This window comes from Phyllostomus hastatus, unplaced genomic scaffold, assembly GCF_019186645.2.
Source record: "Phyllostomus hastatus isolate PE091 unplaced genomic scaffold, TTU_PhHast_1.1 phas_contig_36, whole genome shotgun sequence".
In the NCBI taxonomy this organism is placed as follows: domain Eukaryota; kingdom Metazoa; phylum Chordata; class Mammalia; order Chiroptera; family Phyllostomidae; genus Phyllostomus; species Phyllostomus hastatus.
In genome coordinates, this window is record NW_025333862.1 from 3515377 (window position 1) to 3586960 (window position 71584).

A 71584-nucleotide genomic window follows, 5' to 3' on the forward strand; every position below is an offset into this window, starting at 1 on the left:
CAGGTATATCTTTTGAGCTTTTATTTTTATTAATTAAATTTATTATATCTAGAAGTTTGATTTGATTTTCTTCCAAATGTAAATCAATTGTTTTAGTTTCTTATTAACTGCAAGCATTTCCAAGCATATCTTTTATTTCTCTAAACATAGCAATAGAAATTGTTCTATAGTCTGTGTTTGATAAACACAAAATCTGAAATTTTCGCAGTTTAGTTTCTCTTGTCTGTTGTAGCTGTAGTTTCTTACTTATGTTTCCTGTTCCCTGGTACACAGTAAGTCCTCAAAGTGATCAATAGGTTCTTAGAAACTGTGACTTTAAGTGAATCAATGTATAACAGAACCAATTTCACCACAGGCTAACTGATATATAAAAGAGTTAATTCCTAAGGCATATTTCTAGTCACAGAAACATCACCAAATTTTGACACAAACACCCAAAACACTTCTAATATTAAACATTGAAATGAATATGAGATATCCATACATTTAAGAAAGGTGAATAAAAACAAGTGAGATAATTATTTTCCAACTTGATTATTCCAATTTAGGGTCATGGATGATTGGAGCCTCTACCAGCAGCTCGGGCTTAAGGTGGGACCCCACCCTGGACAAGACACCTTTCCATTGCAGAGCCACTCACACCCATTCCCAAATTCACTCAGACTGGGACAATGTAGGTATGCCAATTCACCTCACGTCCACATCTTTGAAATGTGGGAGGAATCCAAAGTTCCCAGAGAAAATCCACACAGACACAGGGAGAATATGTAAACTCCACACAGATAGTGACCCTGCCTGGGAACTGGCTTTTGTTTTCTCAACAATGTTATAATGAAATAATGTTGAACAAAATGACATTATTCAAGGACCTGCTGTATTGAGTTATTTTGGGTTGCTTCTCATCATACTTGAAAAATAATTTGGTGAAACAATTTAAGCATAGGGGATGAGAGTGCCTTCTTCCATATAATTGTTTTTATTTTGTATTTTGCTTTTGCCATGCACTTGTAGGGAGTAATGATCTGGAACCACTTTAAATCAAGTTCAAGTTATTTAGGTTCCCTGAACCAGACAGTGATAAGAACTCTGTCAAAATCTTCACCAAGCTGGTTCAACTTCAGTTCACCTTTATCCTCAGGGTATGGCATGAAATTTTGCAGGGTGATGAAAATATTTTACATCTAATTGGGGTGGTGGTTACATGAGTATATACATTTCTCAAAGTTTATCAAACCGTACATTAAAAATGGGTACATTCTACTCTATGCAAATTATGACTCAAAAAAAGGTAAGTTAAAAAGTAAGAAAAAAATCTCTTGCTCCCAGTGAAGAATCCTTGGTAGAGAAAGTAAATATGACATAAGCACTGTTTATTCATCCCAGCCATTGTGAGTTTCAAGTCTAATTATAGGTGAGAGAGTAAAAGCCTCTGTTTATAAATGCAATGTGAGCTTGTATAATTGTTAAGCATCTTAACAGTTTGCTTCTTTTTCAGAATAAGTCCAGAGCTAAATGGAAATGGGTCTGGAGGGATTGAGGAGCTAGAGACTGTGGGATAACTCCGAAGATGCATCTTAAAGATGGCAGCCTTGTCTTACAAGAAGGGAAGGACCCAGAATGCTTGTCCCTCGTGCTCTTATGGGCAGATATTAATGGAAGAGAAAGTAGGTACAGGGACATAAAAGTGAAGAAAGAGGCAGGGTTCTGGAGAACAGAGTGGTCTCCTGTGCTTCTGGCAGTGCTTCAGAAACAGAAAGTGTGGATGGAGGTATCAGCAAGAGCCCTCCATGGGAGGAAGGGGGCCAGCCCCACTCTTGCTGGTTCTGGCAGGGCCCTAGGGGCAGAGCTAAGCTTCCAGGTCTCCCGTTCCTCACTAACTGGTCCCTCAGCTTTTAGTGTGGGACCTTGGGGGCCCCTGCCCATGGGGTGATAAAGAAGTGTAAGGTGTAGATCTTCTGTCCATGCTAGCTGTGTGGCTTTTGATGTTATTTAGTCTGAGTCTCAGTTTCCTTATATTTAAAGTGTGGATAGCCCAAGCCAGCATAGTTCAGTTGGTTGGTCATCTTCCTTCAAACTGAAAAGTCATGGGTTTGATTCCTGCTCAGGGCACATGCCAGGGTTGCAGGTTCACTCCCCACGTCAGGGTGTGTATGGAAGGCAACTGATCAATGTTTTTCACACACATTGATGTTTCTCATTCACATTGATATGTCTGTCTCTATCTTTCTCCCTCTCTTCTCCTCTCTCTAAAATAAAAAAATAACTTAAAAATAATAAAGTGGGGATAAAAATTTAAGTGAAGCAATATACTAAGGCTTTTAACATATTGCCTGGCACATCACAGCAATTTAATGTATAGAAATTATTGTTATGATTACTATTATTATTATTTTTGGGACAAGACTAATACATGCAGAACAAATGAAGGATGGTATATAATTAAGAATATTTTTAGTTGGTGTAGACCAGAGCAGCCTTTAGGCTGGGAAGCAAAGAAGTTAATTCATCACTCATATACATGTAAATATGTATTAGGGTCATACTATGTATCCTTACCTCCCCTTCACAACACTATTCTCATTTGTGATATACTTAAATTTTTTTCATTGTATTTTTTCCATTATCATTTAGTCCCCTTATACCCATGCACCCCCAGCAATCACCACACTGTTGTCCATGTCCATGAGTCCTTTTTCTTTTTTGCTCAATCACTCCACCCCTCCCATTTCCACCCCTTAGCTGTCATCTGCTCTCCATCTATGAGTCTGTCTCTATTTTGCTTATTAGTTCAGTCTGTTTATTAGATTCCACATATGAGTGAAATCATATGGTATTTATCTTTCTCTGACTGGCTTATTTCACTTAGCATAATGTTCTCCAGGTCCATCCATGCTGTCTCAAGGAGTAAAATTTTCTTCTTTTTTAAGGCCAAGTAATATTTCATTGTGTAAGTGTTCCATAGTTGTTTTATCCACTCATCTAATGATGAATATTTGGGCTGCTTCCATATCTTGGCAATTGTAAATAATGCTACTATGAACATAGACATGCTTATGTTCTTTTGGATTGGTGTTTTGGGTTCCTTCAGTTATACTCTCAGAAGTGAAATCACTGGGTCAAAAGGCAGATCCATTTTTAATATTTTTTGTTTCTCCATATTGCTTTCCACAGTGGCTACACCAATATCATTCCCACCAACATGGCAAAAGAGTTCTCCTTTCTTCACATCCTTGCCAGCACGTTTTGTTCATTAATTTATTGATGGTAGCCATTCTGACAGGTGTGAGATAATAACTCATTATGATTTCAATTTGCATTTCTCCGATTACTAGTGACATTGAGCATCTCCTCATGCCTATTGGCCATCTATATGTCTTCTTTGAAGAAATGTCTATTAGGTCCTTTGCCCATTTTTTATCTGGGTTGTTTGGTTCTTTGGTGTTGAGTTTTGGAAGTTCTTTATAAAGTTTGGATATTAACCCCTTATCAGATGTATTGGCAAATATGTTCTCCCATTCTGTGGGCTGCCTTTTTATTTTGTTGATGTTTTCCTTTGCTGTGCAAAAACTTTTTAGTTTGATATAGTTCCATTTATTTATTTTTCTTTTGTTTCCCTTGCCTGAGGAGATATAGCTGGAAAAAAATATTACTATAAGCAATGTCTGAGATTTTGCTGCCTATGTTTTCCTCTATGATTTTTATGGTTTCAGGTCTAACATTTAAGTCTTTAGCCCATTTTGAATTTATTCTTGTATGTGGTGTAATAAGTTGATCAAGTTTCACTTTTCTTTATGTTCCTGTCCAATTTCCCAACACCATTTAATGAATAAACTATCTTTAGCCCATTGTATGAGTTTGCTTCCTCTGTCAAATATTGATTGACTATAAAGGTATGGGTTTATATCTGGGCTCTCTATTTGTTCCACTGACCTATGTATCTGTTTTTATGCCAGTACCATGCTGTTTTCATTACTATGGCCTTAAAGTATAGTTTGATATTAGGTAGCATGATTCTTCCACCTTTGTTTTTCTCAGGATCTTGCTTGCTCTTCCTTTTGTGGTCCCATGTAAATTTTTGAAGTATTTGTTCTAGTTCTGTGAAATATGTCATTGAAATCTTAACAGGAATTACATTGAATCTATAGATTGCTTTGGGTAGTATGGGCACTTTAATGATGTTAATTCTTCTTATCTATGAACACAGTATGTGCTTCCACTTATATACCATTTCTGGAGGCCTTTAGAGAAAGCAGAACCCCCACTGTCCCAGCTGCCTTCTCCCACTCCCCATACCACCTTACCAACTGCACAGCCTCTCACTGAGCCCTGGCCCGGGGAGCAGACAGTCAGAGCTGCCAGCCACCTTCCAAAACATGTTTTGCCTTTTTGCCTTCATTCTGTGGCTTGGCTCAATGGGGCCTAAAAATTCCCCACACCTGGGACGGGCCAAGATGGGCTGCTCCATTGCTACTGTTTTCCATCCGGAAAGCCCTGCTGTGTCCTCAGACTGGCCTTATAAGATGGGACAGCAGGCCCTGAGGCCATAAGATTGGCAGGGGGAAGCTTCCAGGGTCACATGGGGGAGGGGCATCAGGAAGCCTTGGTGTGAAGGCTGGGGGTCTTGCTGCACAAACCTTAGTCACAGCTCCAGAGTGTCTCCCAAGAAAGTGCATCCAGGATGGTCTTCTAGGCTGCCAAGAGGGGACTGGATCGAAGGGGCAGCATTTGTGCCCAGTGCATTAGTTTGCAGCTCACAACCCTCAGCCTGGAGCACCCTTGGCTACATACACTGTCAATGGATGCCAAGGTCGGCATAAACACTATAAAGGTAACGCAGTGTCTCTTGGCAAGAACATTTCATAGCAATATTCTGGCTCCTTCCATGATGCTATGTCATGAGCCACAACCACTAAAAGTATTTATCCTTCACTGTGTATCTTTGGGGTCAGTCATGGGTCTTGGTGCCCAGTTGCCCTGTGTGTGTATTGCCCATTTTAGACTTTTGTCAGCTCTTAGAGCAGAAGAAAGCAAGTCTGCTTGCTTGCTTCATGGAGTACTTTAAATAGACCCCAAGGCCCACACCACCCTCCCTGGGCCCTGACTGAGGGTAGAAAACAAGGATGCACCAAGCATGGCTCCTCTTTCCCACCATTGACTGGGAGAATCCTGCCTCACATGCCCTTGGCAAATGCCACTCTGGTGGGGAGACAACCTTGTCTAGAGGAACATTCAACCCTGTGGTCTGTGAGCAGAGCCAGGCCAGATGAAGACTGCATGTAAGAAATCCAAGAACAAACTAGAAAAGTGAGTGTGAGCAGAAGGTAGGGTACATGGAGGAGCAGAGGAGCTGCTGGGATCTGCTCAGGTGGGTCACAGGCCCTGGAGGAGGAGTTCTTTGATACAATTTCCAGGCCCCATGGATGGTAACCCTACTCTCTATAGAAAAAAGCCTGGAGCTGGGGCAGGTATGACAGTTACAAAAAGCCATGCTGCCTCGCCCTGTCCTGGCCTCAGGGCTTCAGCATACTGCCCTGTGTCACCAATCCCAAGAGGGTGGAATTTCATGTACACATTGCTGTGATATCCCACAGTAGCTCCTCTGAGCCAGCCAGGCTGAGAAAAGAGAAAACTAGGGCCTGAGAACATTCTGGGCTTCACTCTATGCCTCTGGTTGTGTCCTTTCCTTTGATAGGGAGTATTCAGGAGGCTCACAGACTGGGGAGGAGGCAGGGACAGCCATGTGGCACAGCCTGAGCAGGGTGCTCTGGTTCTGCATAAGGCAGGGGCTGTGCATGGGAGGAAGGAGGGGGCCTCACTCATGAGCTGCAGGCCAACCAGCTATTTTACCAGACTGGGCAAGAGAAGCAGAATAAAGGAGAAATGGAAAGAAAAGACACAGAGGCTTGTGGGAGTAATGAAAGGAGTTGGTGAGCATCTGTGTCACCTGCTAGGAAAGAGATGACAGCCCTGTTATTTCAGTAAAGGCCATAGACCAGGTCTCAGGAGACCAGGGTTCCAATCCAGCTTGACACCAACAGTGGTATGGGCAGGAATCAAGTTATATCATGTTTTATTCATTACTCCCCTACTGCAAACACACACGCTGGGGATTACCATTCATTCTGCAAGCATTATCAGTATAGCATAGACAGTATAGACCCTGGAGGCAGGATGCCTGTGTTTGAATCCTGGCTACAACACTTAGTGACTATATGATACTCTGTAAAATATGGATGATAATATTGTGCCTGTTCCTGAGTTGTTATGAGGATGAAATGAGCTAATGCACTATAATATCCATTCATGGCAGGGAGCTCTGCTAGGTATTAGCTACTCTGACTGCTGTTACTTATCTGCCAGGTCCTTAGTTAGGAGCTGAGTCTGTGCCTTGGACATGCTGCGATCATGTGGAAGAGGTAGACACAGAAACAAGCAGTAAGTGCATGGTGCTGTGAGAGCAGTAACAACTGTGAATAGGGAAGCTCACTCTGCCTGTGGGAATCAAGAAGAGCTTCACATAGGAAGTAACATTTGATTTAGACCTTGGAGGATGGATAGGAATTCCCCAAATGGAGAATAAATTTTTTAAAAAATGGATATCTGAACCCAGATTGGCCAACACTTAGAGACATGAAAACCCAGGAAAACATGATCTCATAAATCTGGTTCTTGGTTCTGTGGGAAGTATGGAAGGAAATAAAAATGGCAGGAAAGCCAGGTCAGGCTGCAGGCCCTCAAGTGTCACACTAAGGCATTTGAACTTTGTTCTGTAAATAACAAGACACTGCAAAGTTTTAAGCAAGGCGGGTGCATGATTGGGCCTGTGATTTGGGAGATAATGCACTTGGTGGGTCATGGAAAGTAGATTAGAAAGTGAGAGGCCTACAGGAAAACACGCACACAAGGATTTTGCAATAACTCAGGCCAACACAAAATAGAAGAAACTATTCTAGTGCTCAAGGCACACTGCCAGATTATACTGGGGCCAGGGTGCAAGATACTGAATACCAGAACTGTGCTGGTCCCCAGACTCCAAGTAGGAATCAGATTCAGAATAGGCCCTTGGGGAGCTGGTAGACCAGGCAAGCAGGAGAACAGAGGAAAACAGGGAAGTGGCACCAGTCCTAGTTTAGCTATATAGTAAGGGGCAGGGGGCACTGGCATACATGGACAGATGGTCATCACTACCCAGGGACTGAAGAAAAATGTTCTGTTAGGAGAACATCCTAGAAGATTTAACACCTGGGAGGAAGGATACCCAGATAGGCAGAAGAAACAGAAAGCAAAGATTTGGAGATGTGAAATAGCTTGGAGTATTCTGGTTGGTGTAAGACAGTCACATGTTTGGGGTGTAGAGCCTGAGAAATGGGGCTACAGACATAAGCAGGGTCAGAGCTTGGGCCACATTCTATGATCTCAGCCAAGGGTGTGGATCCTAATCACTCACTGGGACAACCTTTAAAAATACAGAATGCCTTCAATCAGCATCCGTCAGGGTGGGGCCACAGGCATTTCTAAGAGCTCTCAAGTGAATCTGAGGAACACTGTGAACTAAGAACCATGGTCATGGGGAGAGGACCCACTGAAAGGTGACTTGGTCAGATCCATGCCTTAACAAGAGTCAGGTGGAGGGTAGAGGGCAGAGGAAGTGCAAGGCAGGGAGACCAGGTGAGGAACTCCAGCAGCAGTTCAGTGCCATTGTGGGGAAAAGGAGGTACACTGCTAACCCATCAGGGAAATAGAACTGACAGAACTGGAGGAGTCCACACAGCGGGTAAGTCAGGGAGGCAATGAGAGTGACTCTATTTTAGGAATGAGAATCTGAGGCCTACATCAGCAGTTCTCAATAGTTTTAAGTTTGAGGATTTTCTTTTCAATGTCAAAAAATGAATATGTGATAATAATTAAACTTGCAAGAATAGAAAATACTTCACGACATATCACGACACCAAGCTACATTGATTTAGAAGGGTTTATAAAGAATTTGCATTTTATTCATCATTGTAACACAGATATATACAAACATAAGTGGAGGTGAGGAACCTGGGTTTAAATCTTATCCCCGCCATCACTAGATAATAGACCTTGAGTGCTTTAACTGCTCCAGTCTCTCACCTATGAAAAAGGTGTTTGAGCAGTCCCTGCTTCATGGCATTGCATAAGGACTAAAGAGTTCTATGTGTAGAGGGCTTAGAGGAATAACTGCCATGTAGTCAGCTTCAATAAGCTTTAGCCATTAATGTTTCTGTTATTCAGTTAAAAGATGGTGCTTGATGCACATGTTTGTGCACATGCTTGGTGCACATAAGGACCTCCAAGGTCATGGGTGGTAGTCCCTGGTAGGGCTGCCCTGCCCCTTCCCTCCTAGACCTTGCAACCTAGGGCATAACTGACCCCCCAAGGCCACATGTTATCATCACATGGCTGCAGCACGACTGCCTCTGTGAGGCAGGGTCATTTCCTAATAGTCTATAGCAAGGAGCAGGATGACATTAGTAACTTATTAAAACTATACCTGTGACCTTGATCTTAGATCCAGGTGCTGTGACTTCCAAAAGGTGATTTTTACAACATAAGAAATGAAGTGGAGTTCCAGGATAATGTGACTGGAGGACATAAGGCACAGAGAACCTCGGGGGGCCTCGCCTCAGAAGGCAGATACCATCACCACTCAACTGAGCCTGGCTTCTCCAGCACTTGAGGAACTCTAGAAGCAGTGCTGACTCAGCAGCCCCAGGGTGGTATGATCTGGTCATATTGGCTGACATAGCAAGACTGCTCAGATAGGCCACCAGCTGACAACACCCAGACAGAATTGGGGACAATGAGCAGAGGGGATTTCAGGGTCCTCTAGTTCCATGGTGCTCACTGTGTGGCTGGCAGGCCTATTCTATTCCTTCCTTCCCTGTCTTTATACCTGCCTTCCTCAGGTGGACAGGGCAGACCAGTGTCATGCTCCTGGCCACAGGCAAGGAGGGCAGTAAATGGAAGAAGCCTATAAATTCTATGGCTTCGTTTTCCACAAGACTGAGTCCTTGAGGGTTTCTGGGTATGAGTACAGTATTTTGGCCAGAAGTAAGGGGACAAGGAAGAAATGGCCCCTGGTTGGGGCCAGGCCAGGGGAGAACATGAGGTTCTGAGGGGCCTGAGCCCCTAGCAGAGTGCCAGGCCACCAGCATGTCTCCAGAGACGAAATGAGAGCTCTGCAGGTCTCTGTCTGTCCTCTGCACACAGTCTTAGAAACTCAGAGCCGCTCGGAGAGAGGCGCCTCTCAGGGTGAAGGGCGTGGCCTGAACATCTTGGGGGTGACCCTGGTGGGGAACCACATGCACCTCTGCACAAGCACTCGCCCTGACCCAGACTCTGGCACCACAAAAACCCACCACCGCTGCTGCTCAATGGTGGGGAGGGGCACCAAGAAGGACTGAGATGTAGTGTTCCACTGTGCCAGTAACATGAGCGCTCAGATTCAGAAATTCAATTGTTATAGAAGTTAAATTATAGGATAATTTAACTACTGAGTTGATAGGCTGCGATGGACACCTGCCATATGCAGATGAGAGAACTGAGGCTCCAAGAGGGCAGATGGGTAGCCAAGGCCACCAGCAAGCATACGCAGGAGGCAGAGCAGAACCGGACCCAAATCTGTGAGACCCCATGTCCAGGAGTGGGGGTGGGGGCAACATGCCCAAAAGTCCACAAGAGGGCCTGGTCAAATAAATAAGGGGCAGAGAAAGAGCCTTGTGCACAAAAATGGAGTAACTGTCAGAATATACTACTAAGTAAAAATAAAAGTACACAGTTACTTGTAGTCATGACTTGTATAAATAAATCTGGCAGATGCAGAAGCTGGTATGCTGATTATCTCCTGGAGGATACTGGGGGATGGGGACACAAGTAAAGTGGGAGACTTTTCCCAGGTGCAACCTTTTGTACCTTTTGGATTTTGAATCAAGAGAATGTATTACCTATTCATATTTTTTAAGTAATAAGATTAAAAAAAAGAGCAAAAGAGAGCCTCCTTGTTCAACCTTCTTGAATGTAATAGAACAGACCCTTACTGAGCACTTAGGGTGTATCAACCAACTGGTAGGTGCTGTGGGTTATATCATAATGACAGAGTGCTGCCTCTACCTACCAGGAGCCCACTCACCCCAGGCAACCCAGAACTCCCAGGCTGGGCAGTGGGATAAGAGACCACAGTACTCCCATAGCTTCTCTCTGCTATGCATTTGCCTAGCCGCCCAGCCACACTAGGCTGTGAGCCTCAGTTGGAGATGGGTGTGGGTTCCTTCCAGGACCAGCCCCTGTAGACCTGATGACCACAGGGCAGTCTGAGCCAAAACTCCTCAATGCCACCCTGCTCCTTCCCGATAGTCTCAGAGACAGGGCAGTGGGGACGTGGGGAGCCTGTATTTCCAGAAGCTCTCCAGTATTTCTATGGAAAGGATCATACACAATCATGACCTTTCTTCTCTTGCTTCAGGCACTCACGGGTAACAAGCAGCAGTTACTGTGAGGGTCAGATAAGCAGTGAGCCCCTAGTAGGGGACTGCAGCCTGTGTGGGAAGTGTTTCCAGGATCTCTGGAAATAAGGTTGCAATCCACCACACTGCAGAGTCCTTTTCCCCCTCTCCCTGCCCTTTTCTGCCCCCACATTTCACACCAGCTCCCTTATAGGAGTAGGCCACAGCAGCAGCCTGGAGAGCTTGACTTTTTACCACTTTCCCCAGAATTCACCTCATGTTGTCCTCGACATACCAGGACGAGAGAATTACCTCCTTGGGGTAAAGCTACATGACTGGTATCCCCGAGGATAGGAAGCTCTTCCTGGAGGAGTTGCAGCGTCTGGGTGAATGAAGCCAGTGAGTCAATGCTCTCCCAGACAATGTTCCCAATGAACCTCATGTTGTCCTGGGTGCAGAACATGGAGCAGGGTTATTACATTAGACACAGGTGTGATCAAGACCTGCTCACCAGGTAGCTAGAGAGTAGCAGAGTGGACATTTCAACCCTAGGTGTCCCAAGCCCAAATCTCAGGATCTCTTCACACATTGCTAGAAAAGAACTTGGAGTTCACTTAGTATAACCTCGCATTTTCAAATGATGAACTGAGGCTAGCGAGGGAGCGGGACATTTCCAAGGTCACACAGCATGTAACAGGAAAAGCCAAATCTCAAAAACTCAGCCCTTGTCTCCCACTGTTGAAACAATTTTGTCCCCTCTCACAGCAATAAGAAAGGCAGAGTGGTTAAGAATACCTGATACCTCACTTGTAGTTACCTGATTTGTCCCAACTCACTCCATTTCTCAGTTGTTGCCCTTAGACCAGCAGTTGTGACCTCAAATGTCTTCAAGGACAGGCAGAGCAGTAACTGAGTAAGTAATCAACTCTATGACAAGAATGGTGACTGTGTTGAACCAGGCATTGCTTTTCCTTCTTAAAAAGCTTCAAATCCAATTTTTAAAAGTATCAATGCTGCATATGCTTTGTGGGAGGGGAGTATGGGGCACAGATGGAACAAGGTGGACCGTGAGTTGGTAATAGTTGAAGAAGGACATTGGGTGCATGGGGTTATTAACACTATTCTGAGTAAATAAATGTGTATATGTTTTAAATTTTCCATAATAAAAGTTTTTTTATTAATGTGTTATCAAAAAACATAGTGGGTCCTCAAGGCATATTAGAGATACAGGCCACCAATTGGCATGCTCTAGACACTCCCTAATAACCCTCTGGCTCTCTTTGTCCTTCATGACAATTCTTTCCGAATGACCTGGGACAGGGAAAGATGAGGGAGGGAGGGAGGGAGACACAGTGGCTTGGGAAGGGCTTGGAGTCAGCCATCATCAACGCTCATGATCATGGACTCTGGGGATTTGGGTGAACTCCATAAAAATGGATTCAAGTCATACCCCCTGCATTCTGTCTAACCCCTTCTACCCCTACCCTTTGCCCATCCTCCCTGCACATCACTCTTTCTTGCTCACTTTTCTTACCATCCATCCAACCAAGAGCAAGAAGCAAATCTAGGGTTGATATCCTCCGTCTGCAGAAGGGAACATATCCCATCAGGATGAAAAATAAAATGCATGAGTGGCTTGGCACATGCAAGGCACCTGTGACTCTAGAGAGGGTTGCACTGACTTCCAGCAAGACCTCACAAGTAGGTAAGGAAGGTTCATGCTTTTTGGTAAAAGCACAGTGGGAAAAGAAGGTACGAGTTGTGTTTTTTTGTTTGTTTGTCTACTCTGTTTCTTAGGCTGACTACTATTCACCATACTTATGTCCTAACCCTAATATCTTCTCAGTTTATCAAGTGCTCTCACACATATGATTTCATCTTCCAGCCCTGTGAGATAGATACAATATTATCCCCACTTCATAGATAAGGAAACCAAGGCTTGCTGTGATTAAGTGACTTGCCCAAAATGAGATAGCTTGTAAATGGCAGAATCCAGGACTGCTGACACTGATTTTAACGTTCTTTCCTCTACCCCAGGTTGGGAAGGATGGCAGAGCTCTTCCTCACTGGGCTCTTCAGCTCTCCATTGACCTGGTGAGAGACAAAAATGTATCACTGAAGTTTCTAAGTAGTCAATTGGGGTGGCAGGAAATTTTGATGGGCCCAGTTCACTGCAAGTGTGTTGCCATTTTTAATCCAGAAGAATTGTTTGAGGTAATAGTCTGACTTGAATGGGTCTTCTGGGATGACATGGACAGGCGCACTTGGATTTCTCCACGTCTTTGGGTGATGACCATACAGCCCCTAAATCTCTCCTGAACATGATACAGATGGAGAAGCTGAAAGAAGACACTAACATTGTCCATTTGCTGTGTGACTCCAGGCCAGATTTTTCCCTCTCTGGTCCTCAGAGTACACTTCTGGCAGCCAAACCAAAGCTGTCTCCTGTGCCAGTTCACTGTACAGGAGGCTGTACTTCTTTAGCAACCTCCTAGAGAAAATGACATGGGAAACGATTGTCAGAGGAAGTGTCCCACACCATTCATTAGTTTGGGACTCTAACAGCAGGAAAGCAATGGGAAGCAGGGAAATTGTTAGGAGGAAGGATGAAACAGGCTAGTGTGGACCTGGCCCTTCAGCTCTGGCCCAGTGTTTGCTTTTCATGCCGTTCCTGTTATTTTGGTTTGTTTTCCAAACATGGGTCAAACAATCTGTACCCAGAAGCAGCAGCAGCAGCAGCAGCAGCAGCAGCAGCAGCAGCAGCGCAGCAGGAAATGTTATTAAAAATGAGTTTGTTAGTGGGCATGATGTGTGGATGAAGTCTTTGGGAGCTTTGGCTGCCAAATAAAGACTTTATTGTTGTCATTCCTCCTTTCCCAAGCTCCCTCCCTCTCTTCTCCCCTCCTTCCCTCCTCTCGTCCCTCCCTACAATCTGCCTGTACCTCCCCCTAACATAACCTCCCCACCCCAATAGGATCTGGTAGATGAAAAGTCAAGCAAACACAAGCACACTAGCACCACTGGGAGATCAGAACTTCTAACTGGCTCTCTGCTGCCACAGCTCCACCGAAGGGTGGGGGAGGAAGAAGAGGGAGCCTTGCCGGGGACTAACCCAGAGCTGAGAGCAGAGGCAGGTGTATGCAGGTAAGCCCAGTGGGGAGATGCACAGGAAGCCTCCTCCCTCCAGCAAGTGTTGTCCTGCTCTGTCCAGCCTAGGTGGTTGACCTAATTTCTGCCTCTTCCTTCCTATTTTCCACTTTGGTCTCCTTTCAAATGAGTTCAAATTAGTCTTCCTCATTGCTTCTGCACCCTATTTCTCTTCCTTCTCTTCATCATCCTCTACCTGCGTATTTGCTGGCTGCAAAAGTTTAACTTTCTTGGTACAGATGTTTGTTGTAGTACAGAGTTTTACAGAGTGTAAAAGTGTAGTACAACACTTTTATAGATTGGGCATTTCTTTAGAAACTGGAATCAAGAACCTATTTCTCTGCACTTTTCACATATTGTCACTTACCGTCACAGGCACACACACATTACACAGAGGCTTTCATTCTACAAAATACACATAAATATACACAGACACAAAAGCTTCTGCCCACTCACCTGAACTTTCTGACTGCATGTGACATTCAGAGCTAGACACCCACACACACTTCGTCTTGTCTCTCACCCTCTCACACGCCTCACCAGCCGTAAGAGCAAAGAGAAAGTGCGTCTTCCCACTGAGATGGCAGAGCCAAAGAAAATCACGTGTGCTTAGTCTAGGCAGAACAGGGAGGACATGAACAAGAGCAGGACTTGGAAGGACTTCTTCATTCTTTAGAACTTAATTGGGTAGGAGGGAGAAACAGTCACTTTCCAGCCTGCATAATATCTTCCCAGTAGCTCTGAATTTCTGCCTCACTGGTCCAAACCACTGTCTCTGGAAAGAAAAAGAAGAAAGAATCCAGCTTCCAAGCCTTGAAGGTCCTAATCTCCAGCTCAGGAGGCGTTCATTTGCTTTTTGGCAGGCAGTCAGAAAAGATTCCTCTTTAAAGCCATTTCAAAATTTCCCAAGTTGACAAGGAGTCCTTGTAGCAGAGAAAAAAATAAGGAGTCTCTTAATGAGTCAGGGAGGGGAAAACTGGAGGAGTAACTGAGTGGGCCTTGCTTCCAAACAGGGTAACCCTTGTCTATGTCTAAAAGATAGAGTGCTGTCCCAAGGCAAGAAGGGGTGGGCTAGACCCAGGCCCCCAGGTATGGGTGATCTTCACAATCACTTGGGGGCAGGGGAGAATGAGGGTACTTACTAAAAATATAGAAGTCTGGATCCCTTGCTCCAGACCTAAGAGACCCAGAGATCTGTCATGGTTTTAATACAGAAGGTCAGCCAGGACTTGAGAACCTGAATCAGAGGCCTGCAGGAGACTCTTCAGTGCTGGGACTGAAGAGCCCAGAGGTCCTGGCAGTGCTAGCTGGGCAGAACAGCTATGTTTCCTGAACAAGGACTGTCTGATGGAATAGCTCCAGAGTGTCCCAAATGGGAGGTGGCGCTGAAGGAAGAGGAAAGATCTCCTGTGAGTTCTTCCCCTTTATCCTCCTTGCGAGCACTTGCAGCCATATCACACGGGAGCATCCTAAAAAGAAAGTTCTCCCAAGATAGCTCCAAAAGGCTTTTGTTTCCCCTCACCTGCTAATCAGCCTGCCTTGAGCCCCCTGATTACTGTGCTGGGCCTCTCCCCATCTCTCCCATATCCTCTTCTCCTGCCCAATAACTGTCTGTTCTGACAGCCTCACACAGAAGATGATGAGCTGGACAATGAGCTCTGCCCAATGGGCAATCCCATTTACTGGGCATGTGGGGGAAGCATTTTAAGGCTGGGAGGGGCAAAAAAGCCAGTTATGGAAGGTTGGGAGGGAAAGTCATGGGTCGCAATGGGACTCGTGGCCAACTCTGAGCTTTCCCTCACCAGCACCTCCTCACCTGCTGCAGAAAGGCTTGAAGGCAGAGTGGGGGTGGTGGGGAAAGAATTAGAGGGCAGAGTGAGCAGTTGCAGGTGGCTGAGAGTCTATGGTCTCCAATTAGTTGGTTCTGGGACCCCAGTGTGGTCTCACAGGCCACATGTGAGAAGAAGTTGCTCTGTGTGAAAGGAGAGGGGCAACCCATGAACAAGGATCCCCACCATCTGGTGGAAGGCTGAACCACCCTCTGGCAAAGCTGGAGGGAAAGAGACCCCGTTATTCTGAAATAATTTCAACAATAGCTTAAGACTCAGGGAGCATTCACGTTACAAACATTTACTCATTTAACCCTCAAATCACTATATGAAAGTATTAATGTATCCATTTTACAGATGAGGAAACTGAAGCTTACTTGAGGTAAAAGATTTGCACAAGAGCATCCAGTGAAGAAGCTAGAGTTGCAAGTTTAGGACCCAGATGTATAAGCACCTAGGGCATCAGACAGATTCTTTTAGAGATGGAGGCAGGAAGAAGGAGATAGTAAGGCGAGGAGGAGAGCCATCTCACCCTTGTTCCTTCCCCAGCCCCGCGAATGGAAAACTTGCTCTTCTACACTAGGGGCCTGAGGCCAGAAAAACTTCACTCTGTTTATACTTTTCCTTGTGGTAGACACTGGGAGACAGATGGTCTCTCCATCATAGTGTTATATTTATTTTTAGCACTTTTTGATCTGCAGCCCATTTATCACACTTGCTTCTGACAACAACTGGGCAAGGAATACAGGAATAGGGACCATTTCTTATCCCCCTTTTACAGGTAAGGAAACTGAGGCTGAGAGCTGGTTCATGTCACTACGTAGTAGATGGACTAAGAACCCTACTCTCCTATCTAGTTTGCACCATGAAGCTCTCCTCGTCCTCCCCAGTCAGGTCCACCTTCATACTGATTTGACCCCCAAGCAGCTACATCAGTGGTGTGTTGAATTCATCGTGTCCACATATCAGCCCTCTCATTATCCCAGGACCACACAAGTCCCACTTATAGACCTTGAAAGGGTCTCAGACAGCCTAGGTGGGTCTGCCATGTTCTTCTGCTAACAATTGGGCAGAGACTATCTTTGCTTCTCCTGCCTTCCAGCTCCCTTCTGGGCTTCAGGAAGAGATGTAGGGGACAGGATGGTTTTCAGAAGTCTGAGTTTAGAACAGAAAGTCACGAATGGAGAAGAGGGTCATGCCAATGGCCATGGGTGTGGCTCTGGGGCAGGGAACAGCCCCATTTACCACAACAGGGTCACTGGCTGCATTAAGCCATGGAGGTTTAGGGGTAACGATGAGACAGGGAATATGACAAGAAAGAAGAATGCCAATAAGTTGTGTGGAATAATCCCTTAACCTGAGGAAACATACCCAAACTCACTCCCAGGCAACCCCAACTTCCAACTCTCCATACAAGGCCAATTACCCTTAAACTTTCTCCCAGTGACTTGACAAACCCATGCGGACCTCAACCCAGCCCTGCCCTGAACCTAAACATTGCACCAGCCCTGGGTACTCAAATTTTAAATGAATGAATTTATGACCTAAAATAAGAATCTCTCTAGAGAATCTGTTGTTTTATAATCAAAACAATGAATAAGCTAACCCCTGCCATTTGTAGAGTGTTTGTGTGCTATGATATGCCTTTATGTGCATGATCTCATTTGATCCTCACACAGAGAAGCCCAAGGCCTGGGGTGGAGAGGCACAGCCAGGATTCAAGCCCAGATCTCCAATACTGGAACTGAAATTTGTATTTCAAACTCTCTTAGGAAATGTTCTTAAATGGAGAGATTGAAATTTGAGTTGGGTAAAGCAGTCGCCTACAGACTCTCCCCATGAAGCAGCAGCCTTTAGAGAGACAGTGTTAGCAAACAGGGCTGCAGGAGGTCAGTGACTGTTGGTGGTAAACCAGCGTTCAGTGATTAAGCAGTGAGCACAGCCAGCAAAAAGTTTGGAGGTGGGGAGGTGTGCTTGCAAAAGCATAAGAAATTTAAAACTCACACACACTTGTGACTCATCCCAGAGAGCTTATGATTGAATAGAAGGTTCTGGAAGGCAGAAGCATAAGACAGTGTGACATTGGGTTTTTGAGGAGGAGATCTATGACTCCCAAAGAAGTTCGGGGACTTCCAGTCTGTCACACGGATTCTGGTTTCAGGGATTAGGACATTACAGTGCATTGCCAGAGCTGGGCTGTCAGGACCTCCCCCTGGACAGCCATGCTCCAGCGGGAAGAGGCGTTGCCCAAGGAGAAAAGGCTTAGAAATGAATCCTATTTTCTCAAGAAAGAAGCGTGGGTGTGCACATGCACACACACACACACACATACACACACACACACACACAGAATGGTTCAGACACAGGCTGAGAGAAAAGAAATGAGCAGATCCAGCTTCTCCATGGAACAGGCCCACGGAGTTTTTCTAGGGAGCCTCCCATCTGCTCTGGGGAAGTTTGGTCAGCCCCCAGAGGTTTGGTATGCAAAAGGATCAGGACTGGCCAGCAGGTCAGAGTAGTCCCTGAAGGGTCTGGGAGGGCAATGGAGATGAGGAAGCGCTCTGTTCATTTCTGATGGAAGGAGAGGGAAGCTGGCCAGCCAGGTAGAGCTGTGACTGACCTGTGACCCTATCACTCCTGACATTGAAGACCAGGGCTGCAGAAACACTCCCACACGAAGGCCTGAGTCACTGTGCCTCACAGAGTAGGCTTTTGCTGGAAGCTCTGAACAAGTTTTCCCTGCTTCAGGGCTCAGTACCTAGCAGATGCTTTTGGTGACAGAAGGGATACCAGGAAATAGGGAGCCCTAGCCAGTATTGAGGTGCCTCTTTGGGGCAGGGCTTGCTTGTTTCAGGCTTCTGAGTGATAAGAAAATAAATAAATGTCAAAACAAAAAATTCAGGGTCACAAAAAGTGGGGTTTTAAAAAATGTTTGTTTTGCCCTGGCTGGTGTGGCTCAGTGGATTGAGCACCATACTATGAACCAAAGGGTCAAAGCTTCGATTCCCAGTCAGGGCACATACCTGGGTTGCAGGCCAGGTCCCCAGTAGGGAGTGCACAAGAGGCAACCACACATTGATGTTTCTTCCCCCTCTTTTTCCCTCCCTTCCCCTCTCTCTAAAAATAAATAAATAAAATCATTGGGGGAAAAAAGGACCAGTTTCTGTTTAAGGGAAGAGGAGATTTGCTGGGACAAAACAACTATTTTTTAAAAAATGTTTGTTTTTAGCATACTAATGCTTTAACTACCTCTTTAAAAATTTATATGCAAAATGATGGTATTAATTTCAAGAAAATTACAAAACTCATAAAATATTAATTCATAGTTCATCAAGTTGTGTTGGTCTGCCACAAGACTCCAAGTGTAGTTTTACAATGAATGACTTAACTTTTCCATCTTTTCATTGTATCCCTGGAACTATTATAGCCTCAACTGTAGATAAAGCCAAGAATCTAAATGCAAGTTCTTTTGTGACAAGAGGCCTGATGAAAATGGCCTTCCTGGACCCCTTTGGGGAGGCCAGCCTGGGAAAAGACCAATTTAGAAGGAGGTAGAAAGGCAACAGAGGCTACAGGCAATCTCTTCCCTCCTTCCTCCTAGTATGTCTGTCTGCCTGTCTTCCCTCTCTCCCTTCCTCTCTCCTTCACTCTTTCCTTCCCATGCTCAGTGTACTATATATAAGGGCTTACACATGCTCAGAGAACCCATGCAAACCTGAGTCTGCTTATGTGTATGGTACAGGAGGTGTGTGTGTGTGTGTGTATACAGGCTGGGAGTCAAGGGTGTATTTGTGAAAAGTGTGGGATACTCCCTCCTACCCTCCATGGTTGAGCTCTGCCTTCTCTCCTGTTTCTTTTCATATTTAGCTCTCCTGAGAACCTGGCCCAAGACTATACAGCTGGTGAGGGGCTTCTGTTGTCTTCCTTTGAGCAAAGCCAGCAAAAAGCCAGCACTGAGTCAGTCACTCACACAGGGAGGAGTCTAAGTTGATGTGGGTTTAAAGGAAAGAGAGTAAGCAGCCTGCAACAGAGGCGGAGATCACAGGGTCTAGATACAGCTGGGGACACACTCCAGTCCTGTCTATCTCAGAGAACCAAGAAGTCTTTATCCCCAGTGTGTCCTAGATCTCAAAAGGGGGACAGGCAGACACCAGTCATGAAGAAGCAACAAGAAGGGCCAGTGGAAACAATGTGGGAATGACGACCCTACTTGGAGATCAGGGGGCGTGTCAGAAGGATGGGGACCCTGGGGAGAGGATGGTACATGAAACCCCTTTCCCAGACCCTTCCCAGCCAGGCAAGAGGGGAAGCCTGTGAGAGCTGCCAATTTGTGCCTGCAACCCTGGGTCTTTTGATATTTCCCCAGCTTAATTCAATTCAAACCACATGGCTCCATCTGAGGGGTCACCACAGCCAATGGGAAGGGCAACTTCAAAACATCCTTCAGCAACCTTTTCCAATATGTCCCTGAGGCTAGCAGGAAGTTCTTCTTGATATCTCAACACCACCAACTCCAGTGGATATGCGAGCAGCAATACTGGGTCACAAGAAGTGAAAGTGGTTTCCCTCCAACTTTCAATCCTTCCCTGTTTACTTTCCCAGAAGCCTCCACACCAGAGGAAAATTCTTGGTATGTCTCCTGCTGGCAGAGATCATGTTTGCTGAACTGAGTGCAGTGGGTGAGGGGCAAGAAGGGGGACACACACTGGTCTGCAGCACTTCCTTCCTTTCCGAGATCTTTATGAACCCTGCCCTGGAAGGCAGGAGACCTGGGCTTTTGTCTCGGGTCTGCTGTAAATGGCTTCCTGGCCTTGGCAAATCATTTCTTCCCTCCAGGGCTCAAACTTTATAAACAGTACTGTCTGGGCTTCGTTGGTGGATTTCAAACGAGTTTTTGGCAATGCAACTTTATTTTTCAAACAAATGCTTTGATTAAACCCCAGTGTGTGTGTGTGTGTGTGTGTGTGTGTGTGTGTGTGTGTGTACATATCAGACTAAAAAAAAACACAGAGCTGCTCAGGTTGTCACAGGAGTGAGTTAGGGGTGCCCCAGGGCCATCCCCTTGGTCTTCTTCCTTCAAGGGAGCTCCATAGAATTGGGGGCACAGTTTCAGAACCACCAAGCTGTGGGATCTCTAAGGACACTTCCAGATTTTAACCCCAGGACTCTATGGTTCATATACCTAACATCCTTCCTATAAGGAAAGCAATGATTTTCTCATACTGAAAATGGGGAGAAAGCTACAGGACTCCTGATTCACAGCCCACTGTGCTTTCTGCCAGGATGGCTCATGCTCTCCAGAGCAGGTGAAACACACCGAGTGGCTAAGCCACTCGGTGGTAGGGAATCCAGGCTCCAGGGAATCCATTCCTGGGCAGGGAATCCAGTCTCCCAAGCCCTCATTACTTTCTCACCTGCTAGGTGCAGGCAAACAAGGAAATGCTTCCACAGTTTCTCCCACAGCTCACCTGGAGCCTATCCTAGCCAACTTTAACTACAAAGACATGGCCTTCTAAATACTGAGGCTCAATAGGCTAATGACCTCTATTCTTTCACTGCAGGCAAATCACTCGGATCATGAGGCCATCCCTCTTCTTGATCCTCCCACTTCTCCTCATCTTGGCCTCAGTGACCCAAGGCCAGCCAACAAGACGACCAAGACCCAGGCCCAGGCCCAGGCCTAGGCCCAGGCCCACTCCCAGCTTTCCTCAGTCCCGTGAGCCATCAGAGCCTACAGACCTGCCTCCACCCCTCCCACCAGGCCCTCCATCTATCTTTCCTGACTGTCCCCGGGAATGCTACTGCCCCCATGATTTCCCATCTGCCCTCTACTGTGATAGCCGCAACCTTAGAAAGGTCCCCATCATCCCATCCCGAATCCATTACCTCTATCTCCAGAACAACTTCATAACTGAGCTCCCAGTGGAGTCCTTCAAGAATGCCTCAGGCCTGAGATGGGTCAACCTGGACAACAACCGAATTCGAAAGGTAGACCAGAAGGTGCTGGAGCAACTGCCCAGCCTGGCATTCCTCTACATGGAAAAGAACCAGCTGGAAGAGGTGCCCTCTGCCCTGCCCCCAAACTTGGAGCAGCTGAGGCTGAGCCAGAACAAGATCTCTAAGATCCCTCCTGGCGTCTTCAGCAAGCTGGAGCACCTACTGCTCCTGGATCTCCAACAGAATAAGCTGAATGACGAAGTCCTCAAGCCGGACACCTTCAAGGGTCTCAAGAGCCTCATGCAGCTCAACCTGGCCCACAACACCCTGAGAAAGATGCCACCCAAGGTCCCCCCAGCCATTCACCAGCTCTACCTGGACAGCAACAGAATAGAGTCCATCCCTAATGGATACTTCAAGTCCTTTCCCAACCTGGCCTTCATTCGCCTTAACTATAACAAGCTGTCCGACAGGGGGCTCCCCAAGAACTCCTTTAACATCTCCAACCTGCTCGTGCTCCACCTGTCACACAACAAGATCAGCAATGTGCCTGCCATTAGCAACAAGCTGGAGCACCTATACCTCAACAACAACAGCATTGAGAGTGAGTGGGGTAGGCGGGGCCAGGCCCCAGGGAGGGAGGCTGGGGATTTATCAGCTCAGCCCTTTCTCAGGAGCCTCAGGGTAGAGGTGTACAAAAAGCACCTGGTTTGGCACTGGACTTCAAACCTTGGCCTTACCACTTGCTTATCTGTGTGTCCTTGAACAGGTATCTGACCTCTCTGAGGGGTTGCCTCATCTGTAAAGTGAGAATGGTGAAATACCTCTTATAAAGTTGATATGAGGATTTAATCATTGAACATGATATAGTGCCCAGAATACCATGCTTGGAGGATACTCCCTCCTGTTTCTCCCTCTCTTCTCATCAGCCCCCGATTCTTTGCCCTCTAGATCTATAGGTAGGGTAGACATGGAATATAGTCCTGGATATTCTCCTAGAAGAAGAACAGTGACATTTAAATGCCCACTCTGAAATGTCCTGGGCCTGTCTGCTGCAGAATCTGACAGCTGTGAAATGCAGCATCCCCCCAACTCTGCCCCTCAGTTTTGAAGCACCTGTAAAAGGTATACACAGAGAGGCAGCTATATAGTGGCAAGCAAAAGTAGGTTAATAATAATAATACAGTAATTAATAAATAATAATACAAGAATAAACTGTTTCACATATTCACAACTGTAAACTTACTTTTGCTCACCCCTGTGTATTCCAGGTCTACAACTGTCAGTATGACAATGTTGATAGTTGATATGTGGGTGCTATCTGAATGTATCTGGAAAGCTCGACTATTTAGTCATAGAAGACAGTACACTTAAGGCAGAATTTGCCTAAGCTACATTTACAGGGTCCTGGGCTATGAGGTATCAATTGCAGCCCAAAAGAAGAGGCTAGATGTAGCAATTTTGCTTCCATCAAAAATGTCAGCTTTGAACAGAGCATCAGCAGAGAGATTTAAAAACAAAAGAGAGAATATTACCTGGTCCTCGAACAAAATCCAGCTATGCCCACATAAGGAATGCAGCAGCTGCAGGGATGAAGGGGACCAAAGGAAAGAGAAGCTCCCCTATGACAATAATAGAAATCCTTAGTTTCCCAGCCAACGGATAAGAGGGAGATTGTTGAGTTTCTACAATCTTGAAACAAGTGTCAGAAGAACAGGCTTGTTCACTCATCTGGGATAATTACACAGAGTCGGAGAGGGCCTTTAAAAATCTGGCGAGAAACAAATTCAGGAAAAGGGAAAACTGTCTAATTTTACCCTGCAGGGAGTCAAGTGAGGCAACGTACTACCCCCTAGGATGCTTTATAAGCCAAAAATATAGACATAAAGGTTGCCTAATATATGGTAGGTTTCTCTCTGGTTGTGGAAGAACAGGCTGCTAGGGGACAGCCAGACTCCTGAGGGTAAAGTCAGAAAAATCACCCCACTCTCACCATGTCACAGATCTGGGAACTGAGCATCAGGGTGGTCAGATGACAGTCCAAAGTGACAAAAGCTGCAAGAAAATCCATCCATGTCAGGGCTCTTTCTGCAACTCTAATGGTGAAGAGAGAAGAACAATGGCCCTAAGGATGATAAATGAGGCAAGGCTTAGGGAGAATAAAAATTCACTTAGAGGATGATATATCTGACGTCATCTAACAAGAGGTAAAGGAGAAAATGAAACCTCATTTTCCACTGAAAGCCTAGAATCAGTAATCACATCAGAATCAATAGGCTCAGCATGTCCCAATGGCCTTGTGCCCTCCCTAGACCACCTTTCCTCTTCCTGTCATCCCTCTTTCAGTTAATGTGACCATCTTCTGTCCATCCACATGCCTCACATCGAGGTGACAAGAAATTCTCACATCCACCTGACAGCTTCAATTCTCACCTCACCCTGCTCTTTCTCCACACTATGGTTAGATTCACCTTTCTGCAGTATAAAACTCATCATAGACCCCTTCCAAATTTTATACTTCATGAAGCCATAGTTCATATATTCTATCTTCTTTCTCAAAATGACAGTCTTGCTCAATACCATTCCTCAGACTGAAGATCAAATCCCCACTCCTTAGTGAAATATTTGAAAGCTAACCATAAGGTGTGGCCACAACTTAACGTTCCAGCTCACTCTTCCCAGTCCATCACACTGGACTGTTTACTACTCCCAGATTCTTCCGTGACCTTTCTGTCCTTCACAACTCCATTCAGATAAGTTCTTTTATGAGAACCCCTCCCTCTTATGTCTCCCCCTGCTATAATCCTACCTAATTTTGAAGGTTTAGCTCAAAGTTTACTTCCTCCATGACTCCTCAGAGTAAATTTCCAAAAACAACTGTAGATCAAATCCAGCTTAATTTTACTATGAATAAACTGGGCTTGGAGGTAAGGGTGAACTCATCCACAGTCACACATTCCTAAAGTCATCCAGTTCCAGCCAGAACTCTAGAGTCCTCACTCTCTGTTGTCCTCCTTCTCCTTGCTCACCTGTGCCCGTGCCCACCCCCTCTGTCCTGACCCTACCCTCCTCTCCAGCTCACCTCTCCCCTTCTTTGTCCATAGAGATCAATGGGACCCAGATTTGCCCCAACAACCTGGTCACCTTCCATGACTTCTCCTCGGATCTGGAGAACGTGCCACATCTCCGCTACCTGAGGCTGGATGGGAACTACCTGAAGCCACCCATCCCACTGGACCTCATGATGTGCTTCCGCCTGCTGCAGTCCGTGGTCATCTAGGTCTTACTCTGCCCTGGGTCTCCTCTGATCACACTTGAATGCTGGTGGCCCGGGCACCTGAGGTCCTCATTTGTTTTCTCTATCTCCCTGTCTTTCTCCCAGCTTTGCCTTTTTTATCTCACCTTGCTGAAGTAGGACAAGACACACATTGCTGCACCTGCAGTTTCTAGGGTGAGACTTCCCAGGCTTTGGTTGGGTCCACCCAGCCCAAAGACACCCACTGTGTACCCAAACTTCTGGCCCCAGAAGCACAGATGTCTGTCTAAAGAATTCATAGTCCCTTCTCTCCCCACCTTCCCCCATCACTCCTAGGTGAGTCTGGACCTTGACTGACATCTGGACCTCAGTCCAGGCAAACCAAGAAAATGACCAGGGGTGTCCCAGAGGTGAGGCTCACAAAGTCCTGCACAAGACTCCTCCTTCGTGGGCAGCTCTGACCTCACAGAGCCAAAACACTCAGGCTTTGTTGGCCAAGGATGATCAGTCTTGCAAAACTGCTGCTTCACCACCTGTTTGCTGACACCAGACATCACACTGGCTCTCTGCCAGCCTGTGTTCTCAAAAAGAGAATGCAAGGACATAGCCGGGGAGGGCAGAGGGTCAACATTCCCACAAGGACCTGCATCTGGCCTACTCTTCACAGGTGGAAGCTAAGGCCCTTTCTCCAGAGTGAACACAGCTCACAGTCTCCTAAATGGGTCCCTCCAGTCCAAGAGGGAAAGCAGGGAGAAATAGTCCAGGAGAAGAATGGCTCAGGATCTAAGAATTGACCAGCGGGGGAGGGGTGGGAGTCAGGGCTCTGGAATGGGCCAGTGAGGTTGCAAATGGGTCCTGCAGTCCTCTTGGCCACTCTGAACAAGAGGCCTGGTGCCTGGGGAACACAATGTCCACGGTGGAGGGTGCAGAGCCACCAGCCCCACCCTGACATCTGTTCTCTATCAGCGTGGATGGCCTAACCCTTTCCACCCACAGAGAGGCTTCTGAGAAACCTGCAAGAAGGGGTGGGGCATCTGGAAATTTCCCAGAAACCTCTTCCACATGTTCAAATTGTCCTCCTCTCTAAGACAGACACATGAGTGACACCTGGTGGCTGGTGCAGGTCATAGATAGCTCCTCCTCTTCATTTCCCTGGGGTTGATTTTCCAAGTTCAAGAGTTCCAACTTGAAGAGCCAGGAGCCACATATATGGTCTCTCTCTCTCTCTCTCTCTCTCTCTCTCTCTCTCTCTCTCTCTCTCTCTCTCTCTCTCTCTCTCTCTCTTTCTCCTCTCTCTCTCTCTCCCCACCCACCCCCACCCTCCTGGGTCTAAAGGGCACAGAGCTACAACGGCCCTGAAGTGGGAATTGGGGGATGGCTCATTCCATCATGGGTGAGCACCAGTATAAACCTTAGGGACCAGCAGAGGATGTGGTCTCTTCCCCTTCGCTATCTGAACTTGTGGTGCCTTCTGCTCTCAGCTCCCATACTCTGTAAACCCCTCTAAGGCCCCCCTAGCACTCATATTCCATTCTGTGGCTCCGCCCTTTAGACCTTGCTCTAATGCAAGACAAGCCCTAAATATTATCCACTTCCCTTGCAGTTATTTATTCCCTATATGGATGTCCCTCCCCCAACCTTCCCACCCTCCCTGCCTGGCCCAGGTGAAGCTTGGCTGGCCTCCAAGAGAACCTGGGCTCCAAAGACTGACTCACCTTCTTCTTCCCCTGACCTGCCTCTAAGGGATGCTGCCCCTCTACAGTCCCTGAGTGTATGTGTTGGTGGGGTAGGGGTGGATGTTCTAGAAATGACTGGTACGTAGTTGCCCACCCTCAAGATGGGTTGAGCAACAGTCCAGAGATTTCTAAGAAACTGTACTAAGCTAGACCCCTAACTTCAAAAAATTCCCATTATACTCATTTTCAGTTTCTCTTTTTCTAATTCACAGAAAACAGAGCTCATTCAATTCTAGCCTCCTTCACTCTGCTCCCATAAACTGCCTCATTCATCCAAGCTACAGCTGGTTTCTCCAAGGCTCCTGCTTAAAGTCAATATAGTATTGTGGCTATAAGCAACCTGGTGCTCTGGCCTGGATAAGCCCCCTTCTGCCTCTCATTCACCCCTTTCAACCTCCGCTGCTCTGATGAGGCCCTGAGGGAACACAGCTCCATGGTTCAGTGGAGAGGGATCATCACCCTGCTTCTGCAAACCCAGACTAGTTTGTTTCAGCAGCAACACAATCACCACCATCCTATCACACCATCTAGAATAAATGCTCCCTCCATCACCCTCTGCAGCTGTAAGCCAGAGAGGATTGAGTTAAACTGACTATAGCAAACCCGTCCCCACCCCATCCCCCCACACACAATGTGCTGATTTCCCATGGATTTAAGGAAGCCTCTCCTCCACACACAACTGTATCTCCCAGTGCTGTTGGTATCTACATATACAGGTGTGTAAGTAGGAGTATATGTGTACTCTGTTCATATAGCTGTTCTGGAAGACCATGTTAACTTTGTGACACAACTTTCACATTCTAATATGCTTCACAGCAGAGGAAATAAAATAATATGAAAAACATCCTGCTTGAACTTGACAGTGTGAGCAGGTCAAGAATAATACTTTAAAGTCATTTTTCCTCCCCCTCCTCCTGCCTCCACTTTCCCCTTGCTCTGAGAAGAGGGGTAGAGGAGGGGGTCTTCTTCTTAAGAAACTCTAAATAAACAATTCCAAAGCTTTTTCTTGGTGAATTTCTCCAAAATACAACTCTCGTGAAAAATAATTCCTAAAGTCAGACCAGAAATCTGACAGCTATATTTGAAGCCCAAAGGCCCAGGACTTTCAGCTCACAGATTCCTAATTGCTGAGAGTGTCCCAAATGCATAGTACTGAGCCAAATACAGACAGACATAAAGCAGACACCATGCCTAACAAAGTGAAGCCTGTAGACTAGTTAAGGAGATGCAGTGTAAAAACACTGCCAGAGCTGTATCAAGGGTGAGAATAAAGGGCCACCTCATCTGGAAGGATTTACAGGCAGTGCAGATGTTCACAGAAGGGTGAGAAGGGTGTACCCTGGAATCTGTCTTCAGATGGGAGGTTCTAGAAGTAGGCTGTGATCCTCCCAGATGACATCATCTTCTTTGCGATGAAAAATGCCAGTTGCTGCCCCCACCACTCCCACCCTGCCTCCTAAATACCTGCTTCAGTTCAATTCAGCAAGTTTTCTGTAAATATCAACTACATGCAAGCTTCCCAGCTGGGAATCCAAGGGCAGGTAATAAATATCCCATGCCCATGAGGAATTCATAGCTTGGTAAAGGGAAAAATCCATTAATTAATAATTGCTTGTCTTCAGGGTTTGAATAATTCTGTGTATAAAGTGCATGGTGGAGAGGGCCTCTACCTCTGCTGGAGAGAAGCCAGAAAGGCTCCCATCATTGGAGCTGGATCTTAAGGGCTGGAGCAGAATTTTCCAGGTGGGAGAAGGGGGAAAGCACATAGGCAGGAGGGGAAACAGCATTAGCAAAGAGGTAGGAAGGCTTGGCTTGTAGTCTGCAGGGTGTGTGTGTGTGTGTGTGTGTGTGTGTGTGTGTGTCTGAGTCATGGGGTTGTGTGGTTAGAAGCCCTCAGCAGGGAACATACTCCTGTTTTCCAAAAAACAGGGGCTTCCTGAACTTTCTACCCACCCCACTCCCTGCCCATGAAGGGGGTAGCAACAGGGTCAGCTAGCTAGACTTTTGTCCCCACCAACTGCCACATCCATTCCATGAGCATGCCTTGTGGTTCTCCTAATGAGGGGCTCAGATTAGAAGGGCTCCCACACCTCCCACCCCCTTCCTGAGCTCTAGGGTGCTGTGCATCCTGGAACAACAGCATGATGGTCAGACATCCCATGGGCCCTCCCTGAAATCCATGGAACCAGAGGTGGGGCAGGCAAGTTAATAAAAATAGAGCCAAAGCTGGGGGAAGGTTTAGGACCTAAGGCCAGTCTGGAAGTGACTGGTGGGGAGGTAGTAGTGGGAAAGCCATTGCATGTGAGGTGAGGATGGCTGTGTCCTGGGGGAGGACCCATTGCAGGTCAGAGGGCATGGCAACAGAGCACAGGCCGTGTGTCTAAGAAAGTGAGGAGGGAGAGGGAGAACAGGAGGCAGGCAGAATGAAGAAACAGTTGTATCTGCATTCCTCACAGGACAGAAATGGTGCAGAAAGGGAAGCAGAGAGGCCCTGGCTGTAGAGAGAAAAAGGAGAACAGCAGCCAAATATGCCATCTGCTTCTGGGGCACTGTCCTGGCCCCAGGACCCTCTTTCTCTCCACCCAGCAGAGCCCCTTTTGGTTGCCCTCCCATGGGGAGTAGTGGGGCTGCCAAGGGCACAAGTGATCAGGTCCTTAGGCTGCAGCAAGTCTTCTCCACAACAGCTGGTGTCCAGGAGCACTGTGAGATGAGCACTGCCCTTTGGCCAGGCTATTAGATCTGCCCCTTCAACTTGGTGTGCTCAGGCAGAGATTAACTCTGCCAAAGCCATCTGTTATAATGGCACCAAGACATGTGGTCTCAGGAATCCCAGGGATGAGGGAGAGAGCAGAGGGTCATGCCAAGAAAGGAAAACCCTGAGGATCAGGAAATCTAGGAGTTTGTTCTGGCTCTGTGTGACCTTGGGCAAGTCACCTCACCTCACTGGCCTTGTTTCCCCATCTGTACAATAAGGGCTTTAGATTAAATGGTCCTCAGGAGGCCTTGCAGCTGGGATCTAGTACCTGGTCAGGGGAAGAGAACAAGAGAAGGAGCATCACTGAAGAGCCCAGGCAGACATGTAGGCTGGCAGGACTCTGGGGAGACACATCTTCCCTCAACCACCTTCACCAAAGACTGCCCAGAAGAACCTGTGGCACCAAAGGAGAGTCTCTCTCCATAAACATATCTCAGGGAGAATCCTTCTTAGTCCTTGAGGACCCCACACATTGCCTCCTGGTGTTTGCAATCAGGAGTCCTCTTTAGGACCCCACCTCAGCAGAGTTAGAGAATGTCCTGTGTCATCCTTGCCATCATCACAGAGAACTCGAAGTTGGCTTTCAAGCCCTAGCCCATCCCAAACACCCAGCCTTCAGACCCTCCATCTGGTGATTTCTGTTGCTATAGTTCCCACACTTTGGCTGTAGGTGGTAGGTGGTGGTCAGAATGCCTCAGCTCTCAGCCCCTTTTAATCTTTGGATTTCACCTATAAAGTCAAAGCATCGTCCCTCTCTAGATGGAGAAGAAAGCTAAAAGAGCTTTCTTCACCCCAAAGCTCTACACACCCACTGCTACCTTCTCTGAAAATAGTACAGAATCTGATGGGTGGGGTCCCTCAGGAGGTGGGGAGTGCCTACCCTCTTGAAGAGGGTGGACAAGAAAAAGAAATAGCAGACCAAGAAAGAGAGGAAGAGATGGGTGTGGGAGGTAGGGAGGACTGTGAGTAGGGGGTAAGGTTGGAGGGCATAGAGGGAGAGAATTCCCTGGCACCAAGCAAAGGAATGGGATGGGGGCTTGCTAAGGGAAAATGAAGGGGAAACAGCTGGACATCAAGAAGAGTCTAATTGACCACACGTCTGCCTTGGCCAGCTCCCTGCCCTTCCCAGGCAGCTGTTCACCTAAGCCCCACTGCACACAACCTTTCCATCAGAGTCCACACCTCTCTGGATGCTGTGAGCTCCTTTGGAACCAAAAAAGTCTACATAAGGGTAGGGCTCAGGGTTTGAGATGGTAGACCCCTTGGTATGCAAATGAGGGAAAGAGTGCTTAGCTGGAGCGGGGATTGGGTGGGAGAATGAAGAGAGTTTAGGTCTCTAAGCCAGAGCCATTGGAGGAGGCTATGGGGCAGCAAACTCTGTCTTAGGACTTTTCTTGAACACTTCTTAAAGATTATATAATATGTTTTGGAGTCAGGTATGGGAGGTAAAATAAAGAGACACACTGTTGCTATTGCTGGGGGCTTACCCTCTTGCCTGATTAAAATTAAGAAAGGGCGAGAATCTACTGGAAACTCATGCAGCTAGCTCTAGGGAGAGCCACATTATCAGAAACACACCCAACACCACATGCATTTCTTGACCTATCTGTGTGTATATGTGTGAGCTTACACAAACATTTGTATGCAATGTACATCACATATGTGCACATATACAGATATGTACACATGTATCTAAGGAAATTTCCAGGTGTGTAGACACTCCCACAACCACACTGAAGAGGTCTTTTGTTTCTGTACTCATTAATTTCTAAAAAGCTACATTTATAAGTATACTTTATATGTATACTAACATTCTTCTTGCTTTATACGTCAATTTGTAAACCTAGGTCCCCTAAATGGACTAGGTGTTCCTGGAACTCGGTTTGTCTTATTCATTTCTGCACCTCAGAGACAAGTCCATAATGTTTGTTGAGCAAATGCATGAATGAGTGAACAATGATTTTAAAAACCACGAGATGCCTCAATGGTGGAATTTCTCTAAATGTAGTTTAGTGACTAATCGTTACACTCTGTGGTTGTATAAGAGAGAACATCCATATAAATGCACGAGTGTGTGCCCACTCAGTGGAGAGCTGTGTCGCAAAGGGGACAAGTGTGTCCTTGTGGAGCTGAGTAAATGAGCCTGTGTCTGTACGTGCCCATTAAAGTCTCAGGGTGTGAGAAAGCACACAGAGCTGGAAGTAGAATGCCGGTGAAGGGGGTCTGCCCCTTAAACAAAGCCCCAGCCTGTAGGGCGCTTTCCCAGGTAATAAAGGCACTGAGTGTGGGATGAAAGCGTAAGAGTCTGCCAGTGTGGGGGTGGGAAGTTCCCACAAATTCAAGAGATCCCAGTTCCTCGGATGGCTGCCCTCCCTCCTGCTCACTCCCTAGGACTGAATGCCAAGTGATTCTACCCCATTCTCATGCCAACCCCACCCCCAAATCCCCATGAAGTTTCTGGATTCCCTGAGCTTGCTCAACCTGGTGCTGCAGAAAACAGGTACTACTTCTCTCCCAGAGACTGAGAGAAAGAGAGAAGCACAGCCACAGGGAGAAGGCAATTCTAACGCAGGTCTGCATCTGGGGAACTATGCCCTGAGCCTGGATAACTACGATGAGGTCACTGACCTGAGCAGCTATGAAGAGCTCACAGACTATGGGGACCACCTCCCCCAAGTGAAGACACAGCACACAGGCTGCACTCCCCCAGACTGAGAGCCAGGAGCCTGGTCACTCTCCTGCTCTGTGGTGCAGGTGTCTCTAGCCCCCATTTCTTTCTTTAGGAAGTGGAAACTCTTGTCCCTTCAGTGAAACTTGTCACTCAGATTATACTAAGAAAGGGGACAATAAAACTCCCATTCCTTTGTTCATTTGTGGCAAACTTGGTGGGACTTTCCTTAGAAATAATACGTCTCTCCCACTACTTTCAAGCAACACCGTAAGCCAAAGCCCACTGGGACATCAGCAATGTCTTCATATTCTCCATAGAAAAATGCCACAACTCTATTCAGTCTAAAGTTCTTTCTCAGCCCCTCCTGGCCTTTGCAGGAGATGATGTGAAGTCTGCACTTGCTTGACATGTGAGCTTGGTCAGTGCAGGGCAAGAGAAGAGCTCCAGCCTGGGAAATCTGGACTGACCACCATCTGGCTCCTTCATCCCAGTCCCTCCCATCCCTGGGCCTCAGTTTTCTCATCTGTGTCATAAAGCTATTGGACCAGATGCTCTCTAAGAAGGTCATTCCTTGCTCATTCTTTCTGCCATCACTCCTTCCTTCTCCACAGTGACTCTTTGAAAGTTTTATATGGTCACTGATGTTCACAGAGTCCAAAGTGAAACCCCTCTCAAGCAAAAGCTGGCTTAGACTGTGTGCTAGGTGCTATATCTCTAGTTTAAAGGAACCAGTCTGGCTCCTTTAAATAGGATCAGCTCTACTCAGAGCACTATGGCTCCAAGGACATCTTCTTGAAACACCACAATGACCAGGCCTGCTACATTGGGCCTGCTGGGTTTCCCAACCAGCCACAGTTAAGTTCACAGTGACAGGTTTCAACATACAGGCATGATCCACCACGAGGGGCACCAAAGTGGACACTGAAGGGCTAGGGAGTAGAGAGTCAGGGAGAGGATAAACAGTCACAGCAAGAACAGGGAAAAAATCAAAGAGAAAGATGGCTATTCCTAGGGCTTCTGCCTGAACACACAAATAGAATAGGAAGCCAAGAAATACCAGAACTCCACTATGACTAGCAAAGCCACCCTACCTTAATAAACAGGGTCACTGGGAGAAGAGGCTGAGTGGTAATTAGAGACCATTAAAAGCCTGTAAGAAGAATAAATAACTGTGGCTGCCACTTCTCATGGGAGCCTGTGAAGCAATCATACTGCTTTTCAGCTTTTAATTCCCTCCCGAGCAGCTCCTTTCCCCTCCCTGACGCCCTCCTGGAGCCTGGGATACTGATGTATCTGTCAGTAAGGGGCTGACACCCTCCTGCAGGTCAGAACTGAGGTGGAGAAGGGATGAAGTTCATTCCACTTCCTCATCTTGAGATGTTTGCCTTGGGCGGATCTAGCGTATTGGGGCCTCAGCAAAGAAAACCCTTCAGTCAGGAATCCATGGTCTCTCAGAGTTACAGAATGCCAGCCTCAAAGGCATCATAAGGGTTTCCACTGGAAGTGCCATTTCAAGGCCTTGGAATAAAAAGGGTGCTGAGGCCCTCTCTGCTCCATCTACATTCTTCCATCCCTGCTGGTAAGAAGAGCTGCCTCTTCCTCTTGGGGCCATGTCACTGCTGACAAAGGGCCCCTCAAGTTGGACTGGACTAGCAGTGATCTCTCGTAATCCCTGTCCCTTGTAATAGCAAGTGATGGAAACCACCTGCACTGTGCAGTTGTAGAAGCCAGTAAAGTACCTGAAATTTTTAAAGCCAGTCTGAGTCTGATGGCCTGGTCTAACTCTCATGACCACTGGCCAAGGACTGAGAACAGTAGAAAGCTCTTTCCCAATGGGAAACTGGAATGTTGGCACCACAACAAAGGGAAACAAATTCTGGGCAGGCGCCGTCCACTCCACCTTGGCTCTGCTATGCTTCTGGGAGCCACACAGAATGTATCTAACTTCTCACCCACAAGACAGCTGGCACTTAATTATTTCATTTTCATTATACCTTGTGGGACCAGAGAGAAACCCCATGGAAAAGACACCAATAAATATCCTAGTATCACCCACATAGGCCCAAGAAAGTCTACATAGAACCAAGGTGTGATGCAGGTGCTAATGGGCTTGGACTGGGTCATATCTGAGGGTGGACCTGGTCCTCTTAGGTCAAGGGCTGAGTGCCAGGCTGGGAGCATCCAACAACACTGCCTGGGTGCACTGTGACAGTTGGTGCTGGGCAGAAAGCCAAGAGGACACAGATGGTCCTGGATCAGAGACTCCCTGAGGCAAGGGCCCTGGTCCCAGAGGCTGAAGGGGTCTGACAATAGGGGGTTTATTCTTCCCTTTATTCTGTCTTTCTCCTGGGCCAAGCCTGCCCACCTGTCTGGTCTGCATGTGCCTTGGTTCCTCTGTGTGCTGCAACGACACTGACTTAGAGAACATCCCTCATCTTCCCCAGACAACCACCTACCTGTATACCTGCTTCAACCACATCCACCAAATCCAGGCCAGAGACTTCAAAGGGCTGAGTATGTAAGGCCCTGGCAAGAGGGAAGCATGGGCCCTGCAGAGGGAACCCTTGGGGTATTCTCTTGGCACCCAGAGAGGTGAGCAGTTGCTAGACACAGGTCTCCACTTGTGTTAGCCTCTTCCTGTTAGCTTTCAGTCGTTCCAGCTATTAAGTGGATATAACCCCACATCTTTCTAATTCCTTTCCAAGAAGATGTCAGATGACAGAAGTGACCTGTTTTTATTTATTCTCCCCAAATCTGGAAAGCTGGGAAGGGGAATATATGATGAAGCCTACATTTTCAGGGTATCCTAGCAGCCGTAGCTCTGTACACCCCCCAGCCTCTGGACAAAACCATGCTAAATCTATTCACTGTAGCACTGGTGCTATTTATGTGGTTACTTGTTTGTTTGTTTATTTGTTTGTTTGTTTGCTTGCTTGCTCTTTTATGCCTTACATCCTGCCTAAAATAGGAGATCTGGGCTCTAATCCAGATTCTGCTACTAATTGCCACAGCTTTCTTTTTGTATAAACTTAGTGGTGGAGGATAGAGGTGGGATGGATCCTTTAAAGATTTCTTCCAAGGTGGGCAGCCACCTTGCAGGACAGAGCTCCAGGGAAGGGTGTTGCAGAATTTGAGGGCTTTCCCAGGGGACTCTGCTTTATGACATTTCTCCTGGTGTGGACATGGTGCAGGTAGAAAACTGCTTGCAGACCCCAGCAAATAAAAACAGGTGTCATTTGTTGGTTGTCATTCCCTATCCTGAGAGGGCTGGAGCAGGGTATGGCAGCCTTTGCAAGAGCAGGAAAAAATGGTGAGTCCTGGGTCTCTCTGTTCTCCCTCGCACCCCTCAGCAAAACTGAAGAGGGCTGACCTCTCTAGCAACTTCATCTCCTCCATCAGTGACAATGCCCTCCACCTACATCCTGCTCTGCAGGATCAGATCCTCCCAGATAACCAGCTGGCAGCCCTGTCCGGGCTCCCTACAGGCATCAAAGTCCTGAGCATCTGCCTGAATTGGCTCCAGAGCTGGGGGAAAAGCCTAGGAGTCTTCAGCATGAGCTGGGGCCTTCAGTCCACCACAAACCACTTGCCACCCACACTCACAACCACACTCACACCTTGCCCTCATGAGGTAGCCATGCTCCAACCCAGTTCTGGGGCCTGAAAATCAAACTCACTATTTCATCTGTTCCCATTTGTTCTATTAAAGTTTCTTTTTGTTGCAGGAACCTGATTCTGACTTGGAAAAAAACTGTTTACAACATGCCATCCCAAGAACCTCCATGAAAGGAAACTCAGGCATCCTGAGCCAGTTACTGGGGGGACAGTGTCAGAAACCAAGGTCCAAGACTCTCCCTCTCCGTCTTTGGGACATGCAGACTCTTGGCTTCTTTTTATGCACACGTTCCATTGGCCTCCCTGCACACGCAGCTCTGCTCCCCTAAAGCACAATAGTGCTGTCTCCTGCCCTAACTCTACAACTCCCTGCAGTTCCAGATCCCACCACTAACTAACTGTTGCCTTTCTGTGATCAAATGCTCAAGTGAGACCATCTGCTTGGTCAGTGACTGACCAGTTTTGATGGGAAGGGCTAACATATGGTAATAATATGGCCTCTGCACCTGCCCACTCCACAGGGCTGAGAAGACGGGGTGGGGGACAGTTCCCACCAAGAAGAAAGAGAGGTATGGACAAGACTGACACCAGCTCTCCTACCATACATGTTCAGTTTGCCTCATGTGCGTCTGTGGCTCTCATTCTGTTGATCTGGATATTTCTGGAATGCAGTCTCCGCAGCTGCCCCAGGTTTAGCATTCGGAGACTGTTCCTTTGGGAAAATCTCTTCTGGTAGCAGAGAAGTTGAGGCCAAGCTGAGATGTCCCCTGCCCTCCTTCCATCCCATTGCTGTCCTCTCTGGCTCCTCCCCAATCTTACTAGCCGCAGGCAGCTCCTGCACCTGTCCCCAGGGTAGCAGCTTTCCTTCTGCATCCACTGGGAATCAGCAAGCAAGCTCCTGAGAGTCTGGGTACACCTGCCCAACCCATCGTGGAGCCTGGCACACGGCTGAGGCTCAGGAGGCCCTGCATGAAGGAATGGGGTCACATCAGGCACCCCACTCTGCCAGGGCCCACCAGCATCCCACACCCTTTGCCTTTTTTCCAGTGTACCCCTCCCCAGGCTTTGGAGAAGCTGCGTTTCCTCTACCTGGCTGGCAACTTGCTGGATTCCATCCCAGAGCCCCTCCCCCTGAGCCTATGTTCGCTACACCTGCAGGTGAGCGGCCTTCCCAAGAGCTTTGACTACAGACCACAAACCACAGAGCGCAGGGGGAGGAGGGCCTATAGAGGAAACATCCTTAGGCAGTGGTGCAGCCTTCTCTGAGAGTTTATGGGAGACTTGGGTGAGTTGGGCTTGTCCAGGTCATTTTCTACAGCCTTAGTTCTATTTCCTCCCCTTTCTTCTCTTTAAAACATTTCTTCTCCCTCCACATCCTTATCCCATCTCCCTCAACTTCCTGTTCCTTCTCCTCTTTCATTCACTGCCCCCAACCCCGGCTCCCCCTCTTCCCTACATCCCTCTGTCTTCACCCTCCCTCCAGGGGTGTCCTTTTCTCACCCCTTGTTGGATGGTGTCTTAGGTGCCTTGGTTTCTCCAATTATAAAGGGGAGCAAAACTGGTTGGATAGCTAATTGAGACTTCAGTGCAACTGTTGATGTGTTCTTTCCAGAATAATGATAGAGACCATGCAGAGTGACACCTTCTGTGACGAGGAGGAGCACAAGCAGACACAGAGGCGGCTGGAAGACTACTGCCTGGATGGCAACCCATCAGTTTGGGCCTCTTCACCGGTGTCTACTTCTGCCTGCCACAGCTCCCTGCAGGCCGCTTCTCCTAGCTCTCCCTTGCCTCTCTCCCCAGGTGTTGGCCCCTGGAGTACCACCAAAGGCACAGCCTCCAAAAGACTTTCTTCCAGGTGTTAATCAGCCTCATGCTCTAGTTTCAGAAATCATCCCCCTACCTCCAACACACACACTCTGAAGTGTCCTTCAGAAGCCAAATTTGCATCTCTTCATTCTCTTTCCTTAACACTCTCTGGCTCCTGGTTCAGAGAATAGCAGTGTCTGCAGCAAAGCTCTTTCCCATATTCCCACCCTTCCTGGCCACATGGAATGCCAGGGAAGTCATAGGAGAGGAAGAAGAGGAGAAAGAGAAGGAGGAAGGGGGAGAAGTAGTGATGTGCTGGAGCCAGCTCTTATGACTAGCCTTACAAGAACAAATTATTAAATTTTCCAGAATTTTGCAAGCTAGTTAGTTGTTAAACACAGCCATTGTTAAAAATTAAATTATATAAACTCAATTAAATATATCAGGTTAGAGACAAATGTAATAAATACTCAAACTCATCATTTCCCTGTTATTTTACTATTAACCATGTTTTTGAGCCGATTTGTGCCCATGGGGTCCCTACAATAGAAACACTATGTAATGACATGTTACCTCCACTCCTGTCTTCCCAGATCTGCTTGCAGCCCTGGATAGTTTGAAATGTCCATGGTGGAAATATTTATACCAGAGAAATCGGTAAATGATACATATTGGGATTTTTTAAAATATTTATTTACTTACTTACTTACTTATAGCTGGTTGCTAAGCATTTGCCAGCACTCCACTGAGGAGAAAGAATAGCTATTTAAAGTAGCCTTACCCCAAGGCCACTCTTGGGGGAAGGGTGGGGTTTCTGTGAGGCGTTCTTTAATTTCTTGCTTTTCCAAGGCCAGGGCTTCCTGTTAGACTTTGAGGAAGCTGTTCATAAGAACAGAGAACTGACATGAATCTTCACCTGGGTGCCCTCCTTGTAGTTCCTGGCTCACTGGCCAGCCTCTGAATAGGGCTCAGCCAGCGGTTGCTGGCCACTTGGGTTTCCATCCTTCCCATGCTCTTCCATGGCTAACCACCAGAGGGCAGCCTTGCAAAAAGATAAATCCACAGAGCAGTAACATCTGCAGCCTTCTCGGATCCTGTGCAGGGCCTGCTGTGCGGGCAGGATGGGAAGAAGGGCAACTGTGAGCTAGCAAAGTTGCTGCTCCATTTATAATAGGAGGGGAGATGTCACCCTTCTCTGACTTCTTATAACATGTTGGGCAAGGGGAGTGTAACAGATGAGCATTTGTCATGGGTGTTAACTTGAGGCAGGCAATCCATTTCCTCATTCAACAAGGATTTTATGGAGCACTCTCCGTCATGTGCCAGGCACTGTGTTACATGTTGGTGACAAGAAGGTATGCAACAGATGTACTCCTTTTCCTTATGGAGCTTAGAGTCTGGTGTGGAAGACACATGTTAAACAATCACACAAATAACCACACCATTCTACTCATGATAAATGCTATAGAAGAAATATGCAGAACATCCTGAGAGCTTACAGGAGTAGACCAAGTCTAAGGGTCCAGAGCACCTCAAAGAACTGACATCTAAGCCAGTTGCCAAGGCAACCACTCAAGGTCCCAGGTAGTCCCTGAGTCTGGATGCACAGGTGCATCTTGCCCACATAGGAGGGAACCCATTCATCTGCCTTCCCTGCCTCTGTCTAGCATCTCTCCATGTACATTGGATCCTCGAGAAAGTCCGTTAAGAAGACAAGTCAGGGATTAGTCACTTTCCTCAAAGGAAGAAAGAGAGAACTAGAGAAGATAAAACACTTTCCTCAGCTTTCATATAACTTGGACCAAGACTTGGCACACAGAGTGCCAACTGGGAGTGGGAAGCCTTGAAGGTGGTGAGAGGTGCCCTTGTGCCCCTCCTGCAGGTGCTGTGCTGCCCATCCTCTCTCCTAGAGATTCAAGGATTCCAGGACCCCTGGCCCAGGGGAGGAGGGGGAGGGCAAGGACCCAATAGCTTCTTCTTACCTTTTAGAACAGCAGAGAGCAGTAGAATTTCAGAACAGTAGGGTTCAGCATCTCTCTTTCCCTCTCATCTGTCATACCCACTAGTCTTATCCTCTTTGACATAATCTTTTTCCATATGCTGCTATATTACATCACAACAAGGCCTAGGCAAATATAGCTAATAGCCTCAAGATCCCCAAAGAAACCTTGTTGAAATAATCCAATGGAAAAAAAAGAGAAATTTCCAGAACTGGGGCTCCTGGGTGCCAAAAACCACATCATGGCCCTATGTCTTGTGGTTAAACTGTACTGCGTACAGAAAGTCATCTGACCCTTGCCATACTGTGGGATAAAAAGACTAACAATTCCTGGACTCCAGGAATTTGCCAGACACTGTCATGGAAGCCTGTATGCTATTTAAGGCGTACAGGCTGTACATCAGCTTATTTAAGCCCAACAACAGCTCTGGAGAGCAGGGATGCTTATCTCCATATCGCAGGTGAAAAACACTCTTATGAAAAGGAAGTGGCTCAAATTCACACAGCTAGTAAGTGGCAGAGCCTGAATTCAAACCCAGGCCAGTCGGTGCACAGGCCCTAAGTCACAGGTGGCAAACACAAGGCCGTCGGGCTGAATCCAGCCCTCCACCTTGTTTTATCCGGCCCGGCACCTAGTTTCTATCCGGTGGTAACACCAAGCTCTCGCTTAACTATTGAGGAGTAGTTACATTTATACAGTCCTAAAATTACATTCAGCCCTTTGAAGGCAACCACAAGGCTGACGTGGCCCCCGGTGAAAATGAATTTGACACCCCTGCCCTAAGTCCTATTCTCACAACACACTTCAATGTGGGCACTTCTTTCCAGGCCAGTCTAAGGAGGCAGGCCCTGGCTGCTCCTCTGTGCAGCTGACTCCTGACTAATCCCCCATTCTGGTCTGGAGAAGCCCAAAGATAGAGAGAATTGCCTTGCTGGCCACCTCTCTGAAGAAATTCTGCAGAGAGCATCTGTCCCTTGGCACCTCCCATGATCCAGAAAGGGACATGGGGAGGGAAATCAAACTTGGCTCCCAGCAACTGTCACACCTGGACATGAAGGAACTGGGGCTCTTATTTCTTAGGGACCTCAAGGAGTCAGGGTTGAGAACCTGGTAGGAACAGTAGAGAACACCTCTTTATCTGGAGTAAGGTCCTCTGTCCTGCAGAATGGTAAATATATGAGCCAGCTCTGAAGTAAAACATGAGCGAGCAAAGAAGAGGGGACCATGGGTCTAGTCAGTGTTAGGGTGGTCAGTGATACAGGCTGTGAAAGAATTCACAAAGAGAAGAAAGTATAAAGGATAAAGTTTTTATTCACTCTCCAAGAAAGGTGAGAGGCATAGTGCAGAGAAGATACACTAGGCTTGAGGGGTGGGGGCTTTCAGTTTTTATTGGATTATCATTGGATTAAAAGGGGGGTGGGGGTGCTGTCGTGTGGCTCTGGGCTGTCAGGGCGTTGTAACAGAAGCTGCAGTTTGTTCCAATGTTATATTCTGCCTGTGGCTGTGGGGAGCAGTTAGTTCTGTTCTTGCTTCCAGTAATTTCCAGTCCTGGGGATATAAACTCAGAAGAGTAAAATGGCTGTCATGTTTAACAAGGTCACAGACCTGCTCAGCAAATGGCACCATGATAGCAGATGGGGCTGACTTTATCCTTTGTCAGTATGCCTCACTGATGACACTGCAACTCTCCCAGCCTCACTCATGCAGGTCCACTGGTGCTCCACCTTGGTGGCTTTGGAGACCATGGTAGGGCCCTTGCACCAGGGCAGCTCCCTGGTAGTCATCATCCAACCCTGAGGAGAGAAGCCCCCCATCTGCAGCACCCCTCAGCCTTCAGGGTGGTTTTGGCTCCAGGCTGCAGGCTGTGAGTGTCATGTCAGGCTGTGAAGAGGCCAGCATGAGTGTGCAGTGACTGCCCACCGCCCCCCCCATGCCCATTCTCAACTCCACAGCAAGGCCCAGCTGGGCCCACTACTGAAGGAGGCTGGTGGGACAGGAGGGGCTGCTAGAAAGGCTGGAGCTAAATTTTTCAGGAACCAGGCAGTGTTTCCTCACTGTGACCTTGCCTAGACTTCCTTCCTGCTTCCTTTTCCCTTGAGGCTCCTCCCTGAGTAACAATCACTGAGGTTTATGCTGTAAATATGCACTTTATAGATCTCATAAATATGGGATGAAATTTGTATTCCCAACAAGTCTGTGAAGAAGATGTTATTATCCCTACTTTACAGACAGAACATTGGAGACCAAGTGATGCCTTCAAGAGAAAGATGAGAGATGACTTAACATTCAGAAAAAGACTAAGGGAGGTGAGGGACATTCCTGCAGAAGAAATGAGAAATCCCGTCCCCTGCTAGGGAAGAATGGATTACCTTGCCCACCCCCACCCCCTACTCCCCACTCCCTAACCAAGAGATCTTTGCAAAGCAAGAAGTGGAGAGCATTTCCAGGCTGGAGAATTGGGCCCCTCAGGTCTGCATCCTGATAGAGCACCTGAGGCAATGTGGTGGTGGTGGCTCCTGTGGGTCACAGCTCAGGAAACCCCAGGGCTTAAGGACACACTGTCCCCAACTTCTGCACCCTAGAAGACCTGCTGCCTGACACCCACACGCCAGTGTCTGTGTTTCTGTGTCCTTGCTTTTCAGCTAGAAAGAGGGAGGCAGACAGATAGGAGGGCGACTCAGGTCTGTCTTCCCCCTCCACTGTCTGGATCCCTCTCTGCTCCCTCCCTCTCTGCTCTCTCTCTCCTCCTCTCCTGCCCCTCCCCTTGCCCCCACACTAGACACTACCTGCTAGCTCACTAGCTCAATTTTGCTTCTCCTTTCTCTCAAGGTCATCTTTCCATCTCTCAGGCTGAGCCAGCTTTTTGTCCCCAGCAGCTGCCATCTCACGGCCTCTCTCCTGTGGTTCCACCAGCCTGACAGAGGGTCTCCATCTGGAGAGAGGATGTGGCTTTTCCCCACCACTCCTGGGTCTCCCTTCTCCTGCAGGGGTGAAAGTGGCTGAGGGACTACCTCTTTTCTGTGTCACTGCAGTAAATTCCCCAAACTCAGGCTTCCTTCTCATCTTCAGACCATCCCTCCCAGGCGTGGCCAGACCTGTGGCCCTGGACACACATGCACACACTCTCCTGAATGTGCACACAGAGAACACGCTATATCTGCTCTCCTTTCTCCCCTCCCTCTGCAATCCCGCTGTCTCCTTTCCCCATGTCCCTTTTGTATCCTAGGCACCAGAGCACATAGCTTTTAGCCTGTTCCTGGCACCACTGGTCCTAGCCTGTCTTCCAGAATTTTTGTCTCCTGTGTCTGTCTAACACATGGTTTATACACAAGGATTTCATGCTGTGGCCACCTGCAAAGGCACTGTGGTACAAGGGAGCAACTGAGTGAGTGTCTAGAGCCCTAAGTTTAACCACCCCAGACCCTGACTTGCTGTGTGACAGGTAGCAAGTCATGCCAGCGCCTTGCTCTGTCCACTTTCCCCCTGAAGCTCCTTCAGGCCAATTCTGTTGCTAGAAACATATCTAGGCCTGAGGGTCATGGTGTCTATGCCAATTCCCATTCCATTTCTAGTCTAAGAACAAACACCAGGCCCTCCCTTCCTGCTATCTGGAGCACAGACCAATGTGGACAAGGAGATGCCCAGTAGTGAAGGGGGACAAAGGGAAGCAAGGATGGAAAATACGGGCACACAGAACACATTTAGTCTCCCAACTCAAGTTTGATCTGATCCCAAATCAGCGGCACCTTGGCCTAAAGCTAGCTTAGCTACATGACTTTCTAAGCCCCCTCTGGTTCCTACAAAAAGGGGACCAATCCCAAGTCTCTTCCCACTCAGGACTAGGAATCTGTGAAGGGCCCATCCTGGCCCATCTTGACAAGACAGGCAACAATGCTTGAATCTTGCAACACCTGTAATCAATATCTTCCCACCAAAGGATTATGCACATGCAATCTCAGGAGAGGCACTCCCTGCCCTGGGCCCCTCAGCTCAGGACAGGCTTCTGGAGCCCAGCCTGAAAGAGCAGCAGGACCCAAGAGGATCCAATAAATCTCCTTGGAGCCACATCCTTGGGGACAGGCAGGATAGCAGGGGAACCTATGGCCTTTGGGGGAGTACTGGGGGAGAAGAAGCAGTTGTACGGAATGGAATGGGAAGAAGACAGGTGGGACAGATGGGATCACCTGCAGTGCCCCACATCCTGGGCTCTGGGTCTCTGGGGAATACTGGAAACTACCAGTCCAGAGAAATGCAAACAGCCCCATACTGGGAATGTTCTGCAAAGCAGGAAAGTGTTAAGCAGTTACAGACATGTTTTAAGCTAAAGCACCCTATAGTGGAGGGATTTAAAAATGTAGTCTTTGGAGATTCAAGCCTTCCAGATCATCTATATACTTGGCTTAAAATCAGCTTGCCAGTAGAGATGGTTTCCCTTTGAAAAGGTCAGTCTGAAAATAGGGTCTTTCTTAAAGTCAGCAGATCAGGACATCATCCCTACAGAAATCATGGGAGGTAGAGAAAGACAGGAAGCTGGTAGAAATTCAATATCCTAAGGCCCTGAGATACCTCAGAGTCCTTTTGTCCAAGCCCCTGTAAACAGGTGGGACTTCGCCTAGTGCAGAAGGCAGTCTCCTTGGCTTAAGTGAGAAGAGCCAGAGGTCCAGTCTGCAGAGAGCTACCCAGCCACTATTTTCAGGCCACTGTGTCAGGCCTTGTGCCAGCCCTTTGCATTGCATGCATTATCACGTTTAATGAAGTAGCTCAATAAGGTAGGCACTGCTCCAGTTTTACAGAACTCAGAGAGGTTAAGTTCTTTGTCGAAGGTCATGAGGCAAGTAAGAGGCAAAATGGAAATTTGCCTGATTGCAAAGTCCTACCCTCTTGGGTTGATGCTGGGTGTCTAACATACCTGCTGAATCACATGCACTTCCTATATGACCCTTGCACAGAGAACCACCCAATAAATACCACGCGGAGGGGAGGCCAACCTCTACAGAAATCTCACTAGCGTGACCCAAATTGTGATTCTACACACCTGGATTTCTCCTCCAAGCCTTTCTAGTCCAGATCTCCCTTCCCATACCCACTCCCTTCCTAGCTATTGTCTCTGAGCCCAACTTCTTGGCTCACGAGCTCATTTTCATCAATTTCTTTCCGTTTCTTTCACCCTGAGTACAATAGGCTCCTTCCTGCTTATTGGTAAACAGAATCACAACAAGGGGGCAGGCCAGGTTTGAGCTTCCCAGGGAGTTTTGGTGCTGCAGTCTCTTCCTAATGGAGACAGAACTGAAGAAGTGGCCTTGCCTATCTCCAGACTGTCTGCCACTCCCCCACCCCTATTTTTGCACACTGCAGCTTGGGGACAAGGAGTCCAGTGCCAACATGAGAGAAAGAGCATGTGTGTGTGTGTGTGTGTGTGTGTGTGTGTGTGTGTGTGTGTGTACATGTGGGTACACATGCATGTGTGTGTTGCCATTACCTGGCAAGCTCCCACCACCCCATGCCCAGGGGGAGGTCTGGCAGTAGGTGGGTGGTGTTTTCCAAGTCAGCCTGTGGACAAGGAACTGTGATGAACAAGACAGAGATGTCAGAGCAGGCAGCACAGCATCTCCAACACAGAGGCAGAGAGGGCTCCCCTAATTCTTGACTGAGAAATCCCCAGTCTCATGTGGATCCTCAGCCCATTTTCTAACCAGAGCAGCACCCTATCTACAAAGAGATTCACATGGACCCAGGCCCTGCTTCAATATTAACCATCTCCCGTGTTGTCCACTGATGCTTTGAACAATAACTCCTTATTGAGTGTCAAGCAGCAGGGACATCATAATAAATAAAGACAAAGAAGGTCTCCAATAGAATAAACAAAAAACAGTAACAGGTAAACAGTACAATTCAGACAGATCCTAGAAAACAACAAAACAAAGGCTATGTGGCAAAGGTGGGTGGTGGAAGCCCAGCAACTTTAGAAAAAGTAGTTGAGGATGGCCTCTCAGAAGTGATGGCTGTGCTGCAACCTTCGTGACAAGAAGGCAGCAGCCATACACAATGTGAGGGCAGTGCTTTCCAGGCAGAGAGAAAAGGAGGAGCAAAGGCCCTAAGCCCAAGAAGCACAGCGAGTGTGAGGGGAGAGGAGGCCATGAGAACAGCCAAAGCTAGGCTGGAGGCAGTGGGTAATGGATCCTTCTCCAAAGAAATAAATACCCTTACCCTGTCTTCCTAGTAAAGATGCTAAAAACACAAGGAAGGAGGGGAGGGAAGAGTGAGTCACAAACTAGAGGGTGACAGTGACCACAGCAGTAAGGAGGAAAGGTCTGCTACTTGGCAACCAGATGTGGGTGGACCAGTGGGTAGAAATGGGGAACTAAAGTGGAGGGAAAAAGAGACCAGGAACTGGGGGAGGAGTAAGGGGGCTGAGAGCAGGAAATAATACTGCATGAAAACAGAGGGGCACATGAGCAGCTCCCAGGAGCTGTGGCACTTTGAAGAGAGGCAGACAGAGTATTTTAATTAAGTTTGGTTGGGTTTTATGTGGTATAATTTCACTTTGGTCATCCTCTAAAGAAGACCTTGTGTTAATAGCGTCAATGTGTCTCAAAGTTTTTAGAGCCAGATGTTGGTTTCTTTTGGACATGTCTCAGGTGGAAGGGTCTCAGGAGATGCAGAGGCCCCTACGCTGAGTACACTGTTGAGATTGAAACAGAGGGGGAAAGGGTCCCTGCTCAGACACTCACCTGCCGTGTGACTTCAGGCAAGTCACTTGTGTTCTCTGTTTTCCTCCCCTGACCTTCAGAAGATTGGATTCAATGATCTCCAAGGTGCAGTCTGGGACTCCAACATGCTACCTGTCTTTTTGTTTTCTTAACAGAAATTTGAGAAGATAGGTCTTAGAGACCAGCTATTAATCCTCAGAGCAAGCCAGCGCCCATACCCCCTTATGACCTGAAACTCACCCTGCCATACACCCCTCCCTGCCACACCCCCAGCAGCTCTACTCCCATTAGCACCAAGGGAGGACCATTATAGGGGCACGCTCACTCTCCTACACCTTAACACTGCTCAGGCCCAGCCACCTCCAAGGAACTGCTCCTTGCATGGGGGCAGGACTCCTAGAAGCTTCCCAAAGCTGTCATCTTTTCACACCAGGACTGGGCTGGGTGCAGCCCCTGCAAGGTGGAGTAAAGGACCCAGTGACCATGTCAAGGAATGAATCTCTGACCTTAGTGGGTGAAATACCTGCTTGTGGGCAGAAGAGCCCCTCCCCTTCTGGAGAGGTCCAGGGATAACCTGTGACTCTGGAGAGCCAGGATTTTAGGCCCTTTTCACCCTGCTGTTTCAGGGCCAAGAAGAGCCCTCTCCTGGGCCCCTTCACTCCAGCTGGGCTGCAGGAACTCAGGACAGCTGCTTTACTGCCTGCCTGCTTTCTCATGCACAGTAAATGCTTCCCCACAGAGCCTACTGAGCCTTCCACCACATTAGTAATCTGTGCACGGAACAGGAGCTTTCTCCTCCTCTCCTCCCCCCTCCTGTCTCTTTCCTCCCTTCCCTCTGTTTCTCTCTACCCCATCCCCCTTCCTTTACCTTCTTCTCTTGCCTCCTCCCCATCCATCAGAGCCACTTCCACCTCCTGGGAAGCTGAGAGGGTTTATCGTCAAATCAGGCTTTGTCAGAAGGGAAACAGGTTTATTTTCCTCACTTTGAGAAGGCGCTGACAGGAGCAGCTAATGAAAGGGTGTTTTGTATATTTGAAGCATTTCCCCTACCCACTCCTATCCCTGGTGACTGAATCTGTCTGGCACTGGTTTTCCCATTTTCCTCTTTTTACTGACCTGCCTCACCAGTGCGCATCCTCTTAACCCTCCCCCTGAGCCTTTGCCCACCAAACCCATCCACTTTGAATCACTTCTTCATTTAGTTCATTTCACTCATTCAGGGACTCCAGGTGTATGGGTGGGGGAGGGTGGGGGTAAGGGGAGCATTCATTTGTTTAGTGAACAAACCATTAAAATACAAAGCAGTAATCACAACAGAGGATGCCCAGAGCACCAAGATGAGCCAGCCATTCATGGGTGCCAGGGTGAGTGTGGGGGTTGGGGGTTTGGCAGAGATGAAGGAAGGCAGCAGAAAGGGAGGACAAAATCTGAGAGTAGAGACCTTGGGTGAGTGGAAGGCTGAGGTATAAAGGCAGAGGGGAAAAAAGGCTCCTGGCCCAGGCTGAGCACCGTCAAAGGACCTCAGAGTGAAGAAGCACACATAAGGGCAGAGGCAAAGGCTGCAGAGGGTATGAGCAGAGCCAGCACAGAGCAGAGGCAGTGAAAGGTCCTCTGCTGGGTTTCACCTGGGGATCAAAATGTCAGGCTGGTACTTAGGAAGTTCTGCAAAAGGTGGTTTTGAAGAAAACAAGCCTGGAGTCAAGACTAGGCAGACTGGTTATGTTGCTATGCCTGTGAATCAGAAGAAAGAGGTGAGAGTTCTGAGTGAGCAATAGCATTGGACAGAAGAAGTGGGGGATGTGTCCAAGGGCCTGAGGCAGATAAGAGCCTACAGGGTTTCCCTGGTGTGGGACTCCCCAGCAGAGGGGAGCTGAATCCAGGAGAGGGCAAGAGTAGGTTTTCAAACACACCTGCATGTGCACAGTGAGAAAGCAGAAATGGGGCAAGGAGAACACAGACCTGGAGTATGCCACATGGGAAGCAGAAGGGGAAACAAAGAGGTGAGAGTAGCACCAAGAGACACTAGCAACCCAGATGGCAGGAAGGGGTAGAGAGTAAAGAAGGAAGGAGTTGCATCCTGGGACTCACTCAGAGCAGAGTACTGCAAAAGGCCCCTGGTGAAGGCTTTGCCAGTTGTCCAGGCTTGCTGCTGCCTCTCCCTTCATCTTCAGGTCTTCCTGGAGGCAAACTGCTCTTCCTTCTGCCACCCAACCATCAGTGACAGTCACCACTAGATACTGAGCACCAGTTGTCAATCCAGCCATCTAGTGAGCTCCAGTGGATGGAAGAGGCACAGCTCTCATGCTCAGAGCTCACAATCTAATGGGGAGGCTGTGCATAAAATCCCCACTCATTAAAAAAGCAACACACAAATCATGTTAGTAAGGAATAATGTGAAATAAATACATGCTGAAGGGATTCCAGAGAGAAGAGGCCGACTCAGGGAAGGAAGGCAGAGACACCCTCTCTGGTTCCAGAGCACCAGGACTGACTGGGATGCCACATCTGTAATTCATAGCCCATCAGTCCTGGAGGGCCGGGGCTCTGATCCCCGTGGAAGCAGCTCTCTTCTCTGACATCTGAGCCCTTCCCCTTGGAGACCCAGGGCCAGCAGGTCTCTCTGTGAAATGCACTCTGGTGCCTGCAGCCAGGATGATGGATGACCAGGCAAGAGCTGCTCAGGGCAGCTGAGGCCAGTGGGGCTGAGCAGGGAGGGAAAAATTATAGCAACACAGCTCAGAAACATGAGACACAATCAGAGCTAGATGGGAGCAATGGACACTTGGGTCCCTCTCTCAGCCATCTCCATTCACCTGTCTGCCTCTTCGACCAGGCCCCTAGTTCTATTGTACAAATGACACAGAGATGTGGGGACAGCTGAGAGTATCAGAGAGGTGAAAGATCCATAGTCCAAAAAAAACATCTTTTTCCTTTCTTCAGGACCAAAGGTATGGAAAACTCTCGGGGTGCACTAAGGAGTGGCTCACCCAGAAGCCGAGGACTGTTCCCTGCCCCAGTGCCACAGTGCTCCGGTGTCCTAGTGCCCCAGTGCCCCACTGCCCCAGAAATGAGCCTGGCCCTAGACTCCTCTGACACAGAGTCAGGCTCCCATTCCACCTCACTTCTTCAGGCATGGGAGACACTGGGGCCAGCAGCTAGCAGAGGAAAAGACACATTCCTGGGATCAATCCAATCAGGACTCCATCCCAGGGACCAAGTTAGACTAGAACTGCAGACAGCCTCTCCGGGAGCCCAGCCTGCCATCTGAGCTGTGTGGCAGCTGGGAAGTCCATGGATGTGACGGGTGGGACTTCAGCCTACTCTTCCCCAGCCTTTGCATTACATTTGTCCCGCCCTCCAGGCTGCACTGTATCCCTTCCTTGTGCACACAAGACAACAGGGATGTTGGCAGGTTACCACTGTCCTTCCGCTCCCCATCAGCTGCTGGGTGAGGAAGAAAATCAAAGAAACAGAAAGTCATGGGAGCCCCCTGCCCTTGCAAGTAGCTAATGTGATAAGATGCTGGGACTAAGGCAGGGAGTCCTGGAACTGAGCAGCTGTCATGATTGGTCCTCCTGCCCAACAGACAGAAAAAGACTGCATTATTGTTGGGTAATGAACTCTCTTTTCTGGAAATAAGCATTGACAGTAGGAATTATGGAAGCATCTTTGTGTTGAACAGTCCATGCCCAGGCTCCCTTCCTTCGAAGTACGAGGAATCAAATGTATAACCTGTCCCAGGGAACTTATTGTGGAGGCCATAGCTGTAGGCAGTAATGCTAACTGTGGGAGACACAGGAGCTCAGGAGCGCAAGTGCCTTGGGCTGAGGTTGACTGGAAGACTGCATGGAGGAGGGCAGCTCATGACCTGAACTGCCCTCTCCTCACTCAGACAGCAGCCCATGGAAGGTAGTGCCCACACAGACAGCTGTTTAGAACAAGCTGCTGCATGGAAGGGACAGACTTTGCACACAATTTGGGCACAACACATATTGTATAAAGAAAAACAGTCTGGTGACAGCAGGAGTGTGTTCTGAAGGTAGGAAGCACACAGCTGCCTCTCCTGGGTGGGCTTGCCTCGACTGCTCTCTCTTCCACTTCTTCCATCTTCAGAGGCACCATCTTCTCCCCTACTCCTCCCCCTCTCTACCTGGCACCCTTCCCAAACTCCAGGTAGGCCCCTGTTCAAGTCCAGGACATCCCCTGAGTCCCCGAGGGAAAGAGCAGACTGTCCCCTGCAGCTCTCACACCTGGGACATCAGGTGGAAGCTGCTCCCCTGGATGCAGGCAAAATGGCACAATCTGCTTTCCTCTCCTGTCCCTCTATCAGGGTCCTGGAGCAGCAAAGCAGTGTGACCTTCAGCCTTCTCAGAAAGCTCCAGAGGTACCACACTGCCTAGCCTCCTCTCACCCCTCCACACCCCTCTTTCTGCTCACCCTGCTCCACACTTTTGTGTGCCCTGTACCTGGAAGACCAACTCCTAAGGCTGTACCAAGCAGGCTCCCAAACCTCTGGTGAGGTCGGCCAAGGGAGGCCTGGGGCAGAGAGAGCGGGCCTGTGGTTACACTATTCTCCCCTGGGAAGGCCAGGCTCTTGCCAGGCAGCCTTCCCACAGCTCCAGGGCCCCCAGTTTCCAGGGACCTCCCTTCCCATGTCTCTTCAGGTGTCCCACCTACTTTGCCGGTCCCTTTAACTCCTCCTGGTTGAGGATGCCATTTTTCCTGCTGGGTCCTAACTAATGCACATTTTACCCTTGCTTTCCTCCCCAGCAGAAGGAAAGAAGGAGAAAAGACACCTCCGATTCCAATCCCAAGATGAGGCACAATCTGAGACACTCATGGACATGAACCTGGGTTTGAATCTTAGTTCTGCCACAGGTAAGTTATGTTTCTGTGTGTTACTTTCTCATCTGTAAGATGGAGACATAACTTCTTCTCAGGGTTGTTATGAGAATTAAATTAAATAATGTATACACACATAGTGCCTACCATTATTTGGCACATAGAGCTTGACAAACAGAACTGTGACATGTCCTGAGCTCTCCTTCTCTGAGCCCCTGCAGGGCCTAACCAGTAGTCATGGTGGCCAAGGCGTGGGGCTGCTCTGGGGCCTCTGAGAGATGGTGGGACAGGTCCAGGGGCTTGGGTCCCAGACCCTTCTCCCCTATAAGGTTACCTTCCCAGGAGACATCCACCATCCCCCTGGTGGCACAGGAACAGCCCGGGAACCACAAGTGTGTGGGGAGTGGGGGCTGCGGGGGAGTGGAGATTAACAAAAACCCTTAGTGTTGGAATCCCAGTTGGGGAGAGCAGGAGTGAGCAGCCTGCCTCTCTGATGCATTTCCAAGTTTCACAGAAGTAGCTCACAGTGCTCATTGTTACGCCAAGATCACAGTGCTGGCTCCTTTCATGGCTGTGGTATCCACTTGCTAAGATTCATTCTCCATGTCTCAGGGTGCGTTAGGAGCCACCGGGGCTATGTGGATCCGTATACATCACTTCTTAGGCATGAGAAGTAGGAACGAGGCCTCAGGCCTCTGGTGACACTGGTAAGCGGCCCCAGCCAGCTTCGGGTGTCCTAGGTGCTGCCTAACTCCCAAGCCTATCACATCCTTACCCCAACCAGATGCTAGGACACAAATTAGCTACCAAAAAAAGCAAAGGAAATAGGGAACTAGGACCAAGGAATACCCACTGTGCACCAGATGTTGGGATAGGCACTGTACACCCACTATCTCATTTGATCCATACCTTCACCCAAGTGCTACATCCACTCTACAGATAAGAAAAATCTAAGGATCAGAAGGTGACAAGCTTTACACATGGCATGCAGCTGACCGGTGAGATTCCAACCTAAGCTGTATCCTCCCTGAGAGGAATGCATGCTCACCAAAAGCAACGTTAAATGTCAGGGCTGCTGGGCAGCCACCTCTGGAGGTTTGAGCAGGGAAGTGAGACAGGTCAGTGGACAAGAGCAGGGTGAAGTTTCGTGGGCTGGCCAAGCTGCCAGTAGTTGAGCCTGAATTACAGAGGCTGTGAACAGCACAGAGGGTTGGGGCTAGGAGCTGGGGACAGTTCAAACAGATACCCCTGGGTGGGGAGCTGGGTCCAGGGTATCTGTGAGGTTCCTGTGAAGTTCTCTGAAAGCTCCTGGGTAAGGGGTGTAAGGCAAGCAGCAGAGAAAAAGGTGCAAAGCAATTTTTTAAAAATATGCTGGCTTCAATGTCAAAAGAGATACAGTCTTGGGGTTTGGGGCACCTCCACTGGAGCAGGAAGCTCAGGGGTGACATCATCACCTGCCATCACACCAGGCTCAGGGCGACTCCCAGTGACAGGGAAGAGAGCCAGGGGGCTCTCCTGACATGAGGAAAGGGACCCCTCTCCCAGGTCACAGGGTCAGGGGGTGGAGGCTGAAGGCACTTAAACCACATCCTCCAGCCTGTCCTCTCTCAGAAAGCAGAGGGGTGGTATGTCAGATCGCTAGAGCGTAGCTTTTTATCCAGGGTCAATCCTCACTCAGCCTGGGAATGGCCTGTCCTGGTCTCTCTGACACAAGCAGGCCATTGTGGGGGCCAGGAAGGACCAAGAATTCACCAGTGTTGACCACAAAGGCCTGCAATCATTTTTAACTGTTAACGACTAATCCATTTAATATTTACAATAAAACAAAACCATTCACATTACACATCCATTTATTTGTGGGTGTATGAAATCCAGTTTCATAATGCTTAATATTTTTGATTTATTGAATTCACTCAACTGTTACTGGCCATGCTTCCACTGCACTTGCTGCAAGGGTGGGCTACACGTGGCCACAACTAGCACAGACTCAGCCAGGAGACAGGACAACAGCCTGGGTGGCAGGAACATGACAGGTATCAGCCAACAGCAGGACTCTAGGACCAAGAGAGCCCTCTGGACAGCAATGGACAAGGGCTTCAGCCACCAGGGTGGCCTCACCCTCAGCACACCAAAAGACGAAAGGACCTGGAGGGCACACCAGGAGCCAGAGCTCAAGCCCAGGGGTGGGGGCCACTGAGGCTCTTCTCAGCAGCCCAGGGCCATTGCCCAACCCCTGAGCTCAGGCATATCTCTCACAGCAGAGAGGTTTCATCCTCCCAGGCTCAAGCGCACGATGGCCCTAAAGCTCATCAAAGGCCCTCAGTACCTGCCAAGAATAGGGTTGAGCTGTGCAGGACTGACACCCATAAAGACTAGAAGATTCTGCTACCTCTGACCTGTCAAATGGGGTTTTTCTCACCTACAGAGTCCATCAGAGATGAATCTGATCCTAGCTCTCCCCCTTCTTAGCTGAGTGACCTTGGGCAAGCCACTTTGATTCCCTGAGCTTCAGTGTAAAATGGGTTTCATACTGTGCCATTACAAAGGCTGATGTGAGGACTAAAGGAAATAACATGGGCAAAGTTCCTAATATGATGCCTAACACATAGTAGAGGTTCAGCAAATGTTCATTCACACTTACCCTCACACTCAGCCCCAGAGACACCCACAAACTATCTGGTTCACCCCTGAGCACCAGCTGGGAGGCTGTGTGCTATGGAGGCTGGTGACTAATGATGGGGGAGAGAATACAAGATGCTCTGGTTAGGGCAGGGGTGGTGGTGTACCCAGCTGAAAAAATTTGCTAGTCAGCCTCTGTAAGGGAAAGCCAGGGTACTGCCATGCCGCTGCCATGCCTCCCTGCCTTCACCTGGCTGAGGCAGGTGTTTCTAGGTTAAGTGCTCTGTATGACTCTGGAACCCTGGAGACCTCCCTGCCTAGCTGCAGAGATCCCGGTGCCCAGCTCTGCATCTATCCTGGAGTCTTCAGAGGCTGGTGTCACCAACAATAGCTGCGAATCTCTGACTAACATGCTGCAGTGGGGAGAATCAATAACCATTGGCTACTGAGCCTCTAATAAGTGCAGTAACCACCATTATGGGAAAACATGGGGCTGATAACAGTGATTATATGAATCAGCCTATAGCAGGAGGGTAGTGGCTGCCAGCCAAAGCCAGCTCCCGGCTTCACCCAGCTCCCAGCCTCTGTGGGCTCAGCAGCCCCCAACACCCACTCCTTTCTCAAATCTGGATAAAAGTTCCTGCCTGGAAGGGAGGTGACAAAGGGAATCTTAGGGGAAGGAGAAGGAAGGAGAGAGGACTCAGGGAGCTCCATGCAGAGAGAGCACCAGGATTACTCACAGTTCTGAATCTGCCTTTTGGTGTTTAGACTTCAAGAATTTCTTGCTCCATGAGCTTCATGGTGCCCATAATTTATTGAATCTCATTTAATAGAACCTTGCATAGTACTTACCATGTGCCAAGTTTTGCTTTAAGAATTTTGCAAATATACTTGTAAATTCACGTAACAGCCTCACAACAACCTACAAGGTAGACGTTATTATTTTCCTAACTTTGCAGATCAGGAAACCGAGTCACAGAACTGGTTAATTAATTTGCCCAAGTGACTTAATCTCAAGTGGCAGAACCAAGGCAGATCCAAGACCCAGCTTTACTTGATCCCTTTCTGCAGCTTCCAAAGCACCTGGCACATGATGGACATTCTTTCAACAGTCATGGACTGTCTGAAGCACTCCACTGTCTGGGGTCCTATCCTCTCACACTCATTCCCAGCCCTCCCAGTTACGGTATTTATCACTAGCTCTTCCCCTTAATTGTGTTTAGCCCCCTATACCAGAGCCTGGAGATGTTTTAAAGCATTTCTCTATTGAGTATTGGTGAGTGTGAACAAGAGAGGCCCTGGCCTGTGGGAGAGTGACCCTTGGTCCCTTTTCCCCACTGGCTAAGTTGTGAGCTTGGTCCATGCCCTCCTCGTGGCTGTAGGGCCATGACACCAACCCAAAGCCCCCAGACTGCTTCCCTGTTGACTTACATGCCTGACTAGTCCATGTGTCTTATCTGTTCTCAAAAGCCTAAGGGTAAGCGGGAAGGTGCCATCTTCCAGAGTAGTTTTCTTGGGGATGAGATAATACAGAAGGGGTTCGTTGCAAATGACCATGCCTACCTCTCCAACAGAAGACCCTGCCCCGACCCACAAAATCAAGGCATATAAGACATCACAGTTTGTATTATGTCAGACAGGTTAACTGGTTTCCCTAGAACTACAGCTCCCCCAGTTAAGATAAATATTGAGGAGAAAGCAGGTCAGAGTTCAGGTCTGTTTTCTTTGTTTCACTGTGCACAGTGTTTTGTGGATATATATTTGTTTCCTGATACATATAAGCAAATGAATGGACAAATGTTCTTCTTTGTCTCATGTACTATCTCATGTTCCAGACTCCGGACAAGTTCTATCTGGGTTTTAGAAAAGTTTTTAATGTGTTTTTACTCTTCTTCAATGCACATTTTTTACTGTCAAAAAATACACAAAATTTACATTTTAACCATTTTAAGTGTATAATTCAGTGGCATTAAGTACATACACATTTGTGCAACCATCACCGCCATCCATCTCCAAAAGTTTTTCATCTTCTCAAACTACAGCTCTGTACCAATTAAACCATAACTCTCCATCCCCAACCCCCACCCACCCACTGCCCCAGCCCCTCGCAACTGCCATTTGACATTCTGTCTCTCTGAATTTGACTCCTCTAGGTCTCTCATAATTGCCTAAGTTTGGGTAGATAGCTCTATCATAATTTAATTAACCATTCTCTCAGGATTGATCAGACAGATTGTTTCCTATCTTCCCTTAGTATCAGTAATGTAGCCATAGATATATCGGTGTAACAAGTCTTTTTTTAGGCTTGTATATTTAAGATTATTAGCTTGGGTTTGATTGTCAGAATAAAGAATTACTGGGAAAAATAGCTTAAACATTGTTAGGATTTTCATACATATTGTCAGTTAGCTATCCTAAGGAATTTTAGCAGTTTATACATTACATCTAAAATATTAGACCAACAATGTATAAATGCACCCATTTCTCTGTAGTCTTACCACAGCTGGATATTTTTTTAATGCCTTGCTAATTTGTTAGGCAAAGTCTATATGTTATTGTTAGACTAAAAATGTGTTGTGACAATGGGAATTTAGTGGAAAGGGGCTGATCTTGGATTGAGACCTATTTTTGGAAGGTGAGTAAAAAGCAAAAATGTTTCCTGAACTGAAAGGTAAACAAATAGCTGCTACCAGTTTCAAGTATTTAGGTCCTAAGTGGGACTAGAAGAATTAAAATCAAGGGTAGGAAAAGAGACCAACCTTATATTTATATATGCTGGGCCCTGCTTTCAGAGGGGGGAATCAAAGTCAGTAAGACATTCCTTCTATCTGCTCACAAGTAAAGAGTCTTTATTAACAACTCCTTCTTACTGACAAGAAAACTGAGGGGAAGAGCTAGCTGTTAACTTTTACAAGGCCATACGATTCAGCAATAATATAAAATAAAATGCATAGACAGATAACTGCATGCTAGATACTGCGTTAGCACTTTATACGGAGTACCTCATTTACTTATTACCTCCCCAAGTCCCCAGGAAGCTGGTCCCATTTATAGATTGGTCTCATTTTATAGATTTCTCAAGATCACAGAGCCTGGCTGTAAACTTGGCAGCCTGCTCCACAGCCTGACCCCAGGCCTACTACTGCATGTCCCCATCATCTGTCACAGCAAGAAGCACCTTGATCCAGATGACATATAGCTCCCCACAGGTCTCCCTTCTTTTGCTCCCTGGAACTTCCTTGTCTTAGTTTTGTTTTGACTAACTTAAATGAGTCAGTTCAGAATCTGTCCTGATCCCCAGTACCCCCACCCCAGCTCACACTGGCTTTAGGTGTCTCTCTTATGTGCTCTAGGGAATAAACCTATCGTAACACTGGTCACACTATAGTATAAGTAATTATGTGTCTGTCTGTCTCCTCACGTGGGTGTCCTTAAGATCACAGGGTGTGTTTTGGTATCTCCATATTCCTTTTACCTAAGCATGCCTGTCACAGAAGGTCTCAATAAGTGGTGAGTGAGTTAATGCATTTTCTACCACTCAGAACCACATTTGGCCCATCCCAGAGTCTGAAGTTGAGGGATTGCCAGAAGGGGTGAATGAAGCAGGGTTGGAGGAAGCTCACAAGGCTAGGACCCTGGCTTCTGCTCCTGGGATGACTCTGAAATCTCCTGATCCAACCATGGTGTTTCTACTCCTCACACCTTTACCTGAGACTCACAAACCTCTTCATACAGAACTTTGGGGTGCTCAGGAGAAAGGCACAATGGAAACAGAACCTTCAGCCTAGTGGCAGGGCAGTAATTAAATTTCTCTGCTAACAAGCTCATCCTGGAATAGCCTCCCCAACAGTCTGGTCCTCTGGGAATGGAGACCTGGATGTTTTCCTTTTCTTCAGTCAGAACCAGTGGCTTACTGAAAAGGCCGGAGGCTCAGGAGGCTGCAGGCACGCAGGAGAAAAGAAAGTGAGGCCAGGGGCAGAGGAGCGCTTCTATGTTGCCTAGAGCCTGGAACTGACAGGCTCTCCAGGGAAGCCCAGAAGGCCCCTGGACCACAGGTCACCAGGCAAAGGGAGCAAGGATTCCAGCCTCTCCTCAGAAATGTGCCTGCCTTCTAACCACACCCAGCACAGGGCCACTTACAGGAACTCCAACAAAGCAGGCACAGCAAAAAAAATTAAAGTGACTTTCTGCTTCATACTCTAGTTATCATTATGGTAAAATCAGAACTTTTTGGAGCTTCTTGTTATTAATTTATGTTTAATTTTCTGTTACATGAGGATGCAGAGGCAGTTGAGAAAGCACCAAAATCTTGTTGAGGCCCAAGACCTAAATATCTTCCTCCAGCCCAGTCAGGCACATCTCCTAGAATGGAAGCCCTTAGTTTAAGAGGAGCAGATCAAGGAAGACTTCCTAAAGGAGTGTGAAGAGAGCAGCCCAGCAAGGTCCAATGGAGTGAAGCCCCTGTGAGGTTTCATTTGCATCTCTTATTTGGCCTGGGATGGTGCTGCATCCTCCCTTCTGGGATGAGCCATCTATGCCAGGAGCCACTGGGGGCAGGGGCAGGTACCCTTTGCCCAGCACCATAGCCCTGTGAGCTGGTGGCACTAGTCATCCTACTATGAGCCACGTCTCCCACTTCCCAACACTCAATCTTTAGAGAGGAAATTTACCAGAAGGGGAGGGAAGAGGGGGAGGAGGCAGGAGGAGTGGGAGTGGAGAGGATCAGGGCTCTGTCTGTGGGATGTCTTTCAGTTCTAGAGTGTTTCAAGATCAGGATAAAAAATTAAAAGCTAAAAAACAAAACCAGCAAGCCAATTACTCTAAAGAAGCTTCCCTGAAAGAAACTGGGGCAAATCAATATTTAATTCAGACTTCACTGATTTACAGTTTGGGTCCCGCACTCAGCACTCGATTTTGTTCAGGTTTCTTGGTGAGACATTGTTATGGAGTCTCTGGCAATGGATACTGAGTGCCTAAGGGAAAGGCCACAATGGGAGACAGAGAAAAAGGGGTTTTGCCTTGAGTTTGCTTTCCCCATGTGCTTTCTCTCCAACTCCATCACCTCCACTCCCTGACAGGTTGGGGATACGCAGGCTGCACAGGAAATGGAAGCCTCATGGTGAGGGATATGAAGAGAGCATGCATGGTCTGCTCCCCTGCCTCTCAGTAGAATGATATCCGGTTCCTTCTGAAAAGAGCTGGCTGCACTTACACACACATACACACACACACACAGATAAATACTTATACAAATGCACGCACAACCATCACCACCATCATCATCCTTATCAAAACTGCCCTAATATTTTAGAGTTGCAGACTGAACTAACTAGAAGTGAAAAATCATAATATCTGGAATGTATTCTAAAATACTTCAAAAAAATAAGACTAAAATATCTTAGAAGAGAATCCTCAGAACTTCACACAGCGTTTCCCTTTTCAATCCTCAAGGCTTATACTGAGCTTAATCCAACTAAAGTTCAGCCTCAGTCCATGCTGCTGCAAATGAAACATGTGCCACTCTGTTCTCACATTGGCTGGCACAGAAACTGGCTGCTTACAAGCCACCCCACTCCCACCCCAGGCTCCCAAACAGCTGCAAGCTGACAATCTCAGCCACTCGGTAGATGCACAGCTGCCCTACTGAGCTGCTAGGGGGAAAGGGGGAACAGGAGAAGTATGATTTCTGGTCTTTTCTGTCAGCTTGTAGTTGGGGACACAGACAGCAGCATTCTGGGATCAGAGACCCCCGAGTCAGCAATAAATGGCATATGCCATTCTAGTAAGTCAAACAGTGATAAAAGTAATTAACATCAGCAATGCACAAAATTCTCTCATAGCAGGTTAGAACTTGTCACAATTTTTCAGTGTTCTTTTATATCTATTGCCTCAGTTGGTTCTTCTTCAGAATACTATGACGCAATTAGACCTGGATTTACTTGTCCACATTTTACAGATGAAGACACTGAGGCCAAGAATCTATGTGAATCAACAGCATAGAGTAGTTAGTGGCAGTGCTGGGATGAGCACCCAGGCCACTTCCCACACCACTGCTCATTCCAAGGTCTTGCTGCCTGAGGGGGTTTCTGCACAGGCCACAGAGAACCTGATTCTTTGACCTGAACAACATCTAAGGCATCTTCTCCAGCTTTTCTCCTGTCTCAGCCCAGCAGCAGATCCAGCCAATGTCCTACTATTCTACCCTCTCAGAACTTCTCTGAAAGCTCCCAGGAGTCTTCTCCCTCAGAGCCCCTCCATCATGTCAGGATGTGGAGGTGCAGCATCTGCAGGGAATGTGTGGTGTGGTGACAAGAGTCTGGATGCTGAAGACCTAGCTTCCTAGTATGGCTTTACATGGGAAGCCCTAAGACAGCTTCTGGTGTCACTGGTTCCTTTGTTCTTCTTACTTCTCTTTCTCAGCCTCAGAATGTGCCAGAGGCTCAGCCTGCCTCCTTTTCCCCTGAAAAGCTGCCACTACCAACACTTCTCCTTTTCCCATGCACTAGCATGCTGTCTCTCCAGTTCCTGTTTTCTTGCTGCCCTTCCCCCACCAAAATGCAGATAGGTAATCTTCCTTACTAGGGTTTTATTGCTGATCACTCAGTGGAATGGATGGGAAAAAATTATCAAGAAAGTAGAAGTGACAAAGATTCCAGAGTCTGTGGGCATTTACAGTCTTGCCCTCTCCTCTCTAGAGCTCTTTTGAGACAGTAGGAAAAGACAGGGACCCCACTTGCTTCCATCTCTGATTGTGTTACAAGGGGCCTATGTGATCTTCATCACCTTCCAACCATTGGTACATGTTAGCAAAGGCCACACTGATTTCTGCCTCCCCGAGGTCCTTCTCAGCACTTGGGCCTGAAAAAGCAGTTAAGGCAGAACAATTCCTGCCCTTCTAGGTAACACTGGCTCATTAACTCTGTCCAAATAAAAAATGATGCTCTCTGTTTCCACTTGAGCCACTGAGGGCTTGGCCAAGACTGCTTACCTCTCTAAGCCCCAGGTTCCTCACTGGTGAAATGGGGCCAAAAGTACCTCTTTCCCAGTGTGAAGACAATGGATTCGAAGCTGCCTTATGCATTACCAAGGGCAATTCCATTTTGAGGTATTTATTGTAGCTACATATAAAAAAATCAATGCCTCTCATTAATAGCTAAAGTGTATTGAGTGCCATCTAGATGCTGTATACTATAGTTAGTACTTTAAATACATTATTTTTAATACTGAGAAAAACAGTAAGAAAGGCTTTGACCCCATTTTATAAATAAGTTGTCTAAAACATTCAACTAGGTGATAGAGCTGAAATTTGAACCTCTGTGTGACTGCTTACACAATTTGTATTTTTCTACCCTAAGCTGTATTATGAACAAATACCTATACATGCACATACTTCTATTGCTGTATTTATCACATTGCATTTACAATTTGCTTGTGTATAGGTTTCTCTCGTAGGAGACTACAAACTTGTGGAGCATTGAGTCTATAGATCTTGGTCCTATCTCTGTGATTGTCAAATAGCAGACATTCACTGAATGTTTATTGATTGATTATGTAAGGTATGGGGGTGGAAGAGGGGAGTGTTGAAGAATAAATCATGCAAGCTCTCTGTCATTCTCTGCCTTGGGGGCTCTATATCCAGGAACTGTCCCCAGAAGCCTGCCTCTTCCCAAAGTTCTAAGAGCTCATACATATTCATAATGGAATAAGACACTGAAAAGAGATATTTATTTTGTTTATTAAACTGATGTCTCAGCAAATTTATAGCACAAAATGATTGTCTGTTTCCTCCTGTGCTTTCATAGTCTGAGAGTTAAAATGATGACGCTTCCCTGCCTGGCAGGGGGAGGGTGCAAGGAGATCTGAGCCATCACCTGACCAGATTTATCCTGGAGCAGCTCCCAGGGCAACCACACAGTCTGCCAAAGGGAGAGGATGCCCACTGGGGCGTGGGAAGCTCAATACATAACACCCCTCTTTTCTCCATGCAAATAAAAACAAAGAAACAAACAAACAAGGGACAGACCCAGTAATTACAAAGTGGAGATAGTAAAATAACTATTTTAATAAATGTTCAGATATGCTTGCTAACATCCCCTGCCCCAGGGGATGTACTGAATTTATTCCTTAAGAATTACCCAGAATTACAAAAAATTTGGAAATACTGCAAAAAGATGACTTCTTGTTCACTGAGTATTCTACTGGATGATTATCTAACAAACCCATCAAGATTCATTTAGTTCTCTAGGAGAAATGAGACTTTCCTTGACTTCTACTGATTATGTATTAAGGCCTAGATAATTACCATTACGTGTTAATTTGTCCGATAGGGAGGCAAATGATATCTGTTTGATAGAGAAGACAACTGCAAAGGCTACAGTTTTATTGCAGTCTAGGATATTAGCCAGTTTTGCACCTAATTTAATAAAATTATTTCAGCATTCTTCACCTGACTGACTATAAACCTCTTCACAAAATGCACTTAAAAACCAGCATTAGCCTTTCCTCATTAGTGAGTCAAACAGATCTTTGACAGATATGCATTCCATATTTGCATGGAAGTAATGTTTTTAACTGTTTTGAAAATTAGACTTTTACTCATTTCCACCCCCAAACAACAAGGCTGCTCTGACAGCCAGATCATGTTCTGTTAAGCTCATCACACAGTAGACAGAGCAGTTCAGAGTAAGGATCACAAGATAGAATCCAAGAGTTGTTCACCACTTACATTCAGTTTCTTCTTTAAAATCACTAGTCCAGTAAATCACTCCCTTTCTGCTCAGGTGGAGAGAGAAAGGGCTGAGGCAAGAGACCAGATGTTTTATCCTAAAAAATTCCTTTCTTGTGGAAACAGAAAGGGTGGAAAATATGTCCCAGTCCCTAACTGGGCCTCCTTGAGGAAAAGCCACAAGTGCAATGGGAAACCAGCCACTTGGCTGGTGGCCAGAAGAAGAAGATAGGCAATGGATTTTTTTCCATTGAAGTCATTAGCACCACAATTCCAAGGACTTGGTCAATGGCTATTAAAACTTCATTTTTCTGGGGAGTGAGCATTCTGTGACATAGAGCTAGATGGGCCCAGGACACCAGCAGTACCTAGAGGTTTCAAAAGGAAAACAGATTCTTCAAGCATCATCACTGCCTGAACAACCCTAACTATAATCTTCGCATGGTGTTATCTGGGTTACCTCGGGTCCTAGAAATTCTCAACATGGTCCCATCTCCTGTGGAATCAGCCCAGGCACATCTCAGATGTCAACATAAGAAATGTCTAAAGTAACAATTTTTATCAGCTTACTTGAGCCAAACTGACAACTATTGCCGGAAAGAAAATTCTCAGCTGATTGAGAAAATGCTCTGAAAAATGGCAGTTTTACCACTTATTTTATATATCTGAATCAAAGGGGAAGATGTAATGGGATTAAAAGAAATTCATTGCTAATAGATTAGGGAGGTGGGAAAAAGCAAACCAAGGAAATCTCTGGGATTGGCTAAAAAGTAAAATGAATAAACACATACTTCTTTTACATAGATGGATATAGGACAGTCAACAGTTAGCAATTAACATAATAACAATAACAATAAGGGGCTTTATAGTCTCCTGCTCTGGTGGGAGATTGTACCCTGAGAGGTCTTGGAAAAGGAAATTGCCCTTACATTCCTAAGGTATGTTATTATAGATGCATAAAGACAATGGACAAGTTCAGCTGAGAGGAAGATTGATTTTTGTCAGGGATGATATCAGCCTAGGACATGACGGTGCACCATGACTCACTTTTAGCTAGAAAGTTTTAATTTCAGACCATCTTGTGTGGTTAATTTAGGTCTCTGAGTTTGTAAAGCCTGCCTTGCAGGCTTCCCTTGAGCTTGTCGGGTTTAGCATGAGGCTTTTTTTCAGATGACTATATTCTTTCCTTCAGACCCAAGAAAAGGCTGCTATTGTGGGGAGGCCCCAAAAGTCTAAATACAGAATAGATTCTTTTTTAAAACAGATTTTATTTATTTTAGGTATATTTTATTGATTGTTATTACAGTTGTCCCATTCTTTTTTCTCCCTTTTATTCCCCTTCACTTGGCACCCCATTCCTTCCAGCATTCCCCCACCACCTCTGCCTTAGTTCCTGTTCATGAGTCGCATTTATATGTTCTTTCGCTTCTCCATTTCCTATACTATTTTTAAACTCCTCCTGTCTATTTTCTATCTACCATTATGCTAGTTATTCCCTGTACCTTTTCCCCCTTTCCCCCTCCATGCTAACCCTCCATGTGATCTCCATTTTAGTGATTCTATTGCTGTTCTAGTTGTTTGCTTAGTTTGTTTCTGTTTCTGTTCTTTTGAGGTTCAGTCATTGATAGTTGTCAGTTTATTGTCATTTTACTGTTCATAGTTTTGATCTTCTTTTTCTTAGATAAGTCCCTTCAACATTTCCTATAATAAGTGTTGGGTGGTGATGAACTCCTTTAACTTGACCTTATCTGGGGAGAACGTTATCTGCCCTTCAGTCATCTAAATGATAGCTTTGCTGGATAGAGTATTCTCAGATGTAGGTCCTTGCCTTTCATGACTGTGAATACTTCTTTCCAGCCTCTTCTTGCCTGTAAAGTTTCATTTGAGAAATCAGCAGACAGTCTTATGGGAATTCCTTTGTAGGTAACTCTCTTCTTTCCTCTTGCTGCTTTTAAGATTGTCTCCTTATCTTTCATCTTGGCTAATGTAATTATGATGTGCCTTGGTGTGTGCTTCATTGGTTCCAACTTCTTTGGGACTCTCTGAGCTTCCCGAACCTCCTGAAAGTCTATTTCCTTTGCCAGACTAGGGAAATTTTCCTTCATTATTTGTTCAAAGTTTTCAAGTTCTTGATCTCCTCTTCTCCTTCTGGCACTTCTATGATTCAGATGTTGGAATGTTTAAAGCTGTCCCAGAGGTTCCTAAGCCTCTCTTCATTTTTTTGAATTCTTGTTTCTTCATTCTGTTCTAGGTGAATGTTTATTTCTTCTTTCTGGTCCAAACTGTTGATTTGTGTCCTGGTTTCCTTCCTGTCATTGTTGGTTCCCTGTACATTTTCCTTTATTTCACTTTTCATAGCCTTCACTTTTTCCTCTATTTTGCAACCATACTGAACCATTTCTGTGAGCATCCTGATTACCAGTGTTTTGAACTGTGAATCTATTAGGTTGGCTATCTCTTCATCACTTAGTTGTATTTTTTCTGGGTCTTTGATCTGTTCTTTCATTTGGGCCATTTTTTTTTGTCTCTGCATGCCAGTTATATAGTAAGGGGCGGAGCCTTAGGTATTCACCAGGGTGGCGCAACCCACATGGCTGTGTTGTGGTGCTGTATGTGGGGAAGGGAACAATGCTGCTTCCTGGGCTCTCGGCTGGCTTTCAGTCACTTTCTCCATTACCCACAAGCAAATCGGGTCCTTCTGGTGCCGATTCCCAGGTGGGTGGGCTTGTGTACATTCCAGGACCCTGTGCGTCTCTGCAACTAACCCTCCTGTGAGGCTGAGAGTTTCTCCCACTGCCTCAACCCTCACAGGTTTTTTCAGTGAGAGATTTTGAGGCTTTATTTCCCTGAGCTGGAACACTGGGTTGTGCAGTCTGTCTCACTTCCCATTTGTTCCTCCCAGTTTATCTGCATGCAAATGTGGGACCACCCGCTCCACCAGCTGCCACCTTGCCATGAGTCCTCTCTGTCTGGCTGCCCATCTCCACCTGTCCTACCAGTCTAGATGAATGTATCTTCTTTAACTCCTTGGTTATCGGACCTCCATACAGTTCTATTTTCTGTCAGTTCTGGTTGTTTTTTGTTTTGAAATTTGTTGTTGTCCTTCTTTTGGTTGTGCAAAAAGGCACAGTGTGTCTATCTACACCTCCATCCTGGCCAGAAGTCCAGTTCTAAATGATAGCTTTTCTGGATAGTAATCTTAGTTGTATATCCTTGCTTTTCATCACTTGGAATATTTCTTGCCCCTCCCTTCTGGCCTACAAAGTTTCTTGAGAAATCAACTGACAGTCTTATGGGAGCTCTCTTGTAGGTAACTACTATTTTTCTCTTGCTGGTCTTAAGAGTCTCTCTTTGTTTTTAACCTTTGGCATTTTAATTATGATGGATCTTGGTGTGGACCTTTTTGGATTCATCTTGTTTGAGACTTTCTGTGCTTCCTGGACTTGTTGTCTATTTCCTTCATCAAGTTATGGAAGTTTTCTGTCATTATTTTTTTCAAATAGGTTTTTAATTTCTTGCTCTCTCTCTTCTCCTTCTGACACCCTCATGATGTGAATGTTGGTACACTTGATACTGTTCCAGAGACTCATTACACTATCCTAACTTTTTCAGATTCTTTTTTCTTTTTGCTGTTCTGATAGGGTGTTTTTTGCTTCATTATATTCCAAATCACTGATTTGATTCTCAGTTTCATTCACTATACTGTTGAGTTCCTGTAGATTATTTTTTGTTTCAATTAGTGTATCCTTCATTCTGACTGGTTCTTTTTTATGTTGTTGAGGTTAAAACTAAGTTCACTGAGCATCCTTATAACCAGTGTTCTGAACTCTGCTTTTAGTACATTGCTTGTTTTCATTTTATTTAGTTCTTTCTCAGGAGTTTTGTTCTGTTCTTTCATCTGGGCCAGGTTCCTTTGTCTCCTCAATTGTAGCAGTCTCCCTGTGTTTGTTTCTACGTGATAGGTAGAGCTGCACATCTTTCAGGGTTGCTAGAGTGACCTAATGTAGTAGGTGTCCTATAGGGTCCAGTGGCACAGCCTCCCCTATCACCTAAGCTGGTTATTCAAGGTGTGCCCCCCTGTGTGGACTGTGTACACCATCCTCTTATAGTTGAGTCTTGATTGCTTTTGGCATGTCAATGGGAGGGATTTACTCAGACTGATCAGCTGCAAGTACGGGCTGTGACCACTGACCACCAACCTCCAACCAGCATGGATTATCAGCTGTTCAGGGACCCATCACACACAGCAGAACTTTCTTCAGCAGGGCTCTGGTGCCCACTTAGTCCATTCCTTGGGTGTGTCACTTGTGGAGGTGGTGAGGTGGTGGTGTTTCAATGTGGTCTAACGATGTCCACTAGGTGTGCTAGCTCTGGGGCTCCCAAGAGGAGTAGGCCACAGTCAGCTGCTACCTGTGTTCTGCCTGTGGCCACCCAGCATAAGCTACAAGGCAATCTGCAGTTGGCTGCTACTGGTGCTCAGCTTGAAGGTCCTCAGGCAAGGCCAACCTCTGAGCCAAGGCCAGCTGCTGCTATTGCTGGGACTGGGAAAGCATTCTGGTTTCCTGGGTAATTAGCCAAGCCTGAGATTACAGAGAGTTAAACACTCACAGAAAGTTAAATAGTCAGAGAGTTAAACAGAGAGTCCAACATTTTCCAGATGCCTTTGCTGCTGGAGCCATATTGCATCTATAGTGAGTGCCCCAATAGCTGCAATTTAGTATTATTTAGTGAAGAGGAAGAAAATTACATTAATTTAGGACTTTTCATATACTAGGTGCTAGATAGATTGTTTGTATACTTTATACTTTGTAATCCTCATGGCAACTCTGTGAGTGAGAACTTACTATCAGCTAGATGAAATAAAACTGGAAAGCTGAGTGACTTGTTCAACATCACATAGCTAATTAGCATAGAGCTGAGATGGGAAGTTAGGTGTGTAGCCCCAAAGCCTGTGTTCTAAGCACCATGCTGCATCATTTGAGCAAGCAATCTCTGGTCTGCATATCCAGGCCACAGTGCCTGTCCACTCTGAAACTTCAGATGAGGTTTCTCTTCCATGAGGTTCACCACCTCTGACCACTACCACTTCCATGGAGAATGTAAAGTCAAATGTGGTCCCAAAAGTTCAATAAATCTCCACTGTAGCTTTGGTTGGAGTTGACTTTGCTTCTTGCCCTGACAGGTTCTTATAAGAGTGAGCTACAAATAATTAATGATTGGAACAGGGTAAAGTTAAGATGGCCATTTGAGAAACCATAGACCAAATTGTGTCACCTCTTCAGTAGCTTCAAGATCTTTGGTGATGACTGCCTACTCTCATTGGACTTTTCTGGTGAGTCCACACCTGGCAAAAAGCTCTTGTAAGCCTTTCTGCACTCAATAGCCAAGAGCCTGTGAATCCTATTTTAGCCATGGAGATAATGTATGTACAGGAACAGCACAACTTTTTTCTCCCTCCCTCAACTCTAATCCAAAAGGGGCCAAGAGAAGAAGAATGAGTAGAAGGAAACAGTTAACATCACCTATGCCCCTGCCCCAGATAGCCCACCTATAGCAGGCCTGGCCAGACAGGGATTGTAACTTAAGTTGGAAACTTTGATTTGTTACATTAATTTCTAAATTGGGAGTTTGTCAATTTAACATGACCCCAAAGACATACCTAAGAATAATTAAAAAATTGTAAGACTGCATAAGTTTTTATGCAGTGGTTGAGGAGGAAATTTCCCAGTTGAATAAATTTAAAAGGGGAGTGGGACATATAACAGACACTTTGTGAGTATAGCCTTGAGTTCTGCATGTACAATGTCTAAGAACCACTTCAGAGATGCCAAATGTAATCTGCATTCTCTGCCAGCCTTTTTACCCTAATGGATCCCTGCAAAGACTACCCACCCCAGCCCACTGCCCTGTCAGAATTCTATCCTTCTGTCAGAGTCAACCTTTTCCTGCCCATAGATATTTGGCAACAAGTGGCTGGCTGGGTCTTTTTCATATCAGTTCCCCAAACACACAACATAGTCAGATACAGAATAAGCCTGTTGTGGGCTAAGTCATGTCCAATCCCCAAAAATTCATATACTGAAGTCTTAATCCACCACACTTCAGAATGTGACTGTATTTGGAGATAGAAATTTTTTTATACTTTATTTACTTATTTTTAGAGAGAAGGGGTGGGAGAGAGACAGGGAGCGAAACATTGATCATTTGCCTCTCGCATGCACACCAACCAGGACTGAACCTACAACCTGGGCATGTGCCCTGACCAGAAATCAAACTGGTGACCTTTTGCTTTGTGGGATGATGCCCAACCAACTGAGCCACGTGGGTCAGGGCTGGCGATAGGAACTTTAAAGAGGTAATTAAGTTAAAATGAAGTCATTATGATGGGCCCTAATCCAAGATGACTGGTGTCCTTCCAAGAAGAGAAAATTTGGACATAGTCACAGAGGAAAGACCATGTATATAGCCACAGAACCAGCTCAAAATGGTCCTATTCTGTTTAACTAAATACTGAGTTGTTTTTCAGAGACAGCAGAAAAAAATGCAAGTCATGGAGCCAAAGCATACGCAGAAGAGAGAACTTTAACCCCCAGCTGCACTAGGAACAAAAGTCTCTACCTCCCCTCTCTCCAAGGAACCAAAAGACCTGTACATAACCTAAACTTGAACACAGGAATCATTTCAGAAGCAGAGGGTTTGTTATCCAGAAAGATCCTATGTTGATGTCCAGGCTCCAACTGAAACACCTCACCAGCGCTTCCACATACCTGTTCCCCCTATACCCTTAAAAATCCACCTGATCCCTGGATAGGGGAGTTCGGGTTTTGAGCATTAGCTTCCCTTTCTCCTGGGTGACACTATTCATAATAAAATAGCTTGATTTTTCTCCATTGCAATTCTCAGTGTTTAGCATTTTTGGCTCTGCTAGCACCAAGTGAATGAACTCTTCCTGTTCTGTAACATGGGAACACAGGGAAAAGATGGTCATCAACAAGCCAAAGAGAGAGGCCTCAGAAGAAACCAAACCTGCCAACCCCTTGATCTCAGACTTCTACCCTCCAGAACTGTGGGAAATAAATATCTGTTATGTAAGCCCCCTAGCATGTGGCACTTTGTTATGGCAACCCTAGAGGACTAACACAGTGCTGTCTATCAATGTTTGCTGAATTGTTTTTGATTAATACAAATTTAAGTATAATTTTTAATATCTTTCTGACACTTCATTATGTGGATGTTTTATATTTCATTTAACCAACTCCTATTGCTGAACTCTTGATTGCTTCCAAGTGTTCTCTACTATAAAGAATGTCTTTATGAACACTATTGTTCAAAGAGCTTTTGGTGTTCTATTGAATTATTTCCTTAAGCATAAATTTTCATGAGTAGCATTACTTGTCAAAGACATGAACATGTTTATGGCTCTCAAGGACTATACCAGTTTGGAACAATATAAGCATTGAATGAGCACACTAACTTCCTAAAAGCCTTACTAGGCCGGAATTTATCAACTTTAAGTCACTGCACTTCTGAGTCAGAGATGCTGCTTTTTCCCATTTCTTAGCTGTGGGTGCTGTACTTCCAGCCTGTTCCCAACACAACCATTTGCCAAAGTTCTCATACACTTTTAAATTCTGATGAAAATTCTTTCTCCAGGAAATCTGTCCTGATTTCTCTTGCATGGCTCTGGGTTTTTTCATACTTGCCTTTTCTCACACCCCCATTCCTGTGGACTGAGTAAGCCCCCGGTTGCTAGACAATTGTGTGCAAAGGGTTGTGAGGGATGAGAGGCCTTAAAAGGAAGATTTTAGAGTTCCTGCTAATAAGGACACCTTAGACTGAAGTATTGAGATGAGATTAATAAGAGAAATGTGATCAGATTGTACTGTCAACCGGTGGTTGTTGGTGCTAATTCAATGTCAATAGGAATTTCAATTTGTGGTGCAGTAAAGAAGGAAACTTTATTGGGTACAAACAGCTCAATTGTGATAAAACACAGCTGTTCAATAGTATTACTGCTCAATTACGGAGCAGCATAGCTGTGAAACAGCATTGCTGCAAGTTGGCCCTGGGGCCAGGCCTCCCTGCAGCTAGGCTGCTGTGCTCTGCCTTTCTCTGCTTATTCTTCTCCTGTGAGAGTCTTTGATGTTTCAGGTCCAGACAGGGAAATGAAATCTTCAACCTTCTCCCAGCCAGAGAGGAGTTGACTTATATAAACTGCAGTCTCTGCCCTTGGTTTCTGATTGGTCTTTCTTCATGCACATGTGGATTCCAAATCCTCACAGTCTGATTGGTCCAAAAGGCACTGTCCTGATCGGTCAGAATGGAGACACTCTAGTCAGTGAAGATGCTTATGGGGATATAGCTGTATGGCTCTGATTTTACAGGGAAAGCCTCAGGCCTATTGGTTGAAATACAATTCCAGGAACTCCTTTATAAGAGCTGGCACAAATGGCAGGAACACAGTGCAGGCAGGCTGTTCAGTGCAGGCTTCTCCCTGAAGTCCAGTTTGTGTGAGAGACCCCTGTCAGAAATAGCCAGTTGGCTCTACTTTTAAATTTGAGGCTAGTTAGCTGCCAAGAGCCCTTTTTGTTGGATATCTTCTTAGGGTCCACAATACCTAAGTTGGTCAAGTGAGACATGGTGGTTGCAAAGCTTTTGAGCATGCTGGAGCAAAGGTTAGGGATGGCTGTGGGACATCTGGTTTTGAATGACTAGGGTAAAGGGTGCCAAAGATAAGTGATGACAATTGGAGTCTTGCCAGACAGGAAGGGATCAGACAGCAAAGGATGTGGTACCATGCTAATGAGTTCAGTTTTTCACTAGAAACAAAGAGGAAGCATTCAAGGATTCAAAGCAGGTGAGCGAACTGGTCATATTTGGCTTTGTGTCTATCTGGGCAGCCATTTGGGGATGTACTAGCCCTAGTAGCTAGTATCTAGGGCAGATACTAGAAGCAAGGAGGTCTGTTTTTGGTTGGTTGTATTCCTTCAGGGGAGAGATACCCACAGTTTAAACTAAGGATCCTCAGTGCTTTCATGTGTGCTTGTGCTATCTCCTCAATGAGTTTGGAAGGTAGGACCCCTGAGGGTAGGATTGTTTCTTCTTCCTTATGTCTCTCCCAAGATGGCACCACCATACTCAGCTTACCTAATCATTTATGTATAGAGCCCTCTCCCAGGCATTGGGATGGGGTAGGAAGAATCCAGGGGGGAAAGCAGCCCTACTTCCCTTATTTTCAAGGAGCTTCCAGTCCATGTGAAAGATCTAGAAATACAGAATACCATTGTTCAAAAAGACCTTAGAGATTGTCTAGTCACACGGCACCTCCCCATCATGACCACCATTTTAAAAAGGAAAAAATTGAGGCTCAGAGGAAGAAATGACACAAAATTGAAATCCATATCTCCTGGCTCTTGGTCAAGGGTGTGAACCACTTCATAGCATTTTCCATGGAAGACATGATCCCT

General features: G+C 46.7%; 2 protein-coding genes across 2 annotated transcripts; both read left to right on the forward strand.

The window, feature by feature from the left end:
• Positions 1-13458: 13458 nt before the first annotated feature.
• On the forward strand, positions 13459-27373 carry LOC123820641 (proline and arginine rich end leucine rich repeat protein). Its single transcript, XM_045841504.1, has 3 exons — positions 13459-13610; positions 21004-21983; positions 24484-27373. The coding sequence occupies exons 2-3, from the start codon at positions 21020-21022 to the stop codon at positions 24657-24659; spliced, it is 1140 nt and encodes a 379-aa protein (XP_045697460.1). The 5' UTR covers positions 13459-13610; positions 21004-21019; the 3' UTR covers positions 24660-27373.
• Positions 27374-31574: 4201 nt separating this feature from the next.
• OPTC (opticin) lies at positions 31575-37192 on the forward strand. The gene is given in 7 exon segments (XM_045841311.1): positions 31575-31802; positions 32516-32670; positions 34154-34311; positions 35148-35349; positions 36474-36570; positions 36999-37122; positions 37125-37192. Coding segments are annotated over 7 exon segments (1032 nt in total).
• The last annotated feature ends 34392 nt before the right edge of the window (positions 37193-71584 follow it).

Bases quoted from the DNA above. Each gene is read 5' to 3' on its own strand.
- LOC123820641 (XM_045841504.1), top strand. From the start codon at position 21,020: ATGAGGCCATCCCTCTTCTTGATCCTCCCACTTCTCCTCATCTTGGCC. The intron at 21,984-24,483 runs GTGAGTGGGGTA...CTTTGTCCATAG, and splicing joins CAACAACAACAGCATTGAGA to AGATCAATGGGACCCAGATT.